The sequence below is a fragment of the Saccostrea echinata genome, unplaced genomic scaffold (assembly GCF_033153115.1).
Source record: "Saccostrea echinata isolate AGI-Se365-2 ecotype Australia unplaced genomic scaffold, CSIRO_AGI_Sech_v1 ptg000033l, whole genome shotgun sequence".
NCBI lineage: Eukaryota > Metazoa > Mollusca > Bivalvia > Ostreida > Ostreidae > Saccostrea > Saccostrea echinata.
This window is the reverse complement of record NW_026889782.1, coordinates 31552830-31624918: the sequence shown is the minus strand read 5'-3', so window position 1 is coordinate 31624918 and position 72089 is coordinate 31552830. Positions and strand designations below refer to the sequence as shown.

The 72089-nt window shown below is 32.9% G+C and overlaps 1 protein-coding gene and 2 pseudogenes across 1 annotated transcript; 1 reads left to right on the top strand and 2 right to left on the bottom strand.

The window, feature by feature from the left end:
* Positions 1-29335: 29335 nt before the first annotated feature.
* Positions 29336-44990, bottom strand: LOC133199154 (ficolin-2-like). Its single transcript, XM_061335019.1, has 5 exons — positions 44872-44990; positions 32931-33070; positions 32662-32758; positions 31616-31783; positions 29336-29689 (listed from the first exon to the last, which is right to left on the bottom strand). The coding sequence occupies exons 2-5, from the start codon at positions 32955-32957 to the stop codon at positions 29436-29438; spliced, it is 546 nt and encodes a 181-aa protein (XP_061191003.1). The 5' UTR covers positions 32958-33070; positions 44872-44990; the 3' UTR covers positions 29336-29435.
* A 4056-nt stretch (positions 44991-49046) lies between these two features.
* On the top strand, positions 49047-61041 carry LOC133198415 (uncharacterized; annotated as a pseudogene).
* On the bottom strand, positions 59905-60381 carry LOC133199156 (P2X purinoceptor 7-like; annotated as a pseudogene).
* Positions 61042-72089: the final 11048 nt, after the last annotated feature.

Genomic DNA, 72089 nt, shown 5'->3' with positions numbered 1-72089 from the left:
TTCTAAAAGCTGTTTACTGAATGACACATGCCAAAGAAGCAGATTAAGTAAAAATCAACGATGACATGTCAGAATTTCTTCTGCATGGATGATTATTTGCTTTATTGGTATTATCTATTAGACATTAAATACAATAGAAAGATTAAAAAAAATAAAGTTGTTCTTACGTATGTCATAAGTAAAATTTAAAACTAGCTGTTACTGTTGACTAAAAGAGATAATACATTTAAAATCTATATCTATTTGTCGTGTATATAAACATCGCATGTAAGTTCCACCCACTTTAAAGGAGTTGAGCTTTGTCTAAAAACCAATTACAACGAAATAAACTGTATGTAAGTACATGTACATGAAATATATGGAGATAACGAACAATATTCAAGCTCAAAAGTCCATTAATCAATACAAAATAGGAGCAGAGCAAACACGGACCTCCAAACATCAGAGGTGGGATCAGGTGCCATGGAGGAGTGAGCATCCCCTGCCGACCGGTCACACCCGCCGTGTGCTCCTTGTCATGATCGGGAAATAACGGAAAAATCCGTCGACAATTCAGTGTGTAAATAATGGCCTAACAATGTAAGTACAAATGCATGTAAATAGCTACTAGGTACAAGTCAAGAGAGTGATTTTTTTTTAATCTTAAAAGTAAAAAATTCCTCTTTTCTGATTATTAAATGGTTTACATTACTGATAACTTAGAATATTTTGAACAAAAACATCATGATGGATTTAAACACTTGAAGCACTGTAAGAATTAACAAATGGGTGAAGTGTCTTTTTTTTTTATATATATACAAATGCTTTAACTAAAATTCCTTAGCACGTGTATTTGTAAATACCTGGTTGTAAAATTATTTAAGGAGGTTCGATTCTGAGCTTTTGAGCAGATTTTGGTCTGGACCTTTATTTCTAAAATTCTGCATCATTTTTAAGTTCTAACATTAAATCTAGATTCTACAATGCAAATTAAACTATATCCAATGAAAAAAAAGAAAAGAAAAAAAAAGGCAATGAAATTCCATCCAAATAGGATTAAGTCAGGAACTTTATTTTGTGTTGGAAGAATTTTAGAAGAAAATGATGAATTTTTCCCTTTTGAAATATATACAGTACTGTTAAGTTAAGATTCCTATTTTCCATGCTGGTTGCAGACCTGTTTTTGCAGTGAAATGTTTTATGCTGGCTCTGAAATATCTATTTAATTATTCCGTATGAATTCTTTCATTATATTGTGACAAATATAGTAAATATATTCTGAAAGTCCAGGAAAACACTGAGCCAATTTAACATAAAATTAAAACTTTTTTAGTAATATCTAAAAATTTTCATCGTAGACACCGCTTTTGTTTTCTTTTTCTGAATATATAAGATAACTTTGATCAATCTGCTTAAATTCAGCAAAAGTTTAAGTATTAAAAATAATTTTCTTGCTTGTTAAATTTTTAATGCCAGAAAAACCACGTTTTGTGAGTGCAGAAAGGTCAAATAATTGATTATGCGAAGCAATTTGAAACTTTTTCTTACGCACAATTTTAATGTGTCTTTTTTTAAATAGACTAATAGTTTATTTTGTCCCATGATTTATATGGATAAAAACATTGGAGGGAAAACGTCGAAGATGTGAATTTTGATTCAGACACAAATTTCAGTGCCAAAAGGTCATATTAAATGTACTGTAGAGCCAAAAGAAGCATATTGATCCCCATTTTTGTTTTGATTTTTAATTAAGCTACGTGTGTAGAAACTAAAAATATACTTGACAAAAAAGTTTAAGACTTTAAATATCAGGATCCAACCTCGTTAAGGGCACTGGATATATCTTGATTTACGCTTCATAATTATGATTAAACAAGACAATGAGCTAAGACATTTGATTTATGATAAAGATATTTGTCACACTCTTTGTTTTTTATCTCTATTATCTATCAGGAAAAATAACATTGATGAAATGCATGGTTTTGAAAGAATTTCAGATATGAGCAAAACCTGATTTTTACAAACAGAGAGCAACATTCTCGGCAAAATGACAGAATTGTCGAAACCAGTTCAATTGATGCTTTAGATCTTTATTAGAAAAAATTGCCTTACACGAGTCTTGATATTATCAAGCTTAATTAAGGTTTATTGACAACTCTCAAATTAACCCACTGGGTTCCCTGGCATGGTGTGAATTTCAATGAGGAAATAGATCCTTTATATGAAATTTTCTGGATTTTCATTAGGGAAAATCATTAGTATCAAATGCTGATAAATTAAAATTTTCGTCGGTTAAATTGTCCTGGTTTGTGGAAAAAATATTAGTTTCTAAGAATTTTATTTCGTGGTTGAAGAAATTTTTTTGTCGTTTTAAAAGTTTTACATTTCGTCGGGGATATAAATTCGTGTGTTTTTTCATACAGAGAAAGCATTGAAATTTCTACCAAAAATAAATAAATAAATAAATAAATAAATAAATAAATAAAAAACAAAAAAAAAAAAACAAAACAAAACAAAACAAAAAACAAAACGATTTCACACTTACTTGTGGACAGACAGGCAGACAAACTGGAAGATATACATTGGTCCAAACTCCATTGATGAACTTAATGTCATTTGTCATACTCAAAATGAGATGTTTGTTACCTGTTGTATGAAGTATACTTTTCTAATTTCGTGTAAATCAGTAATAAGAAAATATATGAATATCAATTTGAATTTGACCATTATATTTACAGATAATAGTTCACCAAGTTCAGCAAGAAGCTATTGTATTTTCTCTCTCATTATCTTCTGAGAATGCAATTTGGAATCCATTGTGTGCACCAAGTATAAGCTTATGTTTTGGTTTTTGTCATTTTATAATATGATTTTACTATTTAAACAATAACATCGTTGCCCAGATCATGAAAATTATAAGACTAATACTTCATTACGATTAGAATAATAACAAATCGATCATTTATAATTAAGCATATGTAATCGTTGTTTCAGAAATATCTTCAATATACATTTTCAATGAACAACATATAGCAAAGTCAGTGGGGTTTTATCATCATGAGAGTCTCCATTATTTCTCTTCCACTCTTAACTAGCGGATACCATGGATCGAGCCAGGATCCAGAAGACCAGGGACCGTTAAGGTAGGTGTAGGTACAGTCGTTTTACCACCAGCCTCCTCCTCCATAACTAACAGCACAGTTTTCATTTTGTTAATATTAAATTAAATCTATATTTAAAATTATCCATCATTATTATTCTCAATTCCCTCTAATATTATTTTAAACAATCTGCTTTATACTTTATATCTGAAAATAATGACTCCAATAGTTATAACCCTTTGGAGTATTGTTACGTCATACTCTAACAAATAACGTCATGTCAACAGAGAAGAACCCTGTCAAGTCGCCATGATGTATTTCAACATAGAAGAATATAGAAGACTAAAGGTAAGAACCTTAGCTAAGAGTTATAATTTAGCGTAGATACATTATAAAAATTATATAACACACAAAAACCTTTTTTGTTTATACACTAGAAAATATACATATCTACCGGAAATGGCGAGGACAGGTTTGTCGTGCTAGAATGAATGGCCAATTCATTACCGAAACAAACCTGCATGGAGTTTGGGACTAGCACCTGATGAGAGTTCCCTCACAAAATTACTGGCATTTTAGCCGACATCTTTTGGCTTTTTGGCATCTTTTAAAATAATAATTATGCTATAGCACGAACCCAAAATTTCTAAATTCAATTTGGCTTAACTCCTTCCTGGTCGTTTTCTTTATTAAAATTTTGATTTTTGTTCACACATACACAAACACAAATTCAAATAATCTGTTAATAATCAAACAATGTATAGACTAATGCTGTGTGCTAATTATTATGTTTATTGCCGAGTTTTTAGTATTTCTATATGCTTATTGAACAATGTACAGTATTATTGCTTATTGGAAACAATATATTAAATCTACATGTATTTTTTACCCGAGTAAGCAGTACTTCGGTAAACTAATTTAAATTTCTTATGGTATTGCAAACTAAATAAAAATAATTTAGCAAATCTAAATTATAATATTTCGCCCCTTTTGTGTTTAATTTTTAAATTACATCTATAATTGATACACGCAAACACACCCTTCCAAATATATGCATTTAATTAAATTAATGTGTTAGCCACTCCAACCCCCTCTTTTTTTTCTTTTTTTTTCTCATTTAATTTTATGTTGAATCTATAAGTCATGTTCAACAATTATTGAAGACCCCCTTTTGTTACTATTTGCAATTTTATCTCACCCCTCATCTTTGTTTTCTCTATATATTAAGTTGACATTGAACTCCATGTATGGTCGGCCACCAAAAAATGATTGCTTCAGTCTCCTTGACTGGGTAACATGGTGGTTATTTATTTATTTATCATTTATTTATTTTTAAAAAATAATAAGTAGATATACTACGTATGTCTACACGATCATACAGAGGCCTGTTCACGAGAACAGAGATTTTGAGGCTTGAAGCACAAGTGAAAAATAAGAATAATAAAAATTCTTAGCACCAATGAATGATAGATCATAGTTAGATTTACCGAAATATTTATACACATAGAATACAGTTACCATAATTATACCTGTCGTTGTCTCTGTCTGGTGTACTGAATGACATCCCAGACAGATCACCGTTAAAATTTCCTGTGTCTAACATTCGGTCACCTACAGTTATGAAGAATGAAATATCACATGGTCAACTATATCAAATATATATGACAGCACAGTCACCTTTAGCCCTGTGGTTGTCTATGTCTGGTGTACTGAAGTACATCCCAGACAGATTATGGCTTTTCATGCTATCTCCTTTAGAGAAAAAAAATCGATACAAAGTAATAATTCAATTAACAATGCATATAGCACCTTTTATAATGTAACAATTAACTCCCCCTAACTTGTTCCAGGTTACCTGTCATTATTCCTGTCTTGTGTACTGAATGACATCCCAGACAGGTCATTGGCAGAATGCCATGTGTCTAACATTCGGTCACCTACAATAATCAACGATAAAATATCACACGACCAACTATATCAAATGTATATAGCAGCACATTTACTTCTAGGCGTGTTGTTATCTCTGACTGGTGTACTAAAGTACATCCCCGACATATTATAGCTTCTCATATTGTCTCCTGTATAGAAAGATATCAATACAATGTAATATTACAAAAAACAATTCATATAGCACTTTTTCTAATGGGGCAATTCACTTCACCTATTGTGTTCTATGTCTGGGGTACTGAAGTACATTGTTAGAATTCCCGGTGTTAAATATCCTCTCACATGTAGAATTTAAATGCAATAAATTAGACCAATAATTTAATTTTGTTTTGTTCTTAACAATATATTACCAATTCACTTTTATTATTTAATATTTTTATGATGAATTGTAACTGCGTGGAAATAAAACAAATAAGTTCTTGGAAAATTAAGGCGCACTTAAGTAAGTTTTGCGTGGTACAAACAATCATATGAAAGGTTATATTGCTTATTCTGATTAATATCTCTCATTCTATTATTATACTAGACTTAACAATTCATTAGTTAAACAATTCGCTAATTAAAACATGTCAATAAACAAGGAATACTTAATTAATTCATTTGACGAGAAACGATGGCTTGAACATGGCGGAAATGAATTGTGCGTCTTTTCCTCTGAAGCGGGAAATGGTTACCTGATACAAATTACAATTCATGTTATTTTTTGATGCTAAGTTTAAAATTTCAACAAAAAAAAAAAAAAAAAAAAAAAAAAAAAAAAAAAAAAAAAAAAAAAAAAAAAAAAGGAAAATGGCGGATACACATTGTTTCTTTTTAATTTGATAATTAAAGTTCATATATTTTTCTAGCTTGTTGAATCATAAAGACATGGGAAGATGTTCTTGATAATTTGAAATACAATGACCCTTAGATGTTTTTGTTAACTTGTTAAACTGAGGGAATATGAGAAAATTTTTGAAATAAATTTATTTATGTATTTTTTTCATTTAAAGAATTAGGCACAGGGGCTGCATACACTTTGTAAGGGAAGTTGACGATTGGAAAGTTTATGTCATTACGTTTATAAAAAATTTATTTTTCGTTTACCATTAACGTGTTCCTAGTTAAGTATCCAAATATGAAACAGATGTGTCACACTCTGTGGTATCTTTTATTTCAAGCAAACTGGGATTTTTTGAGTCGACATATGAATGGAAGTAACATTGTTAATTGATAATATGTCGTTAATAAATCTGAATGAAGAGTTGAAGGCCACAGCAAGTGTTTTCTCCTTCTCATGTAGTTTTTAAAATAAAATCTTCTTCATATGAATAGAAAGATAAGTCTGCTACATGTAACAACGGGGAGCAATTGTTTCCCAATGGAATTCAAACAGATTGTTGGAAGATCCGATCTCCAAAATCTACATAGATATTGTCAATCAGAAACACAACCTCAGAACATATCTCATTTTCAAGCTCTCTCTTTCCCTGTCTGTTATTATCATGTATGATTTTTAATCTCTTTCTCTCTCTCTGCATCTCTCTCTCTCTCTCTCTCTCTCTCTCTCTCTCTCTCTCTCTCTCTCTCTCTCTCTCTCTCTCTGTTATCATATTGACAAATCAAATCAAACATTTTACTTATTACTTGCCTAAAGATCCAGTAGCTGGTCCTCCTAAAAAGAGTTTGTAGTTGTCTTCCTCACCAGACATTGAAAACTGATGACATAGTTCGTATAAAGTTGTGCCATTTTGTAATGTAATGGAGACGTAGAGGGATGAGTTCCTTCCCTTGGTGAGCTGATGGATCACGTCATTTCCTTCAACATATTACTGTAGGATTACGTAAAGCATTAATATAGGAATTTACGTTTATTTCAGGATTGTCGTAGCATAATGCAACCGAAAAGAATTAACATTTTAAGATTTTAGTATTAGTGAGTAAAAAGAAACGTGCGGACTTTGAAAATTATAGGGAGTAGATACTATACATTCATGCTGAAATATTTACATTTGCTGTTTTTTTCTGCTTAGCCAACTGGGAAATTGATTTGAAAGCCATTTTTGTGTATACTCACGTGTAGAAATATACAAGAAGAAATTTGCGCAAAAGTGACGTCACAATGAGGTTACAGAAACATTAATAAAAATATGACGATATAGCGCAAAGAGAATTTAAAACATTGAATATATATTTGGTGCATTTAAACATGTAAATTGTAAATATATGGAATGTTTTTAAGTTTAGTGTGAATTATTGGTGTGTAAATCACACAGACTTGCACGTACGCATATTTTTTATAAAGCTCTGGCGCGCTTCATGAAATATGTCTATGAAATATATGGAGATAACGAACAGTATTCAAGCTCAAAAGTCCATTAAACAATACAAAATAGGAGCAGAGCAAACACGGACCTCTAAACATCAGAGGTGGGATCAGGTGCCATGCAGGAGTGAGCATCCCCTGCCGACCGGTCACACCCGCCGTGTGCCCCTTGTCATGATCGGGAAATAACGGAAAAATCCATCGACAATTCAGTGTGTAAATAATAGCCTAACAATTAGTATGAAAAACGTCAGTCAGCATTTGACTCAATGATAAATTGTATTTGCTGACAAGGTCATTGTATCGACCATAGAACTTACGAAATGATGACTTTAAACGAGACAGCTGATATTCTTGTTTCATCAACTTGTTTGTCAATAATTTACCTCGTTTTAGAAATTGTTCATATGTAGAGCATGCTCTTGCGTATCGAATCAACTGAGAGATATATACCCCGTATGCAGTTGATGAAGGTATATTGCTGCATAAGTAAGGGAAGTTGACGATTGAAAAGTTAAAGTCATCACGTTTATCATAAAGCTTGGTTGTTAGATTACCATTAACGTCTTTTTCAAGTAAAATATCCAAATATGAAACAGATGTGTCAGACTCTGTGGTATCTTTTATCTCAAGCTCACCAGGATATATCGTATCGACATAAGAATGAAAATAGCCATTGTTAATTGACAATACGTCGTCGATATATCTAAATGTCGAGTTGAAGGCCACAGCAAGTGTTTTCTTCTTTTCACGTACAAGATTTTGGACAAACTCTGCTTCATATGAATACGAAAAAAAGGTCTGCTAATAACGGGGCGCAATTGGTACCCATGGCAATTCCAACAGATTGTTGGAAGACCTGGTCTCCAAAAACCACATAGATATTGTCAATCAGAAACTCAAGCATCTTTTTAATGTCAACTTCAGAGTACTTGTGTGTACAATCAGAATGTTTTTAACAAAATAATTTTGCAAATGACCAATGACAAGGTAAGTATATTTACGAGTTCCATTTTTATTGAAAAAGCAGCTGTCAATTATATCAAAAAGCCTGGACTTTAATTTATCGTGGGGAATGGTTGTGTATTAAGTAGAAAAGTCATAAGTTTTTAAGCTGTTGATTTTGGTAAAATCTTGCGATTTCAAATTTTCCAAAAGTTCCTTGGAATTTTTAAGTATCCACATCTGATTTACACCACTTCTCGAATATATTGTTGCACAGTACTCTTTAAGTTTCCCCTTCACCACTGTTAATATCTTAGTGAGGAGTAAAGAAAGAGGCTTGGTTGAACATTTACTTTGTTTGTAAGGATTTTTATGAAGTTTCGGAATCCAATATAAATGTGACAAGTCTGTCTGATTTACACACCAATAACTCACACAAAACTTAAAAACATTCCTTAAATATAAATAGAAAATTAATAAATAAATTTATTTTTCTTGAAATATCAATATCTGCTAACAAATAAACACTGCAAACGACATTTAATAAGCTATTAACAGATGCTAAAAAGTATTTACCAATCCAGTAAGAGTCATTAGGATTCCCAAATCCTATTCTATACTCCGTCCATGATTTTTAAAGACTCACTGATCCACTTATCCGTTTCTGGATCGCCTAGGAGTATCGGCAGACAATTAATAATGTTTAAGTCCGATAGATGTAAGAAGAATCCGATATATTTCTACTGCAATTGTTTTTATTGTTTAAATGAAAATTCTTTTAGTATTTCAAAGAATTCAGAGAGAGAGAGAGAGAGAGAGAGAGAGAGAGAGAGAGAGAGAGATCTTACTGTCCATCCTCCGCCTTCGGTCACCATATCACAGCTAGTATACGTTGTTCTGACTCTCGTTACAAAAGGGATTAATTTTATATATACCAGATTGCGTATGTCCGTTTACATAATGGTCCTTACAATCAGTATTTAGTCTGGAACATTTGTGAAGAAATAAAATGATAATAGTAACTGTAAGAGAAAACTAGTTTGTCTTCTGTTATAATGAAGATAAAATTTCACGGTCATATCATTTTTATCATATAAGTATAACGGAAGACAACCATATTCTTCACTATAGTAATCAATGTAATGCGATGACCATTTAATATTTTTAATTATGCATACCCGTATGTCTGTTAAAAGAAAATATTTATATTTACATTTCCAAATATTTTCCTTAAGATTCTTTGCAAATTATTTTCACATGAACTACCATGGATGACCATGAATATCTCTATCGTTACATCATAATACCGTACTTGACGTCAAAACTATAGTGCAAACTGTTTTGCTTTAAAAATGACAGTTGAATGGCGAATTCTGTGGTAACTCATCAGAAAATAATAAGAAATGAATTTAAATTTTGAAAATTCATGAGGTACATGAACTACAACGCTTCACGCCGGCATATTTATCATGAAGCACTAACGCGCATCATGAAATATGCCGGCTTGAAGAGTCGTAGTTCATGTCCTCATAAATCATCAAAAATTAAATTCATTTCTCAATTAATTGCAAATATTTCCCTTACGTAACATTATTTGAACTGAACAATATGTATTTTTCACTATAAAGATACAGGTTCAACAGAGAACGAAAAATAAAATTATTATGTAATAAACTATCCACATTATTTCACAGTGACGTCATAGGTAGTCTTGATGATCAACAACGCAGCACTTTTAAGGCCTTCTACGAAGAAATCAACGAAGTATGAACGTGCATAAATACATCCCTTTTTAAACTGAATTTATTTTTTGTAAAACTTCTATATTATCATACGACTTTAATCTTAATTGTAATAACATTGTCTACCCCGCTCTGCATTGAATTTGGTTTGGTCACGTTATTTGACAGTCACGTAATAAATGTATGTAATGTGTATTGCATGCTGGTCATGAACAAATTTCATTATGGCAAGGGCATACACTAGTTAAAAATTAAAAGTTTAAGTAATATATTGTTTCTTCAAATTTCGTTGTTTATGAAAAGTGCTATTGCTTTAAATAGAATTCGCATTATATTAGTTTTAATTTCAAGTTATGTAGCTCTAATCGAAATATATGTGATCTCTACCAAGTAAGTTTTGTGTTTATGAAGTATTGCTCTCGATTTTTTGAAAGCAGCAACACTTTTAAAGTTAAGGACTGTTTCCGTTATGTATACTTAAAAAATGGTCAAGATCTATTAAATGTATGCCCTTGCAAAAAGGCTATTTATTGAAACACATCTACGTGAAAAATGCAAACCCTGTACAAAAACACGGTAGAATTAATTCAACACATTCTCCCGATAGTTTTTATATAATGACACTAAACAAAGGTTTCAGATTTGTGTTAATGGTCTACCGAACATTTGCAAATACAATATTCTCTTTAATAACAAAATGTATTTTTCATTGTGAAAAAATTATTTTTTTCGTCTCTCACTGCACATAAAATGCGTCAGATTTTCCATGATGACGTTATGTCGACAAGTGCATTGCGATTAGTGACTTGTTAATATCTTGCTGTTTGGGATTTAACTAGCGATTAAAATGAATGCAGTAGTAAGTTTTGTGTAGTTCATTACTCTTACGCAGTTTAAAATCGCAAATTATTTTATTTTCTGTTATTGCAAGGAATTGCTATTTGTTGTGATGTCACGTACAGTAAGCATTTCCAGTAAAATTTAGGCCGCCCCCTTTATGCAGCCTTAACAGAGGTGCGAAAATTCAATACATGAAGTTGAGCATTGAAAAAAATGCATATATTTTTTAAATATTTAAAATACGAAAATAATTATCAAAATAATTATCAAAAATCACTCAAAAATGTAAGGTACCTAGTCAAACCTTCCGAGAGCAAGACGGAAGAGATTTTACCACATTTATTGACGTTTAAAATGTGTTATCTTATACTTAATATTTTATGCTGGATGGGGAGGCTTGTCACTAGGAGATTTTTTTGTTTGTTTGTGTATTGTTTAACGTCCCTCTCGAGAATTTCTCACTCATTTGGAGACGCCACCACTTGCCAGTGGAGAGCTGCAAATTTTGACCTTTACTCGGCACTCAGGGCTATTGAGCAGTGATGGATATTTTTTCTTGCCAGAATCTAAGTACTGCGACACGGGACCTCGGTTTATACGGTCTCATCCGAAGGACGGTCTCTACATCCTGCAGTGGGGTTCGAACCCGCGACGTACGGATCAACTCCTTACTCCGCGACTCTAGAGCGGACGCTCTACCACTGCGCCACGCGGGCGACGTTACTTAGAGATAAGACGGGAGGAATAAACGGATTTCGAATGAATGGTTTTAGAGAATATGAAGATCAGTAATTATATGAGATTAGACAAGTTTTAATTATAATCTTAATCAAATATAAAGGTCAATATTTAGTTCTGTAAGTCATTATAGATGATGAATTAAATAAAAATAAATATTTTTGACTTTGTCCTTAAATACCTTTATTACACATCAACTGCACGCTTGTAAGTTACGTGCGTTATAAAGGCTTATACATAGTATATACAAATTAATTTAAGCAAATCTGCAATGAAATTATTTTATTTTTATCCACGAAATATTTTTAATCATTTAGATCCCTTATATAACGTGTGAGCTCTTTTTCTGATGTATAATTAACGGTCTTTGAAATTGTAACAAGTTTGTTAGTTTGTTGTATAGCTCTTTTTTTAGATTGTACGAAGTCAAGAATTATTGCAAGAAGGATATAACTTTAGACTTGTACTATGTTTATTTTTGTTAATGAACTGTGACGTAATCATGATCTCAGAAGAAGGAATGTCTCTACGCATTGGAAATCAAACCTTTCGCTTATGCAGCAATTCTTTACTCTACCACCCTAGAATACAGGACCATCGCTATAATCACTGTGCAACACAGGGGATTAAGTATACATTTTGATTTAGTAACTATCTAAAACTTTCGAAATTTCCTTCCGTAATGGGAGTTTCTGAGCGTTGTATATTGTTGAAAGGCTAAAGGAGACTATAAGTGACTTTAAATGCCATTTTCATTCACCGAAGTCGTCACGCATTTTAACGCATATACCATTTCCTATTTCTTACGCAAAATCACGCATATACCGTTTCCCAGCAATCACGCATTTTCATGCACTTTCAAAAGTAAATTTAATCTTCAATTTAATGCCAATTTCCTTCTAATTTATACTTGCTAAAATCTCATAAAATAAGAAAAGTTATAATCTTATTAAAATATTACATAATAATTATTTACGCTAAACTTTAGAGAAACTTGTACCTCGCTATGAAGTGCTTGCGGGGAAAAGGTAACGTCATATTTTTATGACGTGAACATTAAGTGTATGTTGCGTCACAGTTCAGTAAGTTGTAAAGAGTTAATGTAAATCAAAGTATTTTCAGTTTACGAGTTTTAAAGAAGTCAAACAAAGGGACAATTTCCCCTTTAGTTCTTATTTCATTGTACAGCTATCGAACAATTTCCGAACATCACTAATCACGGTGGACCTTTCATCCACCCTGCGTAGAGTTTGAGAAATGATAAAATTGACGTTCAGTTTTTGCGCTTAGAAGGGACATGGTTCTACAAAGTGTTTGCATGGTTAGAAATGATGCCGTTTATCCGAGGACCATAGTGCTTTTTCATCAAAATATATGTAATATCATCTATTTGTGTATAGAAAATATTTGACGAGAAAATTATTCATTTGGATGTTGGCAATTTAAGAGTCGGATTAAAATGACTTGGCATGTGTTTTATATATGGTGTCAGGCTTTTATTCACCTTCTTTATCTGTTGAACCTTTCAAAGGTAAAGACGCATAAGAAATGCTTTCAAAAATTCTTGATTTTTGCTTTGTAATTTTTTAAACCCTCCCTTCTACCACCTATATTGGAATTGCCTGTTTTTTAGAAAGGTGGGATTTTTTGTTTTCCCCCCTTATTTTGAAACAGCTGTGGTCTTGATCTCTGTGATGGATACCTATACGGAAAATCATCCTGGTGCTTCCTGAAGAAGTTAAAGTGAATAAACTGTCACACTAAGGCAATTGTTAGCTAAAAAAAATGAACAAAATGTTAATTAAAATGTCACTATGCGATATATTAAACTAAATATCTAAGACAGTTGTGGCATCTTCATGTTGAAATTGGATACCTTTGTAGAAAATTGTATTGGTACTTCCTGTAGGAGAAGTTGTTAAAAGTGAAGAGTCTGCGCACTCCAAGTCAACTGGAAATTTGTGTGAAATTTTTTATGAATGAAATATAATTATGGAGATAACGAACAGTATTCAAGCTCAAAAGTCTATTAAACATTACAGAATAGGTGCAGAACAAACACGGACCTCCAAAACATCAGAGGTGGGATCAGGTGCCATGGAGGAGTGAGCATCCCCTGCCGTGATCGGGAAATAACGGAAAAATCCGTCGACAATTCAGTGTGAACTGTCACGTTGTCCTCGGGGGTCATGGCTTGATCAAATATTTTCTTTTGAAATCTTTATACAACCTGTGGATGATTCCATGTAAATATGCATTGTTATGACTGTGCTGTTCTTTAGAAGAAAATTTTTAAAGATTTTTTTTCTAAATATTTCAATCTGAAACTCTAACTCCCTATTGTGGCCTCACCCAACCCCCGGGGGTCATGATTTGAACATTTTAGAATCTACACAGCTTTCCTGACACAGTGGTTCCTGAGAAAAAAATAAAGATTTTTTTTCAATATCTTTCAACGTCAAGCTTTGATTCTATCCCATCCTTAGGGGTCATGGTTTAACAATTTAGAGTTTACCCTACCTCAGGATGCTTTCACATTAGTTTAAACTTTTTTGGCTCTGTCGTTCTTGAGATGAAGATTTTAAATGACCCCATCCTGAGTTTGTCTTTTCTTGATTATCATCTCTTGGAATGGGGCTTGAACCTTCATTTTAACAATTTGAATTTCCTTTTACTCAATAATGCTTTGTATCCATTTGGTTCCCGAAAAGAAGTTGAACATGTGAAAAGCTTACAGACGGACGGACAGAAGGACGGACGAAGGACAACAGGTGATCAGAAAAACTCACTTGAGTTCTCAGCTCAGGTCCCTTATCAATGTTGGTGTTGAACCGATAAAGAACTATTTCTACTCAATGTCCATTAGTGCTAAATATAGTTCTAAATTTGAAGTCCATTAACATAAAGCCAATAATGCTCATTCAAGATTTGAGATACGAGATTCGAGGTTTGTGGTACGAGATACGAAATTCGAGATTTAGCATTCAATTTCTAAACTGACCAATCAAAATATAGGTAACAATACCAGGTTTTGAAAGCAATTTGGAGACAATGTAAAATCTTAATTATATCTAATAAATGTAAAATTGGCCATATTAATTGTAAGGTAAGAGGGTAGAAGTTGCAAATACTTGGAATATTATAGAATCTACGTCAAAGACAGTGCTCTTCTTCTTTTAACTGAGCCTTTGTATTCGATTTGTGTATATACAGAAGGCATTAGAGATACACTCAGTACACTTAGTTTACTATGTAGAATTATAAATAAGATTCAGATACGTGTCCTGGTTATATTAAATATATCTACAGCTGTCGCTGGGTTAATTACGAATTTTGGATAACAAAAGGTTTTTTCTTCTTGTATGCATTTTGGTATTTAATTATTTGCATGTCCTTGAAAGCATTTGAAAGGGGGGGGTCTTGCAGAATCCCTCTTTATTTGCCTACCAAACACGTAGTTCTACATACATTCAATCAGAATTTTATCCTGTTCTTTCTTGAATAAAAGTTTTGATCGAGTAATCTCATAATTCACTTTAAATTGAAATGGAATTGAGGTTATGTTAACCGTTTACACTCCCACTCCAAAGCAAATAATGTTTCTTTTAATCGAGTTCTTATGTGAAATACACTGTAGGGTAGTATCTTCTCAAAATCAATCCTAAGGAGTTACATAGAACAGATTAATATAATATATACGAAAAAGTCCAGATAATTTCTACTCTAATAAACATAATCAAGTTTGTTTGAAAATGTATCAATTGTATTACTAACAAATTTGTGTATGGGGGATTCTACTCTAATATACACACTTTTAATGTTTTCTTGCAGACTGTAAGAAATTATCTTACGACATGTACAATGCGTGTCCCAGTAACTGTACCCCTACCAATATGACATTCTGTAACGTTTTCTGATCCGTTTTTGTGAATATCTGGTATAATAAATATCGTTTAAAACATATGAAGAAAATACAAAAACTGTATCGTGTACAATGAACCCAAGTATTACATTATACCTCATTACAATTGTAATAAAATTTCTGAAAAAAGGAACAGGGAGGTAATCAAAGATACGAATAAGTGAATAAAGTGTACCAAAGCAAATTTGTCATATAGAATCCATTCAAGGCTGAAGGGGCCTTTTCCAGAAGATAACAAGAACATGCATTCTGAGAGTTTTGCATAAGCAATACTAGTCCCCTTACCGACAATGAAATTTGGTTCCCATTTAAACTTGAAATTGCAATAATTCCGTCAAAGAATCATAAAAACACAACACAATGCAAAAACAACTTGATTTACATATCATCAAGATAAAGGCATATACTTAAAATCAGTTCACTATCTACAAGCATTTTGGAAAAAAAATACCGAAAACCCTTTAAGATTAAAAAGACTAATTCAAAAAAAAAAAAAAAAAAAAAAAAAAAAAAAAAAAAATACAAACAAACAAGAAATCAATGAAAATCAATGAAGCGATAGAAATGCAAACTTGATTTTAAGATATACTCACACATTAGAAATCAACTCAATATCTGCAGGCATAAGGAAACATCGGTGGTTTTCTGTGCAAGCAAAAGTGTGAAAGTTTTTATTTCTGTGCAGTTTAGTCTTGTATATTTTTTATGCACTTATGTGTTGCATGTTTATTGAGGCAGTACGGGGAGTGTGTTTTACAATTGTAGCAGGGATCCTCCATTCGGTATTCATGATTCTAGGTTGTTGCATGAAGGAAGAACACCCAACAAATATTGAGTTCCATTGGGCATTGCTACAAAAGCCAGAAAAAAGAGTAACATAACAGTAATCATTAACAATGAGTGCCTAGATAGAATCATACTTTGTCGGAGACTGCAAATCACAGCGCAAGGTCATTGCTTAAATAGCTCAAGATTGAAATACAAAATTAATTATAAAGTCACTAGAGAATTATGACGGAAAACGCATGATAAAGAAAAACAAGCAATTGCTATAATGAAAAGTAAGGTTTAGCAAAAAATATCAATAGATTTAACGCCTTACATTTTAAATTTACTACGTGTAAGTATCAGCATAGCTAGACGCCCCTGACACCAAAAAGCGATAAAGTGGATAAATTGGGTTGCTGATTTGCTGGTTTTGATGACGTACATCTTAAGATGAGGGACGCCAAAATTCTAAACAATCCCCTTTAATTTTCATATTTAAGGATACTGAAACCAACCAAGTAAATACAGGGTGCAAATTATTATAAACTGGATTTAAAACTAATTGGAATGCAAACATCACAAATGTGCATTACGATTTCAATTGTTTAAGTACACATTTTGTTTATATGAAGATAAGAAAACAAAATACAAGAAATGGTTAACAAGCTGCATAAACAAGCTTAATACTTCCATAAGAAAAAGCCTCTGATATATTATTCAGAAATAAATTAAATGAAAGTTAGCTTTTTAAATTGAACCAAATAAACATATAAAAGCTTATACCATATCTTGTAAGTATATCTACTAATTCAATCAACAATCAGTAGCTAGTGCTATGCAATTTACCTGAAGCTACAGCTCAATCATATAAAAAGAATAAAGAAAGTAATCATGCTTAAAAGTAAAAGAAAAAATAGGTTTGGAACAGAGAATTCACGAAACCCTGAAAACTGAAAGAGTAGGATTAGGTTCCATGGAGGAGTAAGTATTTCCTGTCGACTGGTCACACCGACGTGATCCCTTTGCCTATAATGGGGAAACGAATAAATCCATAGTCAGTTAAGGAAGGATATTATGTCCTTACAATTTAATTTACATTCGATCTCATGCTTAAATTTCAAAACATTGTTTTATCCAGAGAGTTTTCGAAATATTGACTTTAAACTAGAAGATTGATACCCTTGAATCATTAACTAATTAAGGCATACTATGAAGAAATCAACGGAGTACATACATGTAAAAATAGTTACCTTTCTTTTTGGATAGCTATTGTGTTGTCCCATGACTTTAACATTAATTGAAATGGCATAATATATCCCATTATGTATTGAATTTAGCTTGGTTACCTTATTTGACAGTCACGTGATAAATGCAAATATTGGGTACTCCACAGAGGTCATAAACAAATTTCATTATCGCAAGGGTATACCCCCAATTAAAGTAAATTTGAATTCATAAATTGTTTCTTTACATTTTGTCCTTCCCGTAAAGTGCTGCTGCTTGTTCTAGAATTTGCATTCTATTAGTAACGCATTCCAAAATCAAAACAGAAAATCTTTTTTTCTGTTTTAGGCATTTTGCCCTTAGGTATTGACAAAATCCAACAAAAAACATAGTTTTATAGGATATTTATTGATAAGACTGTGAAAAATCAGCATTTTTCTAATGGAAACACGATCTAGTGTCACAAATAAACTGAAATGTAAATATTTGGAGGAAATATTGACAATTTAGCAAGACTTTACGGGGTAAATATCCCCCCAAAGAAAATCATTGATTCACATCTTAAAGATAGCAAAAACCTACAGGGTAAATTTCCTCTCAAAAATTAAATTGATACAGTTAACCTACAGTAATTCAAAGCAAAAGTATCCATTTTTTAGATAGCAAGACTTTACGGGGTAAATTTCCCCCAAAGAAGGTATCACTGATGCAGTTTTCACTACTCTTATAAAAAAGAGAACATTACACTTTGGATATCGCAGAACTCTACAGGGTAAATTTCCTCTCAAAAATGACATTGATGCAGTTAATATACAGTGTTTGAAAGCAAAAGCAACCATCTTGATGATAGCAAGCCTTTATGGGGTAAATTTCCCCCCAAAGAAAATCACTAATACAGTATTTATGTTTCGCAAACATCGTGAAGATGGCAACAATCTACAGGGTAATTTTTCTCACAAAAATGACATTAATACAGTTTATACACAGCACTTCAAAGCAAAAACACCAATCTTATAGATAGCAAGATTTTACGGGGTAAATTTCCCCCCTAAGAATATCACTGATACAGTATTCACTCTCTTATGAAAGAGAACATTACACTTTGAAAATCGCAGAACTTTACAGTGAAAATTTCCTCTCAAAAATGACATTGATTCAGTTTATATACAGTGTTTGAAAGCAAAAGCAACCATCTTCATGATAGCAAGACTTTACGGGATAAATTTCCCCTCAAAGAAAATCACTAATACAGTATTTCTGTACATCGTGAAGATGGCAACAATCTACAGGGTAATTTTTCTCTCAAAAATGACATTGATGCAGTTTATACACGGTATTTCAAAACAAAAATATCGATCTTTTAGATAGCAAGACTTTACGGGGTAAATTTCCCCCAAAAGAATATCACTGATACAGAATTTATGCTTCACAATATTTTGGCGGTAACGAAAATCTACAGGGTAAATTTCCTCTCAAAAAATATTATTGATACAGTTTATCTTATACGTAGAAAATGCGAACATAACACTTCGAAAATCGCAGAACTCTACAGGGTAAATTTCCTCTCAAAGATGATATTGATGCAGTTTATATACAGTGTTTGAAAGCAAAAACACCCATCTTTTAGATAGCGAGACTTTATGGGGTAAATTTCCCCCAAAAGAAAATAACTGATATAGATTTTTGATTCACAACATCTTAAAGATAGCAAAAATCTACTGGGTAAACTGCCTCTCAAAAATTACATCGATACAGTTTCCATATATTAATTCAAATGAAAAACACCAATCTTAAAGAAAGTAAGACTTTACGGGGTAAATTTCCTCCCAAAGATGGTATCACTAATACAGTATTCAATACTTTTATAAAAGCGAATATTACACTTTGAAAATCGCAGAACTCTACAGGGTAAATTTCCTCTCAAAAATAACATTGATACAGTTTATATACAGTGTTTCAAAGCAAAAACACCCATCTTTTAGATAACAAGACTATAGGGGGTAAATTTCCCCCCAAAGGATATGACTGATACAAAATTTATGCTTCGCAATATCTTGGAGGTAGTAAAATCTACGGGGTAAATTTCCTCTCAAAAATATTACTGATACAGTTTACATCATACTTAGAAAAAGCAAACATTACGCTTTGAAAATAGCAAGTATGCACAGAGTAAATCCTCCCCAAAGAGTATCAATAATACAGCATATATTATTCAAAGCATGAAAAACATTGCAACTCGGTGATAGCAAGACTTTACGGGGTAACCCCCCCCCCCCCCAACAAAGCTGTATATATTGTTTACAGAAAAAAGCATACATTACATCTTGATGACAAAAAGACTCGGGGTGAATTTCATATCAAAGAATATGAATTATATTATTTTTATATTACAAACAATACTTTTATCTAAATATCATGCAAGCTGGAAAAGCTAAATATTAAAGTTAACATAATATTATGCCTTCTAAACATAGAAAAACATAGAAAAACATAAAAAAAAAACCCTCTGGCATTTTTCTTTCTCTGTTAAAAAAATACGATTTCTTTGTTTAAACAGCGTCCTCCTTTACTATCTTTGACCGAGGTGTCACTACTATGCATTTCTCTTGGCTGATACAATAGACATATTGTAGAGTGCATTTTCCGAAGGCAATCTGGCAACCATTTTCTGAACCAAACCATAGTCTCCCTATGGATGAAAATTTTAAGTCTCATAGACTTCAATTTCCCATAGCCTTAGGTATTTATATATGATTTCTTGACAGATATGACTGGTTTAATATTGCGCACTAGAGTAGATCAAGAGCAGCAGGTGCCTGCTCCGAATTTTTGTAAAACAGTCTTTCTGTTTATATTGTATGGAAATTGCATTCATCTAAAGATCCCCCAACACACACTCATATACACACATACATTTATAAATGTTTCTTTTGAGAATGATGCTCATGCGTGATATGGGTTTAAATCGTAAGATAATCAAAAAAGTTAAATGGACTTACTATAGTATTGTGTTTGTAATAAGAAAAGTTCAGACAGGACATATAATTACATGTATTACTGATGCCCTCTAGGTCCATCATGGACTTTTTTTAAGGGGAAGTGAAAGAGTAGTTTTACTACAACCTAATTGTTGGTTAAGGTGTTTAACATTTCAGCTTCAGTTATTTCACTAATAAAGAAAGCAACCAAATTCCGAAATCCTTATGCTTTGGCATTGGAATTGTAGATCAGGAACGAATTCAAATGCAGATACTTCCTAAAACATACATATATCGTGACATATATAAAATTGTATATTTACCTTGATTGTTCAAAATTTGGACTTGAATTTGTATTTCAGTTCCACCACAAAGCAGTCTCTTTTGTATCGAATCGTCGATAAAAGTACACTTTTGAAACACTCTTAAAGTACTTGCGTGCACAAAACTGAGAGGTCATCAAGCCTGGTTTCCTTTCAGTAATTTGCGTGACCTTTGGCGTGGATGAGCCAGGGAACAAGGCAAATGAACGCTGGCCATATCAATACGGCCAATAATATTTAAATTCCCAACTTACTATTCATCATGTAGTGTATATTACAGGGAAACGGACAAATAAACTATACGCATTGCTTTCAAGGAAAATGAGTGAATTTATCAATGGGTGCTTGCGAGAGAGAAATTGAAGTGATCTATTTATCATTACTTTACTGTGTACTCTTCCGCTGCGTGAATTCCAGATGTTAATCAACCCTCTTACTGGATAGCATTGCGGCCATGTCATAAAACTGACCTAAGTTAAGATAATTTCTCCATTTTCTCAGCATCCATATCTTGATCTATAAAAAGCACAGGTTGCCCTCCTTAAAACTTGGTGACATTTTACATATACTCTACTGCAATCGCATCATCTATTCATGTGGCAGTTATTATTACTTTACAAAATATGTGGTTTCAAAGATGTGAAAAAAATTATGAACAGTTATTCTTTTTTTCAGTTGATCTTTCTACACTGGCACAACCTTAGGTTGAAAAAGAGAAAAATTAACTATAAAATAGCTAATGAAAAGCAATATTGATAGAACGTATTCTTGACTTTAAAACTCGAATACATTGTACATCATTTTAAAAATTAAAGAAAAAAATAATTACTTTCTATATGCCGGTGTCTACCTTTCCTAGCTGTATTCTTTGCTGAGTATCAGACGTCAAGTGCAAAAATTAATGAAAGAATGATAGACAAAAAATTTAAACATAAGATTTTTTTCATGTACCATAATTACAGTGACGAAATCTATCTACTTTTGTTTATATTTTTATCTTTACATCTTTTTCCGAAATTATAACACGTTATATTTTGTATACATGTACATGCGTATATGTACAGATTAAGAGAAATGTACATGTATAAAAAAAAAATAAAACTTTATGTATACATGGTAAAGGCCGTGTACCATTATTTTAAACAAGCTCATATCGGCAATCGTACATTTGATAAGTAGAAAGAAGAAAAAAGGAATTCCCGAGTGGTTTTCGAGTATTAATCTCATCTAACTTCTTATTATAACATTTTTGTGATTAATTTTAATAATTGAATATTTAAACACTGCACATATAGGCAGAATTATTTATGAAAATTTTCAAAGAACGGAATTGTTACTTAGTAGACATTTTCGACAATCGATTATGCCGGAAAGGTCCGAGATAATTGCGATTGTCACAGTCAAGGTCATTCTATTTTAGTTCAAAAACGTATCGTTTACAATGACTTTCTCTATTCCACGTTATACCAAACAACCCGCGCAGCCAAGTATAGATGGCTATCAGATTTTCAACCCATTAGTTAACAATTAGTAGCAATGTGTGCTCAGCATGTATGCTTTAGTACTCAAAGGCAATGATATCGCATCGCCCATCCTGCAGAAGTGCTTAGCATGGTATTACAAAATATAAAGAAATACACAAAGAATGGACAGGGTCTTTTTTAATGTTAAGAATGATGCACTCATAAATCATTTTTTTTAAAATTCGGAATAAAGTTCTTTCAATATTGCTTTTTTAATATCTATTTTTTTAATTTATTTTTTTTCTTTTTTAACTCAAAGGAGTAGCAGTATAGATAGATGAACTTTCTTAGGAAAGGAATAACTGTTCATGATTTTTGTTACATTTTGAAAAAGAAAAAAAAAAAAAAAAAAAAAAAAAAAACATTTTCAACAGTGCAATAATTACTTCCACGTGAATGAATTATGCATATGCGATTGCAGAAGAGTACATGTAAAACAAGTAACTTAGTATAATGGAATGAAATTCAATGACCTTAAAAAATCACCATATTCAAAAAGGGCAGCTTATGCACCCCAAGAAATCCCGTCCGATATAGCTGTGAGCTGAACTCAATACAAGTGCAATTAACGCTAATCACTGATATTCCCCTAAGAGTGATTTGAGACAATTGATGGCAGAATCTTGGAGAGGTGGATCTCAGGAAAACAATTACTTTTACAAATATATTCTTCGGATGTCATTGATAATTTTAGCATTCATTTCCTTTGATATGATTAATTATTTTGCTACCACGCATTCTTCTACATTTTTGCATGTGGAATTTATTTCAATTTTATTTATAATTAATTAAAATTTTCTTGGAATTTAGCGATTTTTTTTATAGCCTTTAAATATTTCTGAATCTAAGGAGAATTCATGATGTGCAAATCCCTCTAGGACACAGCGAGTTACATGTACCCAATACGATGCATATTTCACTTACCCCTTGAGAAGAAGGAAAACACGACCTATTTACACCCTTTCTACTAAGCATTCAAAGGCAACATTTCTCAATATTTTAAATTTTAATTCTTTTCACCACACACTCTCCCTCCGTTCTATGCCCTAGATTCAGTCCAATCCACCCGTATACATCATTAGACATATATTTTAGGGGGGAAAACTGTGTTTTTAATTTGCACTACTTTCGTGGTCAATGAAATGTGGTAAAATTAGTAACCTATGACATATTTATACCTTCTACCATCAAATTAAGGGTTACAGTTAAATGTGTTTATTGTTAACTCGTTTATTTCCTATAATTATATGCTTCATTATAAATTCATTATTATTATTGAGCCCGTAGGATATTGAAATCATGCCCCCCCCCCCAAAAAAAAAAAAATAGGGCCTCAAATTGTTCTCTGAAAATTACGTTTTGAAACTTTAATTTTACAATCTGTAAAAGTTTTTGATCCTTCCCTCAACACTGCTGACATCATTTGTCTCGCAACACTCGCATGGGTAATATAAAGATTAGCGTTAATTGCACTTTGATTAAATTCAGTCTAAAGCTACACCTGAGAATATCCACAGAATTTCTTCCAATGCTCTTAGGTTTGATAGATAACAGATTTAGCTGCTGGGAAAATTTAGAAATAACAGCCTAACTAAGGTCAGATTTATGACACGGCCGCAATGCTATCCAAAACAACGGGTTGAATAAACAGGACTTCACGCAGCGGGAAAGTAAACAGTAAAATGATGAGGGACAAATCACCTCAATTCAATATGTTCAATAATTTTCTTGAAAGCAATGTGTTCATTTTAATTTTTGTGAAAACAGTTGATTTTGTTCGTTTCCCTATGATATACCCTACATTCATACTTGGTGGATTGTGCGTTGGGAATTTAAATATTATTGGCCGTATTGATATGCGTGGCGTCCGTTTTCCTTGTTCCTTGCCTCATCTACGCCAAAATCACAGAGAACACTAAGAAATTTAGAGAAAGGAAACCAGGCTAGATGACCTCTCAGTTTCCTGAACACAAGTATTTTAGGATTGTTTCAAAAGTGTACTTTTATGACGATTTGATACAAAAGTGACTGTTTTGTGCTGAATGGAACAATTACAAATTCAAGACCAAAGCTTGAACAATAAAGGTAAATATACAATTATATATATGTCACTATATATATATATATATATATATATATATATATATATATATATATATATATATATATATATATATATATATAAGCAGTATCTGCATTTGAATTTGTTCCTGATGTACAATTCCATTGCCTAGCATGAAGATTTCGGAACTTGGTTGCTTCCTTTATTACGTGAAATACATGTAACTGAAGATGAAATGTTAAACAATTTAACCAATATTTAGGTTGCAGTAAAACTATATGCTCTCAATTACCTCTCGCAGTCCCCTTAAATAAAACTTTCATGATGGACCTAGAGGGCATCAGTAATACATATAATTATATGTCCTGTCTGAACTTTTCTTATTACAAATAAAATACTATAGTAAGTGAATTTAACTGTTTTGATAATCTTTTAATATTAGCTCATATCACAAATAAGCATAAATCTCAAAAGAAGCATTTCAATGTATGTGTATATATGTGTTGTCGGGGGAGGGGGGGTCTTTAGAATACTGGATGAAATTTCCATACCAAATAAACAGATAGATTGTTTTACAAAAATTCGGAGCAGGCACCTGCTACTCTTGAGCGCAATATTAAATCCGTCATGCCTGTCATGAAATCATATAAAATTCCCTAAGGGTTTGGAAAATTGAAGTAAATTGAAAAAACTATATGATGAGGTGATTTACGAGTCTTAAAATTTCATCCCTAGGTGGATTTTGGATTGATTCAGAATATGGTTGCCAGATTTCCTTTGGAAAATGCAATCTGCAATTTGTCTGTTGCATCAGCCAGTAGAAAAGCATAGAAATGGAACTTCGGTCAGAGATAGGACGCTGTTTAAATAAAGAAAGAATAACGGGAGACAAAAGAAAATCTTATTCCTTTAACAGGGAAAGAAAGATGCGGGAAGCTTCAGTCTTTTTCATATTTATAAGATATAATATTATGTTAACCTTAATATTAAGTTTTTCCAGCTTGCATGGTATTTAGTTAGAAACATCGTTTGTAATATAAAAATTATACATTCATTATCCTAAAATTTTATGTCATTAATTTTTTTCCTATGTTTCATTTTTAAATCAGGGAGAAGTAATATTGTATTTCCTTTCCTTGATATTTTATTATATAACAAGAAATTACCGTTGGAACGATTTTGGAGGTTTTAACAAAATTATAAGGATTAGCAAATCATCATTTTGAAAGTTTTTAGTGATACTAACAAAATAAAAAAAATGCAAAGCGTCCGTGTAGTACATGTACGTTTTTAAGTTATTTTTTGCTTGAAAGATAAAATATCAGAGACGTAAAATTTTAAGAAGAAAATTATCAAGTGGAGAAATGTTGGTAATAGGGTGTGTATCGGTTTGATAAAAATGCAGGGGGTCATCAAATCTGCAAAATAATTGAAAAGTAACCGTTAAAATTAACTCTAAATGTGAATTATATGCAATTTTTAAAAAAAAAAAAATGTAGCAAAATTTGTAGACATTTACTTTGTAACATTGATTTCTGCATTGGTTTTAATAAAAAGTACCGAATTAAAAAAAAAATATCTAAGATTTTGAGAGAAAATTGATACTCTATTTCTTAGTTTGAAAATATGTCAACGAGATGAAGATACTGTAAACTAGTTTGATAAAAAATAAATAAATAAATAAAAAAAAAGTAACTACATAATCTCGATATAACGGAACAGTTTGTCAGATACTGAGGAAATTAACTCCGAAAATTTTTAGTTAAGATGGGGAGGGGGTACTTGTAGAGTCTTCCTATCATCAAGATGTAATGTTTGTTGATTTTGCTTTTTATAAAATACACTGCGACATTGATATTCTTTGAGGGTAAATTAATCCCGTAGAGTGTTGCTAGCATCAAGATTTTAAGTTTGTATTTCCTTTTTTAAATAGGACTTTTTGTCTAAGGACCTCGTTTGCATTTCCTGTGAAAAATGTATACTTTATCATTGAGATATATTGGGGGGGGGGGGGAGGGGGAATTTACCCCATAGATCGAAACTTGCCATCATCAAGTTGTAATATTGTTCGTGCTTTGAATAATATATTTTATTATTGATATTCTTTAAGATGAAATTTACCCCAGAGAGTCTTTTTGTCATCAAGATGTACAGATGTAATGTATGCTTTTTCTGTAAAAAGTAAGTTCTGTATCAAATTATTTTAAGAGAGGAAATTTACCTTGTAAGGTTCTATTGTTTTAAATATGTACGTAATGTTTGTTTTTTCTGTGAATAATATAAACTGTATCAGTGATATTCTTGGGGGGTGGGGGGTGGGGGGGTTACTCCCTAAAGTCCTGTTATCATCAAGTTGTAATGTTTGTTCATGCTTTCAATATAATATATAATGTATCTTTGATGCTTTTTGAGGGAAAATTTACTCCGTAGATACTTGCTTTTTTAAGTGTAATGTTTGCTTTTTCTACGTATAATATAAACTGTATCAATAATATTTTTTGAAAGGAAATTTACCCTGTAGATTTTTGTTACCGCCAAGATATTGTGAAGCATAAATTCTGTATCAATGATATTCTTTGAGGGGAAAATTACACCGTAAAGACTTGCTATCTAAAAGATGGATGTTTTTGTTTTGCAATACGGTGTATAAACTGCATCAATGTCTTTTTTTAGAGAAAAATTACCCTGAAGAGTTTTGCCATCTTCAGGATGTTTGCGAATCATAAATACTGTTTAGTGATTTTCTTTCGGGGGAAATTTACCCCGTAAAGTCTTGCTATTATCAAGATGGTTGCTTTTGCTTTCAAACACTGTATATAAACTGAATGTCATTTTTGAGAGGAAATTTACCCTGTAGAGTTCTGCGATTTTCGAAGTGTAATGTTCGCTTTTATGAGAGAGTGAATACTTTATCAGTGATATTCCTTGGGGAGAAATTTACCCCGTAAAGTCTTGCTATCTAAAAGATGGTTTCTTTTGCTTTGAAATACTGTAGGTAAACTGTATCAATGTCATTTTTGAGAGGAAATTTACCCTGTAGATTTTTGCTATCTTTAAGATGTGAATCAGTGATTTTCTTTTGGGGGAAATTTACCCCGTAAAATCTTGCTAAATTGTCAATATTTCCTCTATATATTTACATTTCAATTTGTTTGTGACACTAGATCATAATTCTATTAGAAAAATGCTGATTTTTCACAATCTTTACAATAAATATCTTATAAAACTGTGTTTTTTGTTAGATTTTGTCAATACCTAAGGGCAAAATGCCTAAAACAGAAAAAAAGATTTTCTGTTTTGATTTTGGAATGCATTTAGTTTAATTCTCCAGCAATGGGACTTCACCTGAAAAATGCGTAACCTTTGCAAAGTATGTTATATGTTTATTAAGTAATGTTCTCGATTTCACAAAAGCAGCAACACTTTTCAAGATAAGGAACACTTCTTCTATCTGTATTTAAAAAATGGTCAAGATCTACAAAGTGTATGCCCTTGTACTAAGGTGATGTATTGAGGCACCTCGGTGTAAAACTTGCCATTCCTTTACACAAATCAGGGGATATTAAATTTAATACAATTTTCGGTTAAACATTAATTATGAAATTTAATGAATATTAAGTAAAGGAACTAATTGTCTAATTAAACGTCTGTAAATAATATTCTGTTTGTTAATAAAATGCATTTTCACTATGAAACAATCACTTCTTCAAATAAAATACCTCAAATTTTACGATGATGACGTCATGTCAACAGATGCATTGCGATCAGTGACTTAAGGGGATGAAGGACACATGCCATGGAGGAGTGACAATCCCCTGCCGACCGGTCACTACCGCCGTGTGCTCCTTGTCATGATCGGGAAATAACAGAAAAATCCGTCGACAATTCAGTGTGAAAATAATGGCCTAACAATTAGTATGAAAGCGTCCGTCAGATTTTGACTCAAATTGCATTTGCTGACACGGTCATTGTATCGACCATAAAACGAAATGAAGCCTTTAAACGAGACTGCTGATATTCTTGTTTAATCAACTTGTTAATCAATAATTTACCTCGTTTTAAAAAAATGAGAAATTAAGAAATTTCCAGAATTCCTATGCTACCAGAGTTCCATGCGAAATTATTACAAAACATACAAAAGACCAAGGATAATTGTTCCTTACCAAGAGATACGGTTACTTTTATTTCTTTGCAGAGAGTTTAGTATTCCTATGAAGCAGAATTTGTTCAAAATCTTTTACGAGAAAAGAAGAAAACATTTGCTGAGGCCTTCAACTCGACGTTTTAGATATATCGACGACGTATAGTCAATTAACAATGGGTATTTTCATTCTTATGTCAACACGATATATCCCGCTGAGCTTGAGATAAAAGATACCACAGAGTCTGACACATCTCTTTCTTCACAACTGTTTATAAACTTCAAATTAAACATGAAACACTGTAAATATTAAGCGTATGGTAGTTTAGTAGTAGTGCTAGTTGTTTTACTTTCTCTGTTTCCTTTGTTTTTATGACTTCTTAACTTTTTTCTTTGTTCTGAGCAAGGAACAGGTCGTTCCGAAAATTTGACAATTTTTATTGTTGTATTTATTCTTCGTTTATTGTAATGAAACCCCAGTTAACAATCGTTTGGTACGTTGTTGACTGACAGACGGTCGCATTATTCCCAACTTCTTCTATAATCCTTAAGTTTTTTTACTCTCCAAGTTTAAATATTAATGCCATTTTTTGTTAGTGAGATTATTACATTTACACTAAATACCTCTCACTGGCTGTTCGATTTAACACAAACTATTCTTAAGAATTTTATCATTTTATTATTAGAATAAAAACATCATTACATTTATAATAAGATATCTACAATATCCTTATGAAGGCAATATTATCAAAACTTCCATCATTTACATGTAGCATATGAATATCTAAACAGGGCTTTACATATTTCTACATTTTTCAATAAACAGCATTTTTTAATATATATTTTAGTATGTATTTCACAAAAATAATTTAAAAAAAGAAAAAAAAACCCAGACACTTAATTAGGCTTAATCATCATCATTGTCTCCGTCACATATGTTCCGGATGTAACTATAGGAGACCAAGGATTGCGCCAGGCTGACGAGAACCAAGGACCATTGAGATAAGCGAGGTGACAGAAGTTATACCACCACCCTCCTCCAAAGTAAGCAGCACAGTTACCAGTATACCTGTCGTTGTCTCTGTCTGGTGTACTAAAGTACATCCCAGACAGATCAGCATTAGAATTACCAGTGTTAAACATGCCGTCACCTGTAGAATTAAAGAAAATCTTATTGCATAAGTACTAAATTCACATCACTATAGTAGTCAAATTCAAATTGTTATAATTAATCATGCATTTATAACACAAAAGTTCAAGCAGATTCTAGGAACTTTGAAATTACATGAAGTATTCCTTCACGGTCCTTTATTATCTTTGTTTTTATATAAAATTATTGAGCTTTACGTTATGAAAACAATGTTTGAATATTTTTTAAAGAAACGCTTTAACTGTTTGTGAAGTATATATAATAAAAAAAATTGGCTAATAAATTTCGTACAGTCATTTTGGGTATTCGGAATCACCCCGCGTTTCGGTAATTTATCTTATCGCTGTATCTCGCACGATAAATTCGTACGACAACCAGTCGTTTAAAGCATGGGAAATACTTATTAGATTCAAAATATAAAAAAGGGTAACATCATGTGTCATTTAGGAATATAAATTACAAACTTGCTATCCTTACGGAAGAAGATTTAGTATAAAGAACGTTGCATTGTTTTTCTAATCGATGTAGTTGCTTTGTTGGCTGAGGAAACAAGGCAAATAGGTATTGATTGAATGCCAATTTCATAAGCCTATATGAACACACATTTTTGACAACACATTATATATAATTCAGCATTATGTAAGTTATGGCCTCAATATATTTTTAAGCCCACTACAGTATGATGTATTTCAATCACGTGTATACAAATAAAATGCACACTCTGCACACTTGTTATTTGTCAGATAATTTTTGTATCATGGTATGTTTTCTTTAAAAGCAAGGGGTGTGAAAGTAATAATATCGCAAAGCAAGACTAAGACCTATTAAAGACTAGCCCGGGTTAATTGACCAGTGTTGATCCTTTTATCATACACATATGAGCATTTGTGTACAATATGTACGTATACAAATATGTGTTCGTGCAAGTTACAAAGTTAAATGTCATACGTGCTATATAATCGTTATAGTTTAATTCATCATATATTATTTCATGTTATCATGATCATTTTTTTCCTTGCAGCCAACTCAGAATATAACGATGCATTATATTTTCAAAGTTTTTTTTTTTGGTTTAAAATTAAACTACGTTTTAAAAAAAAGACATGTTAATTTTTCTAAAAGGACAATATTTTACAATCAAGTACTCTCTGTAACCATTACTTTGTTGGCAAATACTTTTCTATGTCATTCGCTGTTTTATAGTGCATACAAAGGGGGTTGCATAATTTCTAAACAAACGATAAGAAGAAACAAGAAAAAAAATCTTTTTTTATTTATGGAGACTTTTGACAAATCAATCCAACCAACTCATTAATAATAATGTTATCATCTGGCTTTTTTTAAAATTCGATATACCCGGAAATTTCCCACAAAACACTAAAAGGTGATGTAAATATAACTCTCCTATAGGCTGCTGAACAGAAGATGGACTTTCCTTGTAATGTCGATCTAATTTTTCTTAGAACTGGCTTTTCTTAAATACCAAACAACCAGGTATAAAATTCTTATTCAAATCCTTTGTAGTCAAAGTGTAAAAGATGATTCGGAATATCAAATTTGATTGTATAGAAACAGAGACTTAGCAAATAATTCACTTAAAAACCATAACTTGCGCATGTAATATCTCTTTTGGGGTGTTCTGAAATTTTTTGATATTTTTGTTTTATTTTTTAATAATACGGCTCTTGATTTTCAAGCACCGGCTCGACTTCTACTGAAACAAACGTGCCTATGAGGAGTCAACATCTATTAAATATTGTCGTTTCACAAAAAAAAAAAAATACCCACTGAAATCACATGCACTCTGCCGGTTAAAATTGTGAACGATCTATTTTAACAATTTGCTTATCTAATTTTTACTCTCTCTCTCTCTCTCTCTCTCTCTCTCTCTGCACTTTGATAGTCACATATTTAACTTAGTATGTACCTAAGGTGCCAGCAACTGGTCCTCCAAGGAAGATTGTGTAGTTGTCAGCTTCATCAGAAATGGAAAACTGATGATAAAGTTCATACAAGGTATTGCCATCTCGTAATCTAATAGAGACGTAGAGGGAAGAGTTCCTTCCCTTTGTCAGCTTGTGAATCACGTCATTTCCTTCAAAATATCATCGAGGGTTACATGGAGGAATAATTCAGCAAAATATGTTTATTTCAGGATTTTTGTAAGGTAACGCTACCAAATAAAACAAAACAACTTTCACAAAAAGTGAGTGAAAAAAATGTGTAAGGTATTATTATTTTTTTTTGGGGGGGGGGGAGGGGAGGGGGAAGGTGGGGGGTTGATACGATAAATATGAATTGTGATAATGTTAAGAAGAAGATACGGTTTGGACTTAAAATTTAATGTTTGTAAAAAGTTATAAAATTGGCGTAAATGTGAGTTGAGTATATGGATGTGAAAAATCATAAAATAATGTTGCATGAAGAAGGGTCATTCTGGAAATATGACATCATTAATAATTAGGTGTATTTCTGAGTTTTAAACAGAAAAAACTCAAACTGGCACATTTTAGGGATCATTTCCCTTACGAAAAAAAGTCTCCACAGCCGTCTTTCAATTTTCAGATATGTTGTTGAAAATCCTTTAGAAATTATAACATCTCAAAATCTTTGTGAGCGATGCATGTGCTTTATATTGTCTGAAATAAAATTCCACTGAAAATTGAAGTCTTCTGCAACTTTTAGCAAAATACGGGAAAATGCACAAGTTCATGACGTCATAATTAGCATTTTGGAGGTCATATCGATTTGTATATTCTTACTGCATGGAATTCCAATGATTTTGAAACGATGAGTTTTAATTTCTTAAATCATTTTCATATGAAAGAAAAATGCTGATTTGTATTGAAACTGTACCTTGTTCTTTAACATAACTAAATAAAAGTGTATTCCTTGACATATCAATATATGCATACAAATAAACATAACAATGAAAAAAGCATAAGCTTTTCACAGATGTCAATAAGTATCTACCAATCCAATATGAGTCATGAGGGTTCCCGAAACCTCTTTTGTACTCCGCCCACGTTCTGTTAAAACTGACAGCTCCACTCAACCGCTTCTGGATTGCCTACAGAAATAAAAAATAGCGTTTAAGTCCTATAGATATAGTTTATCTTTAATATATTGAAATGAGAATCATTGTCCCTTTTTTATTTCATATGAGAATACTACAGGCACTTAAAAATAGAGAGAGAGAATATGATCAGAGAGAAAAACAGAGAGAGAGAATATGATCTTACTGTCCACCCTCCGCCCTTTGTCACCATATCACAGTACACGTCTACCTGGATCTCGTTACAAAAGGGTTTAATTCTATAAACACCAGACTTTTTTCGTCCGCTTACATATACCTCCTCACAATCTATATTTCTTTTGGAACCTATATAATAAAGATAGAATGATAATAATAACTGGAAAAGAAAAAGAGTTTGGCTTCTGGATTTCACGGGCATATCCTTTTTTATCATAGAAGTAAAACCCAAGTGATAGAAAACAATATTCTTCACTATTGTAATCAAAACAATCCAATAGCAACTCAATGATTTTCAATATACATACCTCTTTGTTTGTTAGATTTTTAAAAAAATATTTACAGCTATTTCCCGTGCGTAACATTGTTTGGATAATGCACGTTTTTCACTGTATAGACACAGATTCAACAGAGAAATTCATTACTATGTCATGAAAGGTTCATAACATAAACGAGCTTGTTATAATGTAAAGTTTGTGAGTACAAAGACATGAGTTTAAGCATCGATAAATTCTGGAAAAAAAGGTTTATTTCTTATTATTCCGATTACAACATTTTAAAATAATTTCTCCTTGAAGCCTCCATACTATCCGTTATTTCTGTATAGTGTAGGAATAATTTATTTTTGAAATAATTTTTCTTTGAAGCCTCCATATAATATGTTACTTCCGTACAGCGTAGGAATACATTATGCCTCAATGTGGAAACGGAACGTAATCGAGACGAACATCGATCAAATTTCAACTTTATTTGTCAAAGCATTCAATAGAACATGCTTTTAAAAACTCTTCGAATATCGATTAATTTAGCAAATATCGTAAATTATACCAGAATACTTTAGAAGAATTCGTCCTTGACATTAACGACAAAACTCTCTAAAACGAAAGTAGCATATCGACGACAACTTTATTTGCTCTGGTTTGTTCAAAGCTGGGACGGAAAATATATGATGTAGAATTATGAACTTGATGCTACTGAGGCAAAAAGGTGTGTTTCTCTTTTCTGTCAGGGCTACCGATTACTGAACTAATTTGTTTACTTTAGGAACGCGATAATAAGACATCGGAAAGTTTAATAACAATTAACCATTCGTGTTCTGACATAATATACCCATGTGTCAGTCCTGTGTGTCTTCGGTTTTGTTTTGTTTTGTTTTTTTTAATTTAAAGTTTCAAGTTTTTGTAATAGTTTAGCGTAAAAAGACTAGAAGAAATGATTAATTTCATTTTTATACAAAAAAGCTAGGCCAAGAAAGAAGTTTTGATTGAGAGATGGATCGATATGTAAACTTTTTTCTTGAATTTGTTCTAGTCAAATTTAAACACAAGATATTGAAAAATAAAATTAAGATTGGAATTATAAGGCTACATGTATTCAATTATTATCCATCAGCTATTAAGGTTAATATGATGTTCTTTAAGCAATTAAAGTTGTTGAGTTTTGTAAATATAGATATTTTGGAATTTGGTCTTTAAACGCCTTTATCACAAATCGTATGCGAGCCTATAGTACATACGTTATACGTCATCAATAAAAAAAGCATTAACTATAATGAAAATTCTGATCTTTTTCTTTTGGATTTCGGCGAAAAAATAAAGTTAATGATCCATTAGATCACTTTTGTTTAGGTGAGCCCTTTTTCTGTAATTTAATAACGGTATTTACAATTGTAACGACTGTTTTTGTGTGTTGTATCGTTTTTTGATTGTCTGTCTGTTTGATTTACTTCCATTCTGGAATGATTTACTCCTGCTAGGAGCCAACAATTATTGGAGGAAGGCAATAATTTTAGACTTGTACAATGTTAATTATTGTAAATGCCCGTTTTACAAAAGAACTTACGCTTAAGACCAAAATTTTATTCTGTTTGAACTTTTTAATTAACGTTATATTGAAAATGGTTTTTAATAATTTTAAAAGGAATGTAGTAATATATTTTTACACTAGCAATTTTAAACAAAATCATTTATTTTGCAAAATTTTACAATCAATTTAAAGTTTTCGGTCTTAGTCGTAAGTTCTTTTGTATAACGGACCCCTGTACTTTATGCATGGTCTATTAGGAAGGACATGTCTGTATTTCCCACAATGGAATTCGAACCTTTGACTTAAGCAGCAACTCCTTACTCCGCTACCCAGAAATAAAAGATCATCGCTACAATCACCGAGTTACATGGAGGATTCAATCTATATTTTGCTTTAACAACTTTTCCTGAATAATGGAAGATTTCAAAATTGCCTCCCGTGATTGAACTGGATATGGACTTTGAAAATTTCTTAAAAGGTCAAGGAGACTAAAAGTGTCATCTTCATTAATGCAGTTGCCAATGTCTTTCCTTATATAACAACATGATTTAAACTGGCATTCAATTTTCAATGACATGTAGTTGATCATGTGTTCAGACTCTCTTTGGAATCATGGGAGATCCTATATTTGAACTACCAATGGTACTGTTCAATGTTAACATTATTCTAGAATACCTTCTGTAATAAACATTGTTGTACAACTTGTCTATCAAATTTCTTTCGGTGATTCAAACAATTTTCTTCCTTAACCAGTAGAAAAGAAATCATTACTAAAGGAAATCCATATTCTTGATTAGGATAAGTGTGGTTTTGGTATGGGTTTATTGGAAAATTTTTATGATTTTTATAGGTAATATATAACAATCTAGAACAAATTTAAACAACCTTAAGAAAAGGGCATGTCACAGGATGTAATTACACCATTCAGTCGACGGAATGGTAACTGAATGCCCACTGGATGACCACTGAAAGGTCACTGAAAAGTTCCTTTCCCGTGACTTTTCCGTGGTCTTTCAGTTACCATTCAGTCCACCGAATGGCAAATACATTTCAGTTGCCTTTCAGTTATCTTTCAGTTGTATCTTTTTATTGAATAATCGGCTTATTTTTTAACTTAGAAATTTTGTTTCACGTTTTCTTATTATAATGGTATTAAATTAATCTATTTTCGAATAAAAAAATGAAAAAAGTGAAAATAAGGAAAAAAAACTCATAGCCGTAAGCCGGGATCAAACCGTGGCCTCCGCTTGAAAGTCCGTGACATTATCCATTTCGCCAGGGCGTCTTGTTGATTAGTTCGTGATTTAAAATCAATAAATTTGTGGAAATCGAATTGGGACATCCAGTTCACCTGTTGTATCAAGAAGCTGGGCAATGTGTATACATCTTGTATACATTTTGTATTTATGTTAATTGCGCGGATTTTTGGGGCTGACTAATTAACTACACATCTCCTACGGGGATGATAACAATTATCGGCGAGGGGCACCTGTTTTTTTTTTTCTTTTTCCAAAGAAATGATTCAAGATGGATCTTCATCTCGGAAAACGTTGTAGATTCTTAAAGCGAGATCTTTTAACATGCTAAATTATCGTGCTATTTTATAGATCAAGAAACAAAATTTACAATATAAAGGTTCTTCCACAAGAGGCATAAATAATTAATTCTGTTTATTTAAAATAATTTTAAAACGATATCCTTTAGAAGCTAAAATATTATGCGATTTCAACAATTAAGGGGGCCGACTGGGGTTTTCATTGCGCAATACTTCGCGCAGCAAAGTATAATAAAGCGTATTTACTCATTTAAAACATCTATTTTCACAAAATTTTTAAAAAATGACAAATTTAGGAAATCTCTGGTTAAAAAATCTAATTACAATTTTAGATACGGTAACTGATGTTTTAAGCGATTTTTCAAATAATGGGTAGATAGACGTCGTAATAGTGTGTTTTGACGTTATGAATAACCGAAGTTCTTTAAGCAGGATCATTAATTATGTCATAAATTAAAAAGTATTAAATAGATGCTCTTGATAGTTTAAAGATAAAAAATTGAGAATTTCACAATCAATTTTATTATTTTTTATGTAAATATGTGGTATCTGTCATGTTTAGTTCTACTCCATAAAAACAGGAAAATATCATGCATTTTGAAATTTTGAGATGCCCCCTCTGGGAACCAGACGGTAGAATTTGTGTTTCTTGCACAAAATGTACAATATAGAATTACTCATCAAAAAATATAATTTGAGCAAAAAGTCTTTAGTAGCATTTGTATAATATACTCGGAAAAGCGAAAAAAAATTGTATTTTCCTATATAATCCTATTTGTAAATGTACCTGTATTTTGAGATGGTCCCTAAAAAGTAACCAGACGGTAGATTTTCACTAAACTTGACATGTATACTGAAGTCAATGTAAGGTACATATGGCGTAAAATTAAATAGTTTCTCTATAGTAGTTTTCACATAATAAAACCCCAAACGGCTCCCTTAAGAAACAAAATTTACAGTATTCTTCCATAAAAGGCATATATAATTAATTCTGTTTCCTCTTTCATAACCAGATGTTTCCATGAAAACTAACATCATTATATACTCTGATAGATGGATATAAAAATAATAAAAATCTGTTTTAGAGCTTAAAAAAAAAACAGAACTTTTTTCTTGTTTATTTCAGAGCATTTTGACCAATATCCTCGATATTTTTTCTCTCTGTTTATTCATTTAACAACATATCAAATTGAATAAGCTTGTGAAAATATTCATAACAGATTTAGAGATTTTACAGAAAGAAAAAATAAGACAATTCTATTCGCGTTAATTAAATTCTGATACGAATATTGTTTTTCATCATTTGAATAATTTTCTTTTTCCAGCTCAATTTTCATGAAACAAATTAGAAATTCGAAAATCATCTTGAATTTTATGAGTATACAGTTGAATTGTAATCCTTTATGTTTATAGAATTATATTTAGACATGAATGTTATAGTTAATAATCACAATCTAACATTTTAGTAAACAATTTAAAGACGATTGAACATTTAACCATTACCAGTTCTACTTATCTGAATTTTATTTTCAGTAAGAAAACACATTTAAAAATGTGAATGATTTTATTTAAAAAAAATATTAAGGAATAACCACTGATAAACGTATAAAATGCCGATGAAAAGGTAGTTGAATTATGAAATGTGTCCACTGAATGACTGAAAGGTACTGAATTGTGGCTGAAAGTTAACTGAAATGTCACTGAAATGCACCTGCCATTCAGTGACTGAATGGCCACTGAAAAGTCACTGAAAGCCACCTTTCAGTTTTAACTGAAAGGTCTTGTTTCTTCCTGTGTTTATTAAATAATTGACGAGCAAAACATGTGGTAACAATTATAAGAGTATAGATTTTTTTTTTAGATCAATCACTGTTCGTTAATTATCGTTATCTTTTGCATTAAGAAAAGTCGCTAGTTTCTGCGATAGTGAACGTAAGGTTTAATATTTATGTGCAGTATAGTCCTATATATTTTTATGCACTGATGTTTTGCATTTTTGTTAAGGAGGTACGCGTAGTTTATGTTACAATTTAACACAATGCGATATTCCTGATTCTAGGATGTAGTATAAAGGGTAGAACTCCAAAGGATATTGGAGCATATACCAGAAATAAGTGTTATATAATAGTAATCATCAACACGGTACATTATCAGAGTCAAGATATAATTATAATTGTCGCAGACTGCAAATCACAGTCCAAAGTCATTGCTTAAATAGCTCAATATTAAATACAAACTTAATTACTATGTAAAATCACTAGAACATTAAGAAAGCAAACGCATGACTGAGACAGAACTTGTAATTCCTATAACGAAAATTCAGATATATCACAAAATTATAATTTTTATTTTATTTAGTTTTTGGAGACCAGGTTTTCTGACAATCTTTTCGAAACTTCCAATGGTACTAATTGCGCTCCGTTATTAAGAGACCTAATTTTGCATTCATATGAAGTATAATTTATTCAAAATCTTATACACTAGAAGAAAACACTTGCTGTGTCAACTCGACATTTAGACAATTCGACGACGTATTATCAATTTACAATGGCTTCTTCCATTCATATGTCGACTTGATATATCCAAGTGAGCTTAAAATAAAAGATACTACAACGTCTGACACATCTGTTCATTTTTGTCCGATAATTTAGGCGCTGATGGTTATCAAACTAGCAAAACTTTATGATAAACGTAATGACTTTAACATTTCAATCGTCGACTTTTCTTACTTATGTAGTAATATTCTCTTATCAAATGGTTTCATGTCTTTGAGAGTTGATTCAATACGCAAGAGCATGCTCTGCGTACGAACAATTTCTAAAATGAGACAAGCTATTCATAAACAAGTTGATGAAACAAAAATATCAACGGTCTCGTTTGAAGTCCTCATTTTGCAAGTCCTATGATCGATACAATGACCTTGTTAGCAAATACAACCTGTCATTAAATCAAATGTTGAGTGATGTTTTTCAAACTAATTGTTGGGCCATTATTTACACATTGAATTGTCTACGGATTTCTTCGTTTTTTCGATCATGACAATGAGCATGCGGCGGGTGTGACCGGTCGGCAGTGGATGCTTACTCCTCCTTGATCACTTGATCCCATCTCTGATGTTTAGAAGTCCGTGTTTGCCCTGCTCCTGATTTGAATTGTTTGAATAGACTAGATTACTGTTTGTTATCTCCATATTTCATGTACTACATGTAAGTACAAGGTGTTTCATAATATATGTTACATTTTTAAATCTAATCATTTTTCTTACCTATCATATTTCTAGTACAAACTTTACATCATCTTAAACATCAAATACTGCATTTTTGTTCCATGTGAAAAAGTCAAGGAAATCATGGCATTACAATGATTAATTGTGACATAAATGCCGATGTCATAATTAGAATATTTTTCGAAATGGTCTCAACTTATCAGTATCTGAATAGTAAAGCGTTTTTTTCAATACATGTCGCCAATATCCAATCAAATTGAAGATTCAAAATGATTCAAAATGTAACATATATTATGAAACACCCTGTTTCAGCATGGCCAGACACACCTGACAAAATGATGATAAAGTGTATAATTTGGATGCTGAGCTGCTGGTTCATGACAAAGATCTTTATTTATTAGAATAGGGACTTAAACCAAATAAATACTGAGTGCAGACCATCATAAATTGGTTTGAAACTGTTATTCACCTCAATAGGATCCCAAATATCCCAAACATGTATTGCAATTTAAAGTGTTCAATGGCATATAATTTTATTATATTGATTTTTTATATGAATATAAGAAAACAAAGCACAGGACAAGATTACAAAGATCCATACCTGAGCTTAATATCTCGATATAAAAAAGTAATAAAAAAAGAAAGTGAGAATTTTAGTTGAACGAAAATGAACATATAAAAGCTAATTCCAAATCTTGTAACCAGGTCTACTAATTGAATCAACGTTCAACAGGTACTGCTATGCCTTGTACCCGAAGTAAAAGTAATCATGCTTTAGGTCCAAAAAAAAAAGCAAATTCTGAGCAGAACTTTCACAAAACCCTGAAAACTGCTTTTAAGGTCTTTTTTACTTCAAAGTGTCAAGCGCTTGGCGAAGGAACAGTTGCTACTTATTTTTATCGACTTAGGTCAAGTGTGGTCGGAGTTCGAACCCATGACCTCCTGATTACAAAACGAACGTTCTACCGACTGAGCTACTGTGACAGTGCGAATTTCCGAAATATTGACTTTAAACAAGAATTTTGACACCATTGAAACATTATCTTACATTTCAGTGGCTGCTTTGATTTAGAAATTTATTGTAAACAGAACAATGAGATCTAGTATATCGAATCTATTGGGATACATAAAAATGTAGATAATAACTATTGCTTTGTCCTGTAGTCAGGACTACAAATTGAATCACCATACAATAGCCACTTTTAATTCTCGAAGGCAGAGCTACAAATGGAGTAATATCGCAGGTATGAAAAATATGAATATGTCTTCAAAAATTATTTATTAAAACATCCTTCATTTCTGTTGCAATTTGTGGCTCTCTTCCCAACACATAATGTAAATTGGAGAAAATTTTGGGCTAATGTATTTCTTTGGCTCTTTTTGTTATATACATGTACTTCACACTTTGAATAAGTCTTATATGTCATTTACAAACTGTGGATTTGAACATATATCTATGTGTCCCAGTCAATAGTGAAATTTCATGCGTGTCTGTTGAATTGAGAAGTTCAGAATTAACACTCTATTACATATTAGTGCGCCAAAATTCTATATACATTGTCTTTTTTATTCATAATGTCTCAAACCGATGCATATAGAGCGTTTTGAAATTATAATCCATTCAGGCAAAAGTAATCAAAATCAAGCACTTCTGGAAAACGACTTTATCTGAGAAATTTATATATCGAATATCGATTTTATTAGGTCACCTGAGTCACTCAGGTGACCTATTGCTATCCGTTCTCGTCCGTCGGCGTGCGTCGTGCGTCGTGTGTTAACATTTGAACATTTTTAGCTTCTTCTCTGAAACCGCTTAACCAATTTCAACCAAATTTGGCATATAGCATCTATGGGTGAAGGGGAACAAAAATTGTGAATTTCATGGTCCCTGCCCCCCTGGGGCCTGAGGGTTGGGGCTAAAACCACCAAAAATAATGCAATCTTTAAAAATCTTCTTCTTTACTCCAGGACATCAAGCAGTCAAACTGCTGGCATCATTGTAACAAGCATTGAGCCCTCTACCAAAATTGTGAAATTCATGGCCCCAGGGTCAGGGGTTCTGGTGTTAGGGCGGGGCTCTATTGATTATATAGTGAAAATGCATTAATTCTTTGAAAATCTTCTTCGGTGCTCCTGGGTATTAGATAAAGTAACTAAGTACATAGTTATGATGAGCAAGAAGTCCTCTTCAGAAATTGTGAAATTCATGGCCCCAGGGTCAGGGGTTCTGGCCCCAGGGTGGGGCTATATACATCATGTAGTGAAAGTGCATTATTTCTTTGAAAATCTTCTTCTCTGCTCCTGGGTATTAAATAAAGTAACTAAGTACATAGTTATGAAGAGCAAGAGTACCTCTTCCAAAATTGTGAAATTCATGGCCCCAGGGTCAGGGGTTCTGGTGTTAGGGCGGGGCTCTATAGATTATATAGTGAAAATGCATTAACTCTTTGAAAATTTTCTTCTGTGCTCCTGGGTATTAAAAAAAGTAACTAAGTACATAGTTATGATGAGCAAGAAGTCCTCTTCAGAAATTGTGAAATTCATGGCCCCAGGGTCAGGGGTTCTGGCCCCAGGGTGGGGCTATATACATCATATAGTGAAAGTGCATTATTTCTTTGAAAATCTTCTTCTCTGCTCCTGGGTATTAAATAAAGTAACTAAGTACATAGTTATGAAGAGCAAGAGTGCCTCTTCCAAAATTGTGAAATTCATGGCCCCAGGGTCAGGGGTTCTGGTGTTAGGGCGGGGCTCTATTGATTATATAGTGAAAATGCATTAATTCTTTGAAAATTTTCTTCTGTGCTCCTGGGTATTAAAAAAAGTAACTAAGTACATAGTTATGATGAGCAAGAGTGCCTGTTCCAAAATTGTGAAATTCATGGCCCCAGGGTCAGGGGTTCTGGCCCCAGGGTGGGGCTATATACATCATGTAGTGAAAGTGCATTATTTCTTTGAAAATCTTCTTCTCTGCTCCTGGGTATTAAATAAAGTAACTAAGTACATAGTTATGAAGAGCAAGAGTGCCTGTTCCAAAATTGTGAAATTCATGGCCCCTGGGTCAGGGGTTCTTTTGTTAGGGCGGGGCTCTATAGATTATATAGTGAAAAAGCATAAATTCTTTGAAAATCTTCTTCTCTGCTCCTGGGTATTAAATAAAGTAACTAAGTACATAGTTATGATGAGCAAAAGTGCCTTTTCAAAAATTTTGAATTTCATGGCCCGAGGGTCAGGGGTTCTGGTGTTAGGGCGGGGCTCTATTGATTATATAGTGAAAATGCATTGATTCTTTGAAAATCTTCTCTGCTACTGGAGATTATTTAAACAAACTAAGTGCATGATTATGATAGGCAAGGATGCTTCTTCCAAAATTTTTAAATATGTGGCTTCAGTTTTTGGGGCTCTTGAGGAAGAGGGGGGGGGCTCTATTGATTATATAGTGAAAAAGCATTAATTCTATTAATTAATCATTAATTGATCCTGTCTGCTCCTTAGCATTGAGCTGATAAATAAATTGCTTAGCTATGATGAAAATGGGAGCTTCGAACAGAATTTTTAAATCTTGTGGTCCTAGGGTCAGGGGTTCTGGCATAACGAAGGGGGGGGGGGGGCTTTTGATAATATAGTGGAAAAGTGTTAATTCTTCGAAGTCCATAGTTATGATGATGAGGGTAACTCTTCCAAATCTGTAAATTTCTTGACCCTTGGTCTTGGGTTCTGGTGTTAGGGTAAGGCTTTGTTGAATCTGTAGTGAAAATGCATTGTACCTGTGAAATTCTTCTCTGCTTCTGGGCATATCGGAAGAAAACTGAGTAAAAGTTTAAATGATATAAGTAAGCGTATTTCTACCAGATTTTTGAACATCTGGACCATTTGTCTAAGCATTCTAGTCCTGGGCAGGGCTCTATTAATTTGTATTCTACTGAGAGAAGTTATTCCCCTTTTCCGTTCACTTTTGATAATTAATCACTGTAAGTAATGTATTTGAAAGGTAAATAGAATAAAATAATTATGCAAGAATGTTTATCATATAATTCAAAAAGTATTTTCTTAGTTTTAATAATCAGGTAGACCTGTAAGTAATAGATAAATAAAAATGAGACAAAAATAATTTATCTTATTAAAAGTTCTTCAAAGACCATAAGAGAGGTCAATGCTAGAGGTCTTAATATGGGTTTAAAAATAGTACAGAAGCACTAATAGTTTGTTAATAGTCTGCATGGTGATAGTGTTAAGTGGAGCACAGATTAGAACTTAATTTATGAGTTGATACTGAATACTAGACTAATTATTTTGTTGATCCTGATCTTCCTACTTCTCTTGCTTTAGGGCAAAAAAGCTTCATCTGTCAGTGTATTTAACTTCTAAATTGTTGTATTATACTCAGGTGACCGTTAAGGCCCTTGGGCCTCTTGTTTTAAAAGGAGAACTTTGGAGCGAATTGACTATTTACATAAATTAATTTTCATTAGGATAGTTCTGTGTATAGTTATGTCTCGCAACTAATTCGGTATGCAAAAACATGATCTAAATATGATTAAATTTTAAAACAAGACAAGATACTGCGAATAAGTTGAGGCTTAATCAATTTCGACAACCTCCTTAAATTAATATTTTTTTTGCAAATTATGCGCTCGAGATGATGGATTTCATTGAATACAGGACCTTTCGTTGAATCGTATTTAATTATGTTTCTTAAATATGCTTTCAGTGTACTTCGTCTAACTGATCGATACGTAGGGCTCACAAGGGGCGTCACCAGTCGACAAGGGATACTTACTCCTCCTATGCAATCAATTCCAATTCAATCATTCCCCTCTGCTGCGATCCCTGTTTTTGCCTTATTCACAATTTGGTTTATTATTGCATTTATGAGTGGATCACTGTTATATTCACATTTTGCATTTTATCTTTTATCTAATTTTTATTTTACAATGACGTAAATTATGTCGAGGTGTCTGAAGTTAATATAATGATTATATTTCTAAAAAATCAGTTTTTGCAACAATTTTGAATGAAATATTTTCGATTAAGCAGTTACAAACAACCAATCATTGTATGAGTTCAATAATAGCAATAATTTCAAACGTATCATCATTGATGAAGACGACAATGATTGCAGCAAGAGACAGTTAGATTTAAGGTGTACAGATATGTGTTTTTCTTGGGAATACATTTTATACAGATGGGCAGAATATGTGCCATGCAAATATGCACATAAATTTTCAAACAGTAATATATACAAAAGTTACAATAATACGTTCATATATGACATAATTTGCAGGGGCGACAATTTGTGCCAACATTTACCTCTAAATGGAAATAAAGTGATTCTACAATACATACATTTCAGCAAATTCCTGATAACAATGTTTTCCCGCCGTAGTTGATCTACGTCACGCTGAATCTTTCTCAGCTCGGTCAGAAATGAAGAAATTGATCCAGTATTTTTTTCATGACCGTTGCAGCCATCTTTATCATTCTCATAAATGTACTGGGAACTTTTGAATACCAAGCTGGACACTAACAAAGTTGTCCATACTATTGCCATGATTAAACTTTCTCCTCGTCTTCTCGTAAGTGTTAATTTTAATATTTTCTCAAGTTTAAGTACCTGCTGAGCCGGAAGTATTACATTTCCTTATGTACAATAATAAAATCCATTTCTAGTTACAGTCCGGCTAAAATGTTAAGTCGTTAATTTGTAATACTGACATTGCTTCATAAAATAATATCCAATACAATTTAAAATTGTTCATGTTAGCTGCCGTTAAATTTCTGAGCTATAATGTGTAGTCTTCAAACACACCAGTTTTTTGCAATTATCATTCCTAAATCTATTGCGTTTTTACTTTCTTGAATATAGTGAGTAATACTTTTTATTTGACAGAATTTTTTTTCAAAGCTATGCAATCACGCAGCACTGGTAATGTGTACTACGAAAAAATTGAAGAAATATAGAAGTGCATAAATAGATGCCCTTTAAAACTGAATTTATTTTTGTGGAAATTTTACCTTATCAAATGTCCGTAATATTATTTGAACTACCATAGTACACCACTCTACGTATAAGCAATTTCTAAAGAGAGATTGTTTTGACAAACAAGTTAATGAAACAAGAATGTCAACATTCTAGTTTAAAGTTATCATTTCGTGAGTTTTATTGTTCATACAATGACCTTGTCAGAAAATACAGTCTATCATTAATTCAAATGCTGAGTGAGTTTTTGCACTGGTTGTTAGACCATTATTTACACAGAGTTGTCGGCAAATTTTTCCGTTATTTCCCGATCATGACAAGGAGCACGTGGGTGGGGGGTGGGGGGTAGGCAAGGGAGGCTCATTCCTCCATGGCACCTGATCCCTCCTCTAATGATTCAGAGGTCCGTGTTTGCTCTGCACCTGATTTGCATTGTTTGGATGGACTTCTGAGCTTGAATTCTGCTTGTTATCGCCATATATTATGGTAGGGAATTTAGTTTGGCCACCTGCTTAGCCAGTCACGGGATAAATGCATAAAATATGCACTGCACGAAGGTCATACACAAATTTCAATATCGCAAGGGCATATCCTAATAAAATAAAATATATGGAGATAACGAACTGTTTTCAAGCTCAAAAGTCCATTAAACAATACAAAATAGACCAGAGCAAACATCGACCTCCAAACATCAGAGGTGGGATCAGGTGCCATGGAGGAGTGAGCATCCCCTGCCGACCGGTCACACCCGCCGTGTGCTCCTTGTCATGATCGGGAAAAAACGGAAAAATCCGTCGACAATTCAGTGTGTAAATAATGACCTAACAATTAGTATGAAAAACGTCAGTCAGCATTTGACTCAACGATAAATTGTATTTGTAATTGTTTTAAGAATTTAAGTGATTCATTGTGTCTACGTATCACGTAAATTCGGAAAAAGTGCTGCTGCTTCAAACAGAATTCGTATTTTATTAGTTTAACTTTGAAGTAATTATGCTCAAGTTGAAATATGTGTGACTTTTACAAAGTATTTTATGTATTTCTATAGTAATACTCTCGATTTCACAAAAGCAGAAATACTATTCAAATTTAGGAAAATACCCTTTATGTACATTCAAGAAATGGTCATGATCTCTTAAGCGTATGCCCTTGCGGAAATGCGACTTACAGAGGCACCTCAAAGTTAAACATGCCAGCCCGGAACACAGAAACACGGTAGAATTAATTCAATACATTTTCTTGATTTTAATTAAATAGTGGTACAAAACAAATGTTTCGCGTTAATGTTCATGACCTATCTAACATTATTAATAATATTCTGAAAAATAAAAAAAAATGCATTTTTCATTGTAAAATATCACTTGATATGCCTATCATTTCAATAAAATGCGCCAGATTTTTTCCATGATGACTTCATGCCGATAAGTACATTGTGATCAGTAACTTGTTGATTATGTGTTGTGTGGATTTTTCTAGCAAAAAAGAAGAAAAAAAAAATAAATAAATACATTAAAAAATAAAAAAAATGATTTCATATGTAAGTTTTGATTTATTCATTGCTCTTATACTGCTTTAAACCATGAATTATTTCAATTTTTGGTATTTTTTGAGGAGTCATATTTTTGTTTGATTTCACAGTAAACATCTCCCATATTAATTAGTCCCTACCACCTTATTGTAGCCTTAACTATCTGAAAGCAAGGACCAGGTGTCCGGTAGTAATATATCAGCCTCTTTCTTCGCCATAACTTGTTTTATGAAGTTTCCTATTTTATTATTGTTATAGATTATACTTATTTCCGATAATATTTTTGTACCTCAATATTAGATAAAGATCTTCAATATTCCACTTATGTTTGACAAGAGTTTATTTTTGATTCACAAGCATGAATTGTTCTGTTTTATTTTAAATTTTTCAAGTCAATAAATCTTTACCATCCTTGTTACAGGGACCCACTAAAGACTTGGACATTCCTAGAGATCAAGAGGATATAACGCTACCAGAGGGATCCTCAATACAAAATGGAAAGGAGGAACGTGGAAGCTCAACTGATCAAAGTCAGTCTGAGCAGAGTAAAAAGGAAGATGATACAGTTAGCCAGAGTAATGAAGAAGCCCACAACAGGAAGTCAGCCACAGTAAAAGGAAATGGAAGAAGCTTAAAGGTCAATGAGCAGTTTTTTTAGTCAGAGGAAGTGCCAAAACGGAAAGATCGTCGAATTTTTTCAGATAAAAAAATGCATTCCTTAGAAGGACTTTACTGATATCGGACAGATGTAATATGATTCAAATCTACATGTTTAGAACGATTAGTTTTTTTATTTAGACTTGTCACGTGATTTGGGATTCAGGTGATTTAAGCAAATATACTTGCAGCACTGAAGTCTTCCATAAATTCCAAAATTGCAAGTGTATAACCAAGTTAGAAATCTAAGTTTGATTTAGAATTCTTTTCAACACTCTGTGTAGTTTGTAAAAAATGCTGCAAACCTATATTGTTTCTACTATTAAATTGCTAAAATTACATTTCTTAGAACGCATGTTGAATATTTTGCTGGTCAACTGCATTAAATAAAGATATAATTTATTCATTTACAAGATTTCACCAGGTTCGCAGCACTTTTCAAATACCTTAATGCTTCTTAAGTTCATATGTAAAAGCTTGGCACGATCCAGTGAGAGCACGCCCTTGCTATGTATCAATTTATTAAATCTCCTTTGTTACCCTTCACTGAATCTGTATACAAATATGCAACAGTATCTCTTGTCTAGGGAATGTACGGAAAGTATATGAATAAAATCGTAAAATAGACACCACATCCAAGTTAATGGCATATTATCTATCTGCAAATAATATTTTATTTGATTACAAAATACATTTTTCATTGAATAAAATGTAACTTGATCAGTCTCTCATTGCGTACAAACTGTGAAAACTTCTTCGATATGACGTCAAATTGACAAGTGCATTGCGATCAAGGAATTGGTTATATCTTGTTGTGTGGGATTAAATTAATGACAAAACTGCACATACTAGTACGTTTTGATGTAGTATAGAGTTATGAAACAGTTTGAAATGGCAAATAATTTCCTTTTGTGGTAGTTTGAAGATCTGATGTTTATGTGTTACGTCATACAAAACGTTTCCCGTATAAATTAGGCTCCGCCTCTTTTTTATAGCCTTAACTGTACTGGGTATTGTGGGCCAGAAACAACAAGCAAAACAAAAATGTCATTGTCTGAACCTACTTCTTAGACTTCGGGAAATTCTGATTTGAAAGAAGGAGATAGGTTTGTCGATAAAGAGGAACAGGCAAGGGTTAAACAGGAAACAGAGTCCCCAAGTAAAGATTTTTAGAAGACTCCATACAGTAAAACAGAAACTCTTGGCAGTGGAGTACACACCTGTAAAACTTGTGAATTATAAGAAGGCAACAAAGGAAGAGAAACCCTGATTAAGAAACAGAGAAACTGAGAAACTGAGAAAATTGAATTTCCTCTATCAAAAGAGGCAGAGTAAGATTCATCAAAGCCTGGAGAAATGGAAGGAGAGCCATTAGAGGAGGAAAAAACACAAAAAAAAGATGAAGAAGATGCTGTGAAGGGTATGGAAATGGATACCATAATACCAATGGGTACCAATTGCACCCCGTAATTAGCAGACCTATTTTTGTATTCATATGAGACAGAATTTGTTCAAAATCTTATACGTGAAAAGAAGAAAACACTTGCTGTGGCCTTCAACTCGGCATTCAGATATATCGACGACGTATTGTCAATTAATAATGGTTATTTCCATTCTTATGTCGATATATCCAGGTGAGCTTGAGATAAAAGATACCACAGAGTCTGACACATCTGTTTCATATTTGGATATTTTACTAGAAAAAAGACGATAATGGTATTCTAACAACCAAGATTTATGATAAACATGACTTTAACTTTTCAATCGTCAACTTCCCTTACTTATGCAGCAATATACCCTCATCACCTGCATAGGGGTTTATATCTCTCAGTTGATTCGATACGCAAGAGCATGCTCTACGTATGTACAATTTATAAAACGAGGTAAATTATTGACAAACAAGTTGATGAAACAAGAATATCAGCTGTCTCGTTTAAAGTCATCATTTCCTAAGTTCTATGGTCGATACAATGACCTTGTCAGCAAATACAATTTATCATTGAGTCAAATGCTGACTGACGTTTTTCATACTAATTGTTAGGCCATTATTTACACACTGAATTGTCGACGGATTTTCCCGTTATTTCCCGATCATGACAAGGAGCACACGGCGGGTTTGACGGGTCAGCAGCAGCTCGGAATAGTTTGCTCGGATTGGTGCTCGGTTTATTCTGGTTTTAAGACCTGATGCGAATATTTCGGATATTATAAACAAAATCAAAAGCGTCTATGGAACCATTCACAGAAAAGCTACAGTACTTTCCAAATTCTACAGTACTAGACAGCAGGAGGAAGAAAGTGTAGCTGCATGGGACTGTAGAAGACCTTTTGAATCAAACTATAAAGCAAGGACTTGTACAAGCTTCAGCAAAAAATGAAATTTTGAAAAACATCTTCTATGAAGGACTCAAAGCAAAATCGAAAGACGCTACCAGTTTTGTGTTTGACAAAATCCCAAATTTTGATGAATTAAGACATGAAATATGGATGAAGGAAGAAGAACTGAACCAGAGAAAGAGATCAAGGAAAATCGAGAGCACACAGACTATTGCTGAAAGTGAAGAATTTCAAGAGATTAAACCAATGATCCAAACTTTAAACAAGGATGTCACTGAAATGAAAAGAAAAGTTTATTCAGCTGATAGTGACCAAGGATATCAACAACAGAGGTCAAGTCAATATGCATCACGACGTTTTATTAGTGGAGCTAGAAACAGTGGTCATAGAACAACTAACTATACAATGAGGTCACTACAAGACTCTGCACAAGACGTCCTGTAGTTTGCTATCGTTGTGGACAAGAAGGACGTCAAGTATTGATGTTGGTTACACTTGGACCATAACAGAGGAACTTTAAACATGAGGAGACCTATGGCGAGACGCGACAGATTGCTCTAATTAATAAACAGCGTCACAATTTAGTAGGAGAGTCAGTGGAAGTTTCAATTAAGATTGAAGATGTAGAAAACAGGAAACAAAAACATGTATGACATCACCATGAAGAGGCATTTGAAGGCATTGCTTTCTGCAAGCTGCCCATTATCGTTCAAGAAATACAAAGATGATAAAATGTATTGTTCAGAAAGATTTTTTCAGATAAGTACAGTATACACATTCCCTCAAACTCATAGTAGATAATTTTGATAGAAGACATTTCTGAATATAAAGTTCATGAAAAGTTGGGGTTTTTTCTTCAAAAATTATATTGTCAATATCATCTTTTATACAATTGCGCCGTATCTTTCGTTGAATAAATTACTTAAAATAATATACTTTTCACTAATGTATTAAGGTATGAGAAAAAAAAAGCTTCAAGTGTGATTCGAACCCTCTTCAAGCTCATGTTTAGGCGTCAGACTGAACGCGTTAACCACGCTACAAGGACTTCTAATTTTGCTGTGTGTCAGTGTGATTGAAGGAGGAACCTATGTCGTTTTACGTCAAATCAACGTTATTTGACATCACAATAGCGGCGGTTCTTTTTTTTACCTGTTGACTTTTGCATACATTTGCTTGTGACTGTGATATAACATTAATTAACATTGTTTATTGCTAATAACGTGTACAAGGAATGTTCACATTTGCAAAAGGAAAATTTATATTTTAGTAATAGAATTTATTACTAGAATTCTCTTTCGTTCTTTGATAATTTATAGTAATTTCAGGTAAGGAAAATATATCGATAACATGCTATTATGCTAAATTATTTAGTATTCTGCAATCTATGCGGCTTAAAACAGTAAAATATGTTTTATTTTGCATAAACATTATTTGTATTTTCACAATAAAACTAAGACAAAATTAAATATATATATATATATATATATATATATATATATATATATATATATATATATATATATATATATATATATATATATATATATATATATATATATATATATATATATATATATATTGCACCTAATGAATGAATAGATTTGTTAATTTAATAGTCAATAATTAAATTCACAAATCTATTCCATCATTAGGTGCAATAATGGGTGAAGTTACTGACGGTAAGAGGGGTGGGGGTGGGTGGGGGGTGGGGGGTTGTAACAGAATGATTGAAACCTCATTAAATTATTGTAAATGGTCATTTCTCTAAAGGAAGTGATTGTTTCCCCCAAAATAGTTTTATATTCATGTGTTCAGTCAGTGTTTACTTACTCTTGTATTAGTGCAGAGAAGTCAATTTTTATGACACCACAGTACGGAAATTAATGAAATCAAAAGTTATGAGCAAGGTTAAAGTTTTTTGCGGGCAAACAGACAGACGGACGGACAGATAAAACTATATACTCCCGAATATTAGATAACGGGGGCACAAAATGTACCAAAACATTTTTAAACAAAGAGTTTTTAAGATATTACCTATAAATTCTTCGTGAACTTTAAAAAGTTGAGAAATAATATGTTTTACGGTGTGACCGTTGGGGCGAGCGCAGTTGTTCCATCAAAAACCTATACACAGCTTACACTGGTAGCGTTGTTGGATCCGCCTCTTCAAACTTCAAACCGCACGAGACACAGTCTAGACTGTGACGTCACATGACATCGAAATTTACGGAGACAGCTGAAAGGCTGGTTGAACGAGACTACAGGGTCTTGTGCAATCATAAATGAAATACGTTGTATAGTAGATGCTGTTATTTTTTTGTTTCTTCTAAGCTCGCTGCACTCGCTGTCAATTATATATTGTCCCAGAGGGTTGTTCTCGCCTTGTACGCCCTCTTTCTTTTTGTGGTTTCTGGACAAATATTAAGTTTGCAATTAATTGATTTAGTGGTTGAAGAAGTGATAAGATGTCTTTAATGTAAAGTTTTACATGGTGGCATAAATTTGTGTGTCTTTTCATACTACAAAATCATCGAAAATTTAATTGCCACGAAGTAATTATTATTTCACATTAAGTTGTGGACAGACAGTTAAACAGGAAGACGAACATTAGTCATTGTGCCCTTGATATAATTAATCTTATTTGTCAAAATTAAAGAAAGATTTTATTATCTGTTGTATAAAATACACATTTCTAAACTCGTGTATATGAGTCAAATAAAATTAATCAAAAACAAATATATATATATATATATATATATATATATATATATATATATATATATATATATATATATATATATATATATATATATATATATATATATATATATATATATATATATATATATATATATATATATATATATATATATATATATATATATATATATATATATATATATATATATAAAGATATATTTTTACAGATAATTTTTCTTTCACCGAAGATGAATTTCACTTTCACTACTGAGGACATAACTTAGAATTCGTCATAATAATCGACTTTAAAGAAAAATTATTGTTTTTATCTCTTTATTATGTGATTAAACCGATAAAAAAATCATTGGATAATAAGACTACATGAATTACACCATAGCCTAATAAGAACATTTCTACAAATACGTTTTAACGATGAGAATGATATGAAAACAATCATTTATAATTTGACTTGTATGTACATTCATTATCAAAGAAACTTTAAGGATAAGATATCGTATTTTCATTGTACATTTTGTAATACATAACATGTAGCACAGTGAGGTTTCATCAACATAGTAGTTTCCTTTATTTCACTGTCATAGATATCTATACTTCGTTAACTGTGAATTCATCATGTAAAACAGTCTATGGTTTTTTTTTTATCATCATATAACAAAATCAGTTAGGCTTTATCATCATGACAGTTTCCTTTATCTCTATACCAAAAGGAATTGTAGGATACCATGGACTGACCCAGTTTATCGAAGACCATTGACCGTTAAGGAAGGCGTTGTGACAAGCGTTAAACCACCAGCCTCCACCCCAGTTAGCAGCATAGTTACCTCCAGACCTGTCGTTGTCTCTGTCTGGGGTGCTAAAGTACATCCCTGACAGAACAGAGACAGAGTTCGTAGTATTTAGCATCCTGTCACCTGTAGAATTAAAGACAAGTCCTATACCAGTAATTCTATATGCAATTAATATAATTTCATCACATTCTAAGTAATTATTTAATTTGTAAACCACTTTAATCAACTTTTCTTACAACGAATTCAAGAAAAAAGGGGGTTTAAAACCTTATCAGGTCCATAAGTCTGTTTGCCCTGAGTCAATTTGGCCATATTCTCTTTTTCCTTTTACTCCTTTCCCCATTTATCCCACTCGCCCTGTTATAATCGTTATATATTTACATTTCTGTTGAATTTTAGGTCATGTTTAGGAATTTGTCGCAGAGAAAACGCAATCAATTTCATCTCGAAAATGTATCCGTATATCGTTGAACTTTTACATTTTTGCAGCCATACATTTTTTATCCAAGTTTAAAACATTTTCACGTGACAAACAACTGAAATACGTTACATCGCTGTGCCTGAACTAAATAGAGACCCTATATACACATATAGAGATTTTTGCATTGTTTTGGACTAAATTACTCCAAGTGAATAAATTGTCTTTACACAACCTATCCTAAACCATTTCGTTCATCTGCTAGAATGCTTTATTTTCTAAATTACTCATATTTTTTGTTCATAAAAGAACTGTTAAGTTTACAGGTAGATGACAATGAACCCACTCCGCGGTTATTCATGGGAAGAAGGATCCTTAAGAATAGAAGGAGATTGTGATTGCATAACAAATTTGTTGGAAAAGATGTTTTTGACTTCTGGGTATTTAAAATCACTGTAAGGAAATATACTGATACGATTTGTTTTCCATCCGACCTTCTCAGATATATTTATCTGACTTTGATGGATTGTAGTGGTGATATTAAATTCGTCCACTCCTATTATATTGATTTTCAATATTAAATCTCCATATTTCAAGGCTTTCCTTTAGTTTGATATCACATTTTTCTTCGTTGTCCATGGCCAAAATCTCCATGGTCATCGTGTGTTAATTTCTAGGACCAAGGTTTCGAATTTTATTCCAGAACTCATTTGGGTGTGTTGAGCTCATATTTTAAGTTTCAGTAGCAAATGTTTTTGCAGAGATTTATCAAATGTTGTGCTTTAATATATTCCTGTATAAAGGGATTTGACGTTTCTTTCCTCTTTATATCGTATGAATTTTAAGTTTTGGTCTCCCGTATAACGTTTCATAGGTCTGTTTAATGTTCCGTTCAGTATGGTTTGCTAGATTTAAAGTGTTTATTATAACTTTTAAGTTAACTTTGCGGATCATGGTTTCCATTTCGTTATAGTAGTAAATAATTTCACGTACCCCCAAAATATGGCCGAAATATTGCTTACAGGCGTAAAAAACAATAATCAATCAATCATATATTAAATGATTATAGATCTAATTTAGTCATATATTAAATGATTATAGATCTCTTTAATACTTTCCTATGTTTTTCGAGTGTTTTCAATTAGATTTATTGTTGCTATCAAAGTAGATCTTCTTAGTTCACTTGTCAAAATCTAAATCATTTGGGATCCTATGAAGTTGAAAAACGGTTTTGACGATGTTCAGTGTTCGGGGTTCTAAAAACTAGCCAACAATCAGAAACATTAAATTCACACATGATATAAGAATGATCCGTAAGTTTCGATTAATTCCGATAAAATTCAGTTCTTCAAATTCCTCCGCAAGGTTTTGCACGGATTATACCCCAAAGTTTTTAATTTGTCTAAATATATCTATTGATACACATATATAGTCTACAGCAGATGTACCCTTTCTTGGAATACATGAAGTTATTATTCAGTACACAAAAGCTTGCTTCATCAAGAAAGTCAATTTACTCATGTCTGTATTGATTAACAGTATTATCTATAAATATGATGAACATCTTGAAGTATGTAATTCAGATTGCCTATCCTAGAACTTAGGTCTCCAATCACAAAAAAATTGTATCACTTTCATAGTTAAGATAAATATGTGCTAAATGGTGTCTCAGAAGTTCAAGGTCAAAATGTGATCCCTTTGCATTTAATTTGTCATCGATGGTTGTCATTAAATAGTAACACAATTCAATAATAATACTATCAAAGGACGACCTAATTTTTCTAACCTTTCTGAAGGCTGCTCACCGCGTCTGCTATTAATATCTTTGATCTATTATTTTCGTGCCAAAATATTGGTCATTTTCTTCACCATTCGCATTATTTTGTTTGTTGATTTTAAAGTTTTTCCGTCTGACGAAAGCCCTTTCCGATATTACTGAAATTTCGTTTTTCAGGAACCAATACACACAGTGTATTAAAAATGACATATTATACTCTACAAACGTTTTCTCCTCGCAAGAACTCCAGCGCTAAAAACCCTGCCCGTCCAACTAAGCGCATGCACCCTCATGCGCTACATATACTTAAAGCTCTACCGAAGTCTTTTAAATGCCAAATCGGAGTCGGCCATATTAGTTTTCGATAACCCTACTATTTGCTAACCAGGTACTACCTAATTGTGTGGTCACGCACGACTAATTTTGTCAGTCGGTTCCAATCGCATCGGATATTACCCAAGGCCTATTAGTAAAACACCCAAGAATTTTCAATGAAATAAAAAGGTTCCGAAGTATCTCGAGTTCTGGTATGAAATAAATACTTTTGAAAGCATTCTTGGTATTGAGCAACTCTGACAACACGCAGTTACACGGTCACAGAAGTTGGTGCTTGTGCAGGCCACGTGCATGCACTGAAAAACTGAAGTTCCTGGTTGTAAATTTCCAACACGAAGGTAAGATAAACGAACATACGCAAAAGCATCTCAAAAAATCAATTACGAATAAAAACAATATATTTACTACGTAAAAAGTTTCTGACGAGGACCTCAGACCAACAGACCTCTGCACTCACCACGGACTGACCGTGTTATGTTTTGCCCATGCGCAGGGGAAAATGTTCAGTGAAAATGAAAGTAGGTCCAAAAGCACATGTGTAAACACGGTGGAGCAATTATTATTGTAGTTCACGAATAAAAGTGACGATGGATTAGGGAATTGTAAAATAAAAGCGTTTTATATTGTTTTAGAGTATCAGAAATATGGACATCGATATTTCGGACAATGCTAGTAATTGTGAAGATGAAGAAATGGAAGAACACAATGTAAGTAGTATCTAGAATGTAAAAGTGATATATTGAAGCTTCTGTGCACTGCTAATCTTCAAGCAAGTAATATTCATTTATCGTTTCTTATTTTTTTCCTTTAATACAAGTGCGATAGATGCATTGTCTGATTTGACTAGCTGCATATAATATATTTACTAGTGCTGTATTACATGTATTGTAAAGCATGCATTCAGTTGTGGCCCAACCCAATACATTTTACCATTTCGTGAAAAAAAATTGTGGGATTTGTTTGTCTGTTTCTGTGTATTTGAAGAGATACTTTTTAAAAAAGAAACCAGCTTTTCATGCATTATAATTTATCTAAGTATATATTACAGTGATGTCAATATACTGTCATTGTCTTTTAAACATGCATACAGGATACTGAGCAAATAAATGAGATCATGAAACAGATATTTGGATCTTCTGGTGATGAAGATGATGACAATCGTGAAAGTGATGAAGAAGAGGAGGAAGAAGATGAATATGGGATGTGGAAAGATATATCAAGGTTTGTGAATGGCAAACACTGTAATGCAAAATAAGTAACAAATTTAGGATTTTTTTATAACTAAAAATAGCATCTGCTGTAAATGAAGTTAAACCAAGATAGGAAAAAAATATGTAACATTCATTTTTTACCCCACAATAAAATATCACATAGATTTACATGCATGACTGTTTTTCCATTTCTATTTGTTTTCTCTGTGATAACTCTTTGAAAGTTAGGTGAGTTGATTTCTTGATAATTCTACCAGAATGTAAATTTCACCAAGCGAAAGGTCAGGAGCTAAGAAGGCCTAATATGCATGTAAATCTTGTGCGCCTGTCTTTGTGTCTGGCGTCAGTGGGCGGGGACTATTGAAATTGACATGGGAGGCCTCTTTTAATTTAAATCTATTAGACAACATTTTATGCAAATTAAGTTCCACGTTTCCAACTATCGTTGATGCCCTGGCATACCCAATAAACTAGACATTGATTCCTTGAATTTATGCGATTAGTACATTACGTATACGATTTACTACACAGTGGTATGATTTTAAAATTTTACTGTCTTTTGACATGATTAAGATAACTCAAACTCTTAGGAACTGGATGCAGTGATTTGTTCCCCCTAATGTAAAAAAAAAATATTCATGTAAAATTGGAGTGTTTTTTTTTTGTTTGTTTGTTTGTTAGTTTGTTTTGATTCACAGATTGCTTGTAGTATGTAACATAAAAGATTTAAAACTTAAATTTGATTATGTTCTCTTATCAGAATTTCACATTTTCCACTTCATTTGTATGTCAGAATGGTCATGTAGGAAAATGGATTTCTACACCATTTTATGGAGGGAGAAGTGCTGTTGCAATCCTGCTGCAACTTATGGTTCTCCTTTCTGGGGCATCATGGGATCAGTTTACCATGGGTGCCAAATTTATTAATCTTGCAATAGGATCAGCAAGGCAATTCTACAGAATGCAACTTCAGTACAGAGTATGTATTACCAGTAATGCTTGAATGGAGTTTCTCTGCATTTAAAAAACTCTCATTTATTTTAATATTTTCTGCATTAATTTTTGACAAAATTTTGTCTTCATATTGGGCAAATTATATTTGATATGACACCCCAGGTATAGTATCTTTTAATGCTTATATGGCACAAAGCCAAGAAACTAGCCTTTATGCTGGGAGAAATTGCTAAAAAGGCAGCAAATAAAGATCTTTTGCCTTGGATTCGACCTGTAGTGAATCATTTTTGGTTCTGCTGTATCACTTCAAAAGGGAAAGTTGAAAAATTTGTGAAAAGGTGGTTTGGCATTCTCCATCATGTCACCAACCAACACTTTTGGCCTGGAGGAAGGTAATTGGGAAATCCTTTTAATATTAAATTGTGCATCACTTCCATTAAGCAGATCATAAAATGATATGATATACTCTATCACAGTATTTGTATATAGACTTCTTGGCAAAATAAATTGACCACTTAGATAATTGGGAGTGAGCTAGTTAGTGCATTTGGTGCCAAGCATGGGCACCTGTTACCAAACTGGTAAAACTACTCACACACTCCTCACTCTAAAATATCCACCAATCATACAACTCGAAGCCTCACCACTCTATCACAAACACATATGATCTTTCACACATTTAACTCCATGAATATGAATTAGATACTTGTATGAATAGACATAAAGAAATTTTATTATGCTTCCATTAATGTAGATGCCATCACCCTACAAACTCATGTTCAAATGAAAAATGGCTCAGTAGGAATTCATCAGGATTTCAGGAACTAAGGTGTGTTTTTGGAAGTTTTCTATGTATAACTCTTTATATCTCTAAAGTCTTAACATATTTCTGCATTCTTGATTGAGCTTTAAGTAGTATGTTAATCTTTTAGGAAAATTGTTACAAACAGAGAATGGTGTGGAAGCATGTCATTTTATGTCAACTGTCGCCAAACTTGGACTATAGAGAACTTTTTTTAGCCATACTCTCCTGAACTATGGTCCTAAAAGAGTGTCTTACAGCTATGACTCCTACAGCACTAGAAACATGTTAGCTGTTATGGATCACAACAACCATCTTCATAGGTTACCAGTATTATCAGAGAGTGGTTTACCACATGTGTATTCCCACTTTTCACGGAAAACCAAGCAGTGGGTTGCATATGAAAAGAAGACAATTAAGGAATACACATACATTCCAGGTATTAAATTTTATGCAATATACATTTTTATTATTTTGAGTTATTTCAGTTTACCTTTAGAATGTATTGTACATGTACATGTAGATACATGCACATAACAATTTTTTTGTTTTAGGATAAGAGTGTAAATTCATATGATTTTTTTTTTCATTCATTTTTCCTGATTACATATACTGCTATTTGATTAAAATTTCTTGTTCATGAAGTTATTAAAAGTGATGTTCTAAATTTACTTTTAGAACTTATTGTAACATGCATGAAGGAAATATATGGGAGTCCTTGTGCAGCTTATACAAGGAGTAGCCAGTCCAAAGAACTTGACAACATCTCTTCCAATTTATCAGGCCTAGCAAATCCTGGATCAAGGCTTTTACTTTCAGAAATGAAAAGCAGAAAAAAGTGTGGTAAATTTTTAAAAACTAATGATTTTATTCAGAGTCTGAATAAGCTGAATGATAGCCTCTGTACGCTCCATCTAGTTGGGGAAACCTCTTCCTAACTGCCACAGTCACACAAGATGGCACTGGAACTCTCCTTCCTGCTCCAAGAGGACCATGCTGCCACAAAACAAAATTACGATATGCCTGGTTACGGAAGGTAGAGGGGGCAAACGAAGGTTCAAGATTAGTACGAAAACTCTAGTTCAGAATGTTGGCAATCTCCAGCACATCATGCCGCAAACACAGATTTCTAAACTCTGGTTTTGTGGTAATGCATGGAGATTGACAACAGCATAGGTTCATGCGAGGATCCTCAAATACTTTTCATCCTCCACACAAACACCATGCAATTTCTGAACTGGAGTTTTCATACTGTAATGAACCTTGGATGCAAGATCTCATGAAATCCGGTTCTGCCTCTACAGCTCTTTTCAAAACTTGGCGCATTTCATCTTCATCCATTTGTGTTACAATATCCTACAAGTATAGTAATAAAAGAATTTAGAGTGAGAAAAATGAAACATAAGAGATATATGTACATTTAGTTAATATATTTAGAAGAAAATAATTTCGTCGTAAAATATAATTTATGATTCTTTAACCCTTTTAAATGATTTTCAAGAAGTATTAAATATTTGATAAACATAACTTATTTTTGTTACATACTTGCAATGTTGAAACCAACTGACTGTCCTCTCTGTTTTCAGGACTTGCTGCTGCCTCTAGCAAATAATTTCTGCTAGGAAGGTGTCCCCTGCTGACATTGCGTGTGCTCTGGCTAGCATAAGGTTGGTAACGAGCAGACTACAACACTAATAGTTATTGTGAGATCTACGAAATACATGTATACCAATTGATTTAGGAGGATCTTATCATAGAGGAAGGGTGAACATCATAACATATTAACAGATAGCCAACACTCCTATGTGTAGGATAACAATCCATCATACTTACTTCCTGCGTACTTGTGTTTTCTTTGAATTGACAGCAGGGATTTCGGCAATTGGTACAACCTCTTCTCTTGCATGGGCAGCTTTTTCATTTGCCTCTGTTTTCACAGGGACAGCACTGCTAAATGTAAATTCTTATAATACATGTACTTATTTTTCATAGGTTCTTTGGACTTTTAAAATATATATATTATAATAGTACTTATTATTTTCATTATTAATACATTTTTTAAATAACTTTCAGTTTGTCAAAACCATTGAAATATAATTATGTTTCCTTGTTTAAATTTTGGTAACATAGGAAAAATCTTATATTTTCAAATACAGTGGTCTGGAATTATATATATATATGCATATGTATATGAAATCAATTTGTAAACAGATGTGCATGAAAATTTCATTTTGTGTATTAAACTTTCAGAATTGAATTGTGAATAATTTTTTATGAACTTACAGTGTCACATTTTTTTTTATTTTAGTGAACAGTTTTCAATTTATTGTCAATTACCTAACATTTTAATGATCTTTACAATTTCTGGGGAACTGTTCATGTATAGATGAAAATAAATAGTCATGAAATATTGTGAGCATCATTTATGGCTGAGAATTTTTTTTCATTGCCAAATTGGGCACATTGTTTGTTTCTTTGATACTTTTTTACTTCTGTAAGAAAGATACAGAGAAAAGATTTGCTGTATTTTTATTAACTTGTTTTTTAATTACTGGAATAAAACTATAGTCTAAAGTTCAGGAAAAGGTCCTGTCAACTGATCAAAGATCTTGAACAGCAAGGTTAATTGCACAAGAAGTTTGCCAAACTACCTACTGAATATGTGCAAGTAATTACTTTTCCATTCAAAAAGGCAATTCTTCATATGTAAAACAATCCTCAAAACTTCTAAGATGCATGTGGCATATGTATGATAAAAATTAGGAAATGTCATTACCTATTTTTTTTGTTTTTGTTTTTGTTTGTTTGTTTGTTTGGTTTTTTTTTTTTTTGGCACAGAACTACACATTCAAGTATAGAAATAAATGAAGGAATGGTACTAGTATTCTTTCAAAATTAAATTGTTAATTAAAAAAAAATTTGACCTCTGTAAAATCAAGTTTAAAAAAAATGGCTGCATTTTTAGCCATCATTGAGAACGTATACCCCCAACCCCCTTTATGTTTTAAACCGTGCATATGCAATCCAGGTAGATGTTTTCTTTTTATTTGGGGAATTATACTTTGTTTCCTTGTGAAATTAATGAACAAGTACATTTTTCGTGCAAATATTGTATTATTCTTTCATTTTACAAATAATTACTGCTCCCCAGTCAATGCTCTGAAACTCTTGACCGTAAACAAACGTTTCATTGACCTAGAGTTTGCATGCGTGACCATACGGTGTCGGTCGCGTTTGGAAGTGAGCACTCTTATTTGTTGTGCTTGTGTGTTTTGTGCATATATTTACTGCAATTCTCTTACATTGGATGCCATAACGATGTGTTCTGGTCTTGTTGCAACTGTATCTCCTGCAAAATTCGCGATAGGTCTGTAACCGCTACCCACCGTCACCGGCACTTCGAGGTACACAATGTACTTGGTCACTTGATAAATGCATTGACGCGTGGCGAAGAATTGGGTGTATACATAGTAAGCAAATAACAATAGAACACTAACTAATATCTATCGATGAAATATGGCGGTTGTTTGTTTACATTCGCGGCTATTTTATGATGGCAGTAGAGCTTTAACAGCTAGTAGACAGGACTTTCAAATTGAATTACCAAAGCTCTTTTAAATATTTACCATGTCTCATTTTAAAAAATTCTCTCTCTCTCTCTCTCTCCGTTTCACTCGCTCATACACACACAAACACTCTTACCCTTCTCTCTCTGAACCACGGTTATATTCACACGTTCTACCTTTCAGTTACCTAAAGTTCCGTTGGCTGGTCCTCCAAGAAAGAGTGTGTAGTTGTCTGCTTCATCAGAGATAGAAAACTCATCATATATTTCATATAAATTTGTCCCATTTTGTAATTTGATGGAGACAAAAAGAGAAGAGTTCTTTTCCTTGGTAAGCTTGTGAATTAGGCCATTTCCTTCAAGTATTATTATAGAATATTAAGTATAATCACATTAATTCATGTTTATTTCAAGATAATTGTAGTGTAGTGCAGCCAAACAGAATTAAGCATTTATATAGATATTTCACAACTGAGCAATAGACAATAAATTATTGAATCTCTTTTTGTCTCTCTGTTTGTGGACAAGGGATGTCAATTGCCTTCCGTCTATTATTTGTCGGTGAATAAACACGACTTCGACTGGAATATGATGAATAAAATTACGATTTGTCATCCATATTAACAGAAAAAATATGCTAGAATTTTTTTTTTTATTTTTAAAAATAAAGAGATATATCGAGGTCACTACGTTGTGGCAATGTTTTCATTTAATAAAGATTTTTTTAAGTGACATAAACAATAAATAACAAGAAAGCGAATGCATAAGATAAAATCCTGAAATTGCAGTTGATCTGTAGGTTTAACTGTTACTGGTTCTCGACAAAACAATTATTCACAAAGTTTGTCAGTGAGTGTCTATAGAAATAATCTTACAGACGTGTCGACTAGGAATTTGAAATTACTCCATGAATTAGAATTTTTAGATATAAATAGAAATACATAAATGATTATACCTATCCAGTAAGAGTCTTATGCGTCACCAAACCCAGATTTGTACTCAGCCCATGTCTTGTTAAAGTTCAATGAACCACTCCTCCGTTTTTGAATTGTCTAGAAATTATCATGATTGGATTATAATCACGTTATACTTATTTATCATTGAACTGTTAAACACATTTATTTGAAAAATAGGTATAAATATATTTTAATTTAATTAATTCAAACTGGGCACAGACTTTTGTTTGTAATTCAAATACTGTATTTAAGTTAAAAATAATCCTCATGTTTAGTACATATTATCCCTGATGGCCTTTTAAAATAAAAAAAAACATCTACTTTGATGCAGAGAGAGAGAGAGAGAGAGAGAGAGAGAGAGAGAGATCTTACTGTCCACCCTCCGCCTTCTGTCTCCATATCACAGTACACGTTCATCTGTCTCTCAAAGGGATTTATTCTATATACACCAGACGTCGAGTATCCAAGTACATAGAGGTCTTTACAATCCTTATTTAGTTTTAAACCTGTATAAAGTAACGCTAGATAAAAATATCGATTGTGACTTCACAAGTGAAACATGAAATTAAGTTGTAAGCAGTGGTTGGAACGGCAAGATTCAGATGTGTTTTTAAGCCCTACTCCAAAAATTTGTATTGTTTAATGGTTTTCTGAGCTTGAATACTGTTTAATATCTCTATATATTTCATCTTTAGTTTATTTTAAGCAAATAGTTACAACCAATAACTCTTCGCGCAAATGTAACAAGTTCTGACTCCGTTGAATTGGATGGTAATTACAAAAACTAATATAAAAACAACGAGTCAATATATACATATATGTCTAGGGTTTTCTATATTATTATTATTATAAAACAAATCAAATAAACTATAATCACTATATCGGATAGGACTCTATCCTTGGTACATGTATCTGTCCTAGGGATCTGTCCTATGCCATGCCACTGCAGATGGCTGTAGCCAGGTACTAGAAAATACACCGCTCGCATATATACACAGTATTTACACTTCTACATGTATATACGGAACTAGTAAAGATAATCGACACTGGGTAGATTTATTAACAATATCTTCTTTTTATTACAATCACCGTACCTGTTGACAACCTTCGTCTTCGCCAGTCAAACTAAGAATGATCATCTTACTTTGGACTTTGGATGCGCTCTTATACACAAGCGATTTTTTGAATATCTTTCCTTTATATTCTTTGCAAATTAGAAGACTGTTCATTTTCTCATGAACTGCCATGGATGAGCATGAATATATCCACTGTTACGTCATAATAGCATACTTAACGTCAAAACTATAGTGCAAACTGTTTTGCTTTAAAAATGACATTTGAATGGCGTAATTTGTGGCAACTCATCAGAAAAAATAATGTAAATATAAGAAATGCGCTTCATAAAAATATGCCGGCGTGAAGCGTCGTATATCATGTCCCCAAGAACCTTCAAAAATTAAATTCATTTCTTAATTAAGCAAACATGAAATTGTACAAAATGTTTACAAATGTTCTTTGGTGACTATTCACCATTAACACATCACAAAGTCACTTCACTTTCTCTAATGCAATTGATCCTCTGTCTGTTCTTGTTGTACTTAAATACTGTCATCTTTTTCACCCGACGATGAGATCCCTTTGTCTGAGTACCCTGGTCCACAAGTTTGATCTGCCTTATTACTGGATCTGGTATGGTAGAAAGTGCTTGGAAACCCACATCTACACTCTTTCTCTGTACCAGTCCTTTATCTTCACTGGTAATTTAGAAGCTAGAACGGGACTTTGAACTTTGAGCTGTTCTCTTGCGGACAATGCGACCCGTGATTAACTCTTCACTATTGACAGAAGATGTTTGTTTGATTGTCTGTTTGTTGTTTAACGTCTCTCTCGAGAATTTTTTCCACTCATATGGACATGCCACCACTTGCCATTGGAGAGATGCAAATTTTGTCCTATACTCGGCACTTAGTGCCATTGAGCAGTGAGGGATGTTTTTCGTGCCAACACCAACTGCGACACGGGACCTCAATTTATACTGTGAAATATATGGAGATAACGAACAGTATTCAAGCTCAAAAGTCCATTAAACAATACAAAATAGGAGCAGAGCAAACAGGAACCTCCAAACATCAGAGGTAGAATCAGGTGCCATGGAGGAGTGAGCATCCCTTGCCGACCGGTCACACCCGCCGTGTGCTCCTTGTCATATGTATGATCGGGAAATAACGGAAAAATCCGTCGACAATTCATTGTGAAATTAATGGCCTAACAATTAGTATGAAAAACGTCAGTCAGCATTTGACTCAATGATAAATTGTATTTGCTGACAAGGTCATTATATCGACCATAGAACTTACGAAATGAAGACTTTAAACGAGACAGACTCATCTGAAAGACCGGTCTCCACGTCCTACAGTGGGATTCGAACCCGCAACGTAAGTATCAACTTCTTACTTCTCGACTGTAGAGCAGACGATCTTACCACTGCTCTACGCGGGCGACTGACAGAAGATGCTAAAGCCCCTGTTTCCTTCTCTGCGGTCTCATCAGTCCCCACCAATCTGAACTTCTGGATCCACATCCCAGTCAGTATTCTCACTTTCCGCTTCCTCCCTTGATGATTAAAAAGGATCATCGGGGTTTTTGGTCCTCCTATGCTTCTGACAGTACTCCTTCTTAAAGGTATCTTCTTTACAAACTAGTTTTACACACTAACATACCGCTGGCACAACTAACCACATGCTTTGTCTAAGCTTCTTAACTGTCCATTTCTACAAAACATACTGGGCATATCTCCTTTGCCTTTCTGGGTGTTAGCTTGGTGTTAACTATCTTTGTTTTGAAAATTAAATATTTTATTTTAAAACAAGAGATATTGCTTTTTCAATAACTATCTCAGACTCATTAAACTAGTACTATATAGATACAACTACTATACAAAAAATTACTTTGGATGCCTATCAGTAAATCAATTAGTTTTATACATATGATTAATTTTCACTGTTTTATAAATCAAATTATTATGGGACATAGTCCTTCATCCATGCTGGAGTAACTCTCCCTCGATTTGGCTTACTGTATTCAGCCAACTCATCCGTGATCTCTATTTTTGACTGTCATCGATGATATCGATCTCAATTAGACCATTTGGCTTCAGTTCCGTACTGACATCTGTATCAGGCTCCGGACGTATCTGTTCATCGTCCTCACCCCTCAAGTCCTGCAATTTGCAAGTTTTGAGGCGATCACAATGTACAACTTCCGTTTCGACCACAGTAACCTATATAGAAACCTAATATAATATTGTGAATGGTCCTGGCCAGTAGGATGTGAATTTTGGCGAGCATTAAGCTTTTAGTTAAGGGAAGTATACGTAAACTAAATTCCCTTCTTCAAACTTCTCATATGACATTTTTTGGTCATAGAAATGTTTGTCTAAACATTGCACCTTCTGCATGAAGTCTGATCAAAGAATGTGCTCTCTCCATCCGGTCTTTCATGATCCATATCCATTCATTTCTAGGAATCTCTTTCCAAGATGCAGGCATTTCATACATGATATCGAGAGGTGTTGTTACCTCTGTTCCTGACATGAGCATATTAGATCTATACCCAGTGGATTAATGCCGAGAAGATCTATAGGCAATCATCACGTAGGGGATACTTTAATCCCAGTCTCGGTGGTTTTCATCCACGCAGGCACTTAACACAGTGGCTAAAGTTTTATTGAAACGTTCCACCATACCATCATATTGCGGAGGGTGTGGGGTAGTTATTGTCTTCCATATCTGTAGAAGACCAAATACCTCTATAAAAAGGAGACTCCCATATTGTCTTCCCTGGTCGGAATGTTTTGTAGTCGGCCATTCATATCTACAGATTATTTTGTTGGTGAAGAGCACAGCTACCATTTGAGTAGTGCCGTGCGATATTACCGGTTAACCTGTGTTTCCCGTTTTCGTTCTTCACAGTACGTACTGTGGTATTTTTTTTTAATTTTGGTGAATACCGGTTCGGGTTCGATATTCTATAAAATTTACAAAAAGAGTTATTTGCTCTTTTTAAAGTAAAATGTGGAAGCAAATGACGCAGAATAGATTAGAAACTAAAGGACAGCAGCTGCTACATGAAACTAGTTCAATTTAAAGCTGAATCTGACTATTGCAACACGATCCTAAAAATTCTTGTGGCACACCAATCTTGGCTAACCACAAGCGCCGACACAATACGGACATGCAACTTCAATATCAACTCGAGAACACATGATATTTGTGTTTGTGTTTTCATATAAGAGGGGGAAAAATATGAATTTTATATTGTGATATATCGCAATACAAAATTTAATATTGCAATATATCGCTATACGGTTTTTCAGCCGCCATATCCAGCGCTACATTTGAGCTTCAATATTCCACATTGGAAACACCTCGGTCTATTTGGTGAAGTAATCCGAGATGACAAAGTTTTAGTTTTCTGTCTCGGGAAACTCACCTCGGATATCTGTAGCTATCCTTTCAAACGGAAATCCAACCTGTAAATGCTGCATAGGATCTCTTTCCGTTTTATGGGGAGCTTTCCTTCCAAGACAGGTGTCAAAACGTGACACGTAGCTTCTCATATCATTCTGGAGACCTGGCCAATAATACTTTTGCCTTATTTTACATCAATAATAATTGGGATCATTCCTTAACTATTTGGTTGCCATAACAACTGTTTTTTATGAATGTAAGCTGACAAAATTGATGGTGTTTATTTTGTTGAAGAAATATAATCGCGCAATAAGTCTATAGATTTTGTGTGTTGAAAATATTAATAATAAAAAGGGATTTTGTGGAACTATTGGTAGCCTTAACAACCGTTGCTTTTTTTTTAAATTCTGAATTTCTATTTTAATGAAAGTGAAATACAAATTTAATTAATGAGATTTATTTTATTGAAAAAGAAAAAATAATAAGGCATGAAGCTTTTATTATATTTGCTGTATACTTATGATAGCAACTGTAATAAGGGAGTGCTCCAGCTATTTCGTTACCATAGAACATGGTTTTTTGAAATATGAATTTTCATTTATTTTTTTTTAATTTTCATTCTTTATTTCCTCCTACTGGAGATTCATTAAAATACAAAAGAAACAAGAAAATGAACTTAATCTGGGAGATATTCACATGTAAGTTTGCAATAGAATTAGTGCACAGGGGCTACAACTGTCTGGTCCATTTAAGGGAACGCTGTTGTTTTTTTTCTGTAGTGCGCCGCTGCAAGATCTCTTATAAAACGAAAATTAAGAAGATGGAGTTCTGGCGTGTCATATCCGAGAGTAAGTTTGTTCAGCATCTAGCACCGAGAAGGAACAAGTATAATTAAATTGCTGACAGTCCTGACAGCTCGGCGCCTAGTGAGATGTCGTATACCTCAATCACAGTTTCCAACCAGGCATCGCGCTACAAAGATGTTTCAAAACAGACCGTAGTAATGTGCTCGTTCACGTTCTTTAAGGATTTTGCACATTTTTGCACAGATGCAGCACGATTCCGGTGGTTTATCTAGGAGGGTCCATAGCTTTACAATAAATTTGCACAGAACAATTTCAGGAATATTATTGGGGATGACCCATAGATGCTTAGGTGGTTTGCCTTCACAGAGGATGTTAAATTGAGCAAAGTCAGGGTCGGCAAGCATGCTGTTGCGCCTAGAGGCAGTGTGAAACGAGATAACGGAGGATTTCACTGATGTTTTCCACTGAGACTTGTTTGGGAAGAATCCACTTTTGAGATAATTAGTTAGCGCGTGGTATAAATTGTATTTCAGCAGTATGGTAATGATGTCTTGAATAAACCCATAATGCTTAGAACTGGCATTGAACAAGTAGGAAAACAGATGGATGATGAATATACGCTTTGTAAGGTAAGAAACCTTGCTGTTGAGAACAAGGAAATGAGATTAACGGCAGTAAGTAAGAAACCTTGCTGTTGAGAACAAGGAAATGAGATTAACGGCAGTAAGTTTAACTGTATCCTAGTGAGAATAAACTTTCAAACACTTTAAATGCGCAAGGCAGGAGAGCAATTGGTCTGTAACTGTCTGGAAATTTCGAGTTTTGTTATTGCCTATATAGATGGGCACAATCAAGTCTTTTTTCAACAGGATGGGGCATACCCAACTTCCAGAACTGCGTTGAAAAGGTGTGTAATGCATCTGGCTAGTTGTATATCACCATGAATAAAATGTTCATTTTGAATGAGATCGAGACCATGCACTTTTCTGCGTTTGAGATATCGAATGATGTTTTGTGTTTCGTTGACGGTCGCAGTACCTCCTGGAAAGCTGAAATCATTTGATGAACTGGAAGTGCGGTCGAGTTTGCTTTAACGGTTTACAATTGAAGTGAGTAAGTCTGAATAATAATTTGCATTTTATGGCATTATAAATATCCGAGAAATGCTTTGCAAATGCGAAAGAGACGCCAGGGAGGTCATCGAACTGTTCGTCATTGTACTAAAAAACAGGATAGGTGCGAGAGGAACGTGGTTTTAATCGTCTGATTAACTTCCAGAACAGGGAACATCACAGTTTGATGATTCATCTATATACTTAAAGACACTAGACATGTATCGATCATGTTCGTCGTTGATTTCGTTCCGGAAGTTTCGTTTCGCTTGTTTGTAATTTTTGTAGGAGTTGTGTGTTCCTTGGAGGCGACCTTCATTTTTCCATACCCTTCGCAATTGACGCTCTCTTTTGTGAAGCGATTTAACATTGGGGGTCCATCTTGGCCTCAAAAAGGGTTTGTACTTTTCTTTGGGAATGGACATCGATGATGCAGAATGTAGCACAGTTTTTAACTCGATGCAGAATTTGTCGAGTTCTACAGTTTTCAGACTTTTTTCTAAAAAGTCTGCATGTTTTTGAATATATTTTTCGTATTCCCATATTTGATCTGGTTTTGCTTTATGCCAGGCTGGGAGCGAGACAGTTGTTTACATAGAACATGTGTTTTAATGTCAGTTTGTATTTCCATACTAATTGGCAGATGGTCGGAAGTAGGGCTGAAAGATCCCTCTTCAAGAAAATGATAGTTTATGACATCATTGCACATAGTTTTGCTGCAGATGATGTAGTCTAATGTAGTGCATGTCGTATTAAAAGTGTACATCGAAGCAGTTGTTTTGAAGTTTATGTCTGGGCATGCCAGGTCGCTTCGAGTAATAAAGTATTTTAAGGAAATTCCACTCTCCTGCGATGTCATAAAATTTAGCAAAAACTGTTATTAATTTAAATTCATACCCGATAGATTAATATCTTTCGAAATAATGTTTTTCAATGGGTGTAATGAAAAATATTTTAAAGTGAAAGAGTTATAAAACTGAGTATTTTCCTTATTTAATCAATTATTTAATCCTTAAAAATGTTGTTAAGGGCAGTAACTCTTGCTAATGTATCTTCATTCAGGCATTTCCTAAATTGTACTTCTCATGTAAAATGGTTTCGCTGATATTCACAATTCAAACATATTTATAAAGTAACAATTATTTTGGAACTTTCAGCATCAGAATCATGTACTTGAACCAGTTTTTACATAATTTTTTTAAAATACTGTTTACTAAAATATACGATTTTTTAATGCTGACATATACTACTAGTTTAAGTATGTGTACGTCTTTAAAAATATGGCAACCTATCCATTTTTGGTGATTATTAATTAATTCAAACTATATTCAGTGAAAATAAATGCAGTTTTTTTTTCTATTTTGAACCCATAAATTCGCGAGGATGGAAATACCTTAAGACCTTTGATTTATGCAAGTTACAGCGCGAGTAGTCTTTGGTATGAAAACTGACATTGAAATCACCCCGAATAAGCACATCACCATATGCAGAGTGTATATGATTTATAAATTTATGACGCAATTTTTTTTTAATAATGAAATTGAAATGAGAAGGTTTATTAGTGTGATTTGTTTTGATTATGATTTATTAGAGCTATATTGTACAAAAATGAGCTAACTGTTGAATCTATAAATTAATCCAAATTCTCCATAACAACCATTTTCGTTTTCTTTTTATTTTATTTTAAGAAATAATACCTTACTAGAATTTTATATTTTGAAAAGTATAGCTATCAATTTTATTGACAAATCAATCGCTCGCACAAACTACAAAAAAAATCGCATAGGGTGAGTTAACCATGCATTGGACACATACCTTGCTTCGGACGACTTTAAGCAATAAACGTTCATTGAACCTGAATTTCCCCGTGTTTTTACTTGTTTCTGTCTTAAATGTGAAGATTTAAACTTTTTAATGATGCCGATTTTTACGTTCATGATGTGATAAAAATACTACAAGAGTGGCCTTGAAATTACGTCATATTTTGCATCATCAAAGGGGAATAACCAGAATTTTACGATTTTTGCAATTTTTAGAGTTGTCGCTCTTTTAAATAGACTTCAATGGAACGAGTCAGACCTAGGTAAAATTTGTAAATGATTGAGAAGTTGTTTTTTTTACTAGTATGTTTAATTCACCGTACA

Excerpts from the sequence above, each read along its gene's own strand:
- LOC133199154 (XM_061335019.1), bottom strand. The coding sequence starts at position 32,957 with ATGGTGACAAAGGGCGGAGGGTGGACA. Across the intron at positions 31,784-32,661 it reads TCATGACTCATATTGGATTG|GAAATGACGTGATTCACAAG; the intron begins GTAGATACTTAT and ends GATATTTTGAAG. Across the intron at positions 29,690-31,615 it reads ACCAGTTGCTGGCACCTTAG|GTGACGGCATGTTTAACACT; the intron begins GTACATACTAAG and ends TTAATTCTACAG.